The sequence below is a fragment of the Paramisgurnus dabryanus genome, chromosome 3, assembly GCF_030506205.2.
Source record: "Paramisgurnus dabryanus chromosome 3, PD_genome_1.1, whole genome shotgun sequence".
Lineage (NCBI taxonomy): Eukaryota > Metazoa > Chordata > Actinopteri > Cypriniformes > Cobitidae > Paramisgurnus > Paramisgurnus dabryanus.
Window position 1 is genome coordinate 44,268,101 of NC_133339.1, and position 72,089 is coordinate 44,340,189.

Below are 72,089 nucleotides of genomic sequence, written 5' to 3' on the forward strand. Positions count from 1 at the left end.
GTTGATGCTAAATGAGAATGCAGTAACGTTACTACTGATAGTAATAATATTAACAGTAATAATATAATGGTTACATTTTATAATAAGGGTTCATGAATCACAATGAACTTATTTTTACTTCAGTCTGAACTAATGCTGAGTAAATGCATGTACTAATCATAAACGAAGTGAAGAGTCATCATTAAGTACAACATGACATGTTTTTTAGTTAATGTACTAATAAACAATGATTTCATGTGAGTCATTTTGTAGTTAATGATGACTCTTCATTAGTTTATGATTAGCACTAGGGCTGGAACAATAAAGAGCAGGACATGTTTTTATATTAATAAGGAGTTATTATTCAGTTTGATTTATTTTTATTTTACTTCTTTAATATTAATATATTTTATTTGTTTAAGGTGAATAATGCCCCTTTTGCACTGTTTATGTTAGGCTGAATTAATGTTGGACTTGTTTTTATGTGATTTGTTATATTTTCCTTGGCACTGGCACTGTTTGTGTATTTGTTTAATTGAGAAAATGCTTCAATAAAATGTTGGCATTAATAGCAGATGTTACATTTATTATTTGTAAAAAAAATCTTTATTTAGACTATTCGATTAATCGAAAAAATAATCGATAGACTAATCGGTTGAAAAAATAGTCGAAATTTGCAGCTCTAGTTCTGACTTTGTCTTGGTTTTGATGAGTGTGTACAAACACCAATACTTGAAGTTTGGATCCTTGTATGTTTACATGACACTGTGACACCGTCACACAAGAAACATGTTGTACCGCTCATTTTATACATGGTATTGTGGTTTTATGTATATTTGAGTTTTAAATAAGTTTTACATGTTTTCTTAGCCATTTTATTCCATTTTATTCCTTTTGCTATTTTATGTGTTTATGTCTTTTATTTTGTTTGGGCTGCCTGTCATGTGAGTAATCACATGACAGGAAACAATGCCAGTAGTCTAGTAGCCAGCCCATAGAGCCCCATTGTGAACCCGGAAATGTTGAGTACACCAAAGTTTTATTGCATGAATGGGAAGTATAGGTCCCCAACATACAGAAACTGCCGGATGCTAATTTGCATATGTTGAGCAATTTGCATAATTAGCATAATTAGCAATATTAGCTTAATTGTCCATTTTGGTCACATATTTTGCACTGTATGGCCAATTTCTACAATATGTAAGTGGTTTTAGAGGTTTTAGAGGATTCTGATTTCATTTCTGCCACTTTCAGACTTCAAAATGGTTATTCTATAACAGATTTGGATTAATTTAGACACTTTTTTATTAATTCCGAACAAAATTTTAGGTTATTTTTATGGTAAACACTATATTCTCACATTTCAGAATCACAAGAACTCATGCTCTTTGATGTGAATGTTGATAACCTCAATATGTTTACATTTCTTAAGGTCTGGTCATGTTTTTATGCAAATAAGCTGTTGCAGTGAGCTGTTGTATATACAGTAAGTATGTTGTGAAGCAAAGGAGCATAGTCTATTTTTAAAGTCGAAATTATCCTTGCAGATTTTGTTATATTCTTATATCATATTTATGTTTTCACATTAAGATAAAAGGTTATAATGAGTTATAATGACAGTTTTGTTCAGTACATTGTGAATTTCTATTCAGATCCATTTTGTGAGTGAATCTGGTGTTCAAAAATAAGTTACCATTATTAAAAAAATTTGTATTCTTCTTTTTTTAAATTCAGACTTCTTGTGATTTGATCAGGAATGGATTAAAAACATTTGATATTCAGTGTTCTTGCTGCTTTCTCAAGTTGTCGTGTAGTATTAATTTAACCATTCGGATCTAGGTTTAAAGGACAAGTTCGGTATTTTACACTTAAAGCCCTGTTTTCAGATTGTTTATGATGAAATAGAACGGTTTTGGCTGAAATTTCGACATATGCGGCTGCCCTGAGAATTTTTGGGTGTTTGTGTTTCACCTCACACCTCTACAATGGGTTTAATGGTGCACTGGAACAATCCTTTCTAAAATGCATTAAACTTTCGTTTACAAAGACGTGAAACTCAGTGAGTGGTCAGGGGTGTTCACTGACATGCTCACACAAAAATCGCTGCAAAAGATGCTATTTCACTATTTCATCATAAACAATCTGTAAACAGGGCTTTAAGTGTAAAATACCGAACTTGTCCTTTAAGTACTTTCAAAACAAAGAGAAACGTTTTGATCAAGTCGAAATGTCAGGAAAGAAGTGTCTGTTTGCACCATGCAGTGGCAAAAATAGCGACTTTAAAATATCTTTACAATCAGAGGAACTCTGTAACCTTGGATGGAGCCCGTATGAAATTTACCGAAAGCGCAAAAGGCCCCCAGCAGTGAAAGCACTACCTCCTACAGAACGTAATATGCGCCTTCATGGAAGACGTGCCCACCTACAGGTGCTACTATGAAAAACAGCTGACCAGCCTGATCCACCGGTTGTGGATATCACCTTGTTTGGATGGGACAAGAAGATGGGTCTAAAGGAAGGAGAGGAACTGCTTATGCCCACACAGGATTCAAGTCCAGTTGCTCCTCCTGCTTTGTTAGATGTTGTCAGCTGTGGTTTCAAAGCTGTGTTGAAACCTTGTACATCAGCAAAGTCCAGCTGTGTAGCTGCAGGTCTGGGCTGTACCAGTTATTGTTCCTGCAAAGGCAATGATGGTATATACTTCATACTTACACAACACCAAGAACACAAAGAAAGAGATGAAGGGTCTGGAGAAGATGATGACAGAACAGAAGAGAATAGTGAAGATGATGAGGCTGCCTTTTTATTAATTGTGAGGCATAGCAGTTTGCCTGAAGGTGTTAGCCAGTGTGTGCTTTGTGTGGTGCGGAGGTAAGGCCCTCTTGGTTAGCCTTCCGTCTGGCGGGCTGACCCGGGTTGCCCAGACTCAGTTTTAACTCTTACGTTTGGCGGAGTTTTAACTGGGTCCTCATTTGATTTTGCGACTTGCGGACCAACCTGGAAAGCACATCTGCCATTCTGGAATGGCCCTAGTGACTTGCGGGGCCTGTCTTGTATGGCATATTTACATGTTTGCCTTGGTGCAGAGGTGAAGCCCTCTTGGTTAGCCTTGCGTTTGGCGAGCTGACCCGGGTTGCCCAGACTCAGTTTTAACTCTTGCGTCTGGCGAAGTTTCAGTTTACCCGATTACTATGTATCATACAGTTCCAGGATCCAAGTTATGTCAAATACCCGCATTGCTTTTTCATCCAGAAATGCATAACATTCAGCCTAACAAAGATTCATTGTTTATCCAAAAAGCTATTTTGAATCTTCAAAAGTGTCAGGAGGGGATTCAGCCTCACTATACCCTGTAAACAATGAATCAACATTTATAAGTGCACTCATGATTCTGAAATGTTAGATTATTGTATTTACCTAGCCTAGAAATCTAGACGCACCCTAGCGGCTGCAAAATATATTTGCTGCCAGGGTTTAGTCTAGGCACTCACAATACACTTAACAGCTCCAAAAACCAAAATTTGGTCAGGCCAATCACATCGTGTGTAGCGTCTGTGGGGCGGGCTTAACATGATGACGACAGAGCTGCAACGGTTCCTACTTGAAAACAAAGAATGGCTGCTGCTGCTGGCGAACAGCTTTCTTTTGAAGCGGCTTTGGCCGCGACTCTGGAGGACTTAGACTTATGTTTTTCTTTGAGAGAAGAGCAAATAACCCTACTGAAGTCCTTTTTAAGCAAGAAAGATGTGTTTGGAGTTTTGCCGACTGGTTACGGTAACTACGTCACCTTCTTCGTTGCTCTGATTGGTCATAGCGCTATCCTATTGCGTGCAGAGGCATTTTGAGGGACAACCTTATATCCCGCCCCTTGCATTGAGCCGTTTGTGTGAAGAGTTGCCAGACCTTACATCTTGATGTAGGTCTGGCTAACCAGGCTAGTATTTACCATAAAATAACCTAAAATTATGACTGAAAGTAATAAAAATTTGAATAAATAAATCAAAATTTGTAATAAAATTAGCTCTTTAAAATCTGAAAATGCCAGAAATGAAATCAGCATCATCTAAAACCTCTAAAACCACTCTCATATTGTAGAAATTGGCCATTTAGTGCAAAATATGTGGTCAAAATGGACGATTAAGCTAATATTGCTAATTATGCAAATTATGCAAATTGCTCAACATATGCAAATTAGCATCCGGCAGTTTCTGTATGCTGGGGACCCATACTTCACATTTCTGCAATAAAACTTTGGTGTACTCAACATTTCCGGGTTCACCTAGTTGGCTACTAGACTACAGTATAAAAGGAAGCAGCAGAAGCAGTGCCACTGCTAACCATTTTGGTGCCCTAAGCATAATTCCTTTAAAATGCCCCCACCCCGACCCTGAGAATTTTTGTTTTGTTTTTGCCATTTTAACTTTTTATTACCAAACATATAACTTAATAGCAGAAAGTAAAATCCTCACAGCTTTAGTCAACACACACTACATATTTGAAAGTGCAAACTTTTATAGAATAGCAAAATAGAAAAAAATTACCAAACTTAAATAGAATAGCAAAATAAAAAAATTATCAAAATAATCCAGACATGTTTTTCCCAAGTACAATGTCACTTTAAATAAATTACATTAAATAAACATCAATAAGTAAACAAGAATACTCAATATTCTTAAATAAAACAAAGATTTAGAGAACTAAGTGTCACAGTAATGTTTGCTTCATATCATGTGCACTGACTGCTAACGTTAACTTATACTGAGAAAGTATTAACCACCGTCACTTCAAAATAAACCACAAAATAAACTGATCAATATCTAAAGAAACATATAAAGAAAGTAACAGCTGGCGTAAGTTATTTGTAAAATGCATATGCATAGGTAATGTTTTACAGTAAAATCTCAATTTAGCTTGCACTGAAGTTATAAATTATAACAACATAGTTTGCTAACATTAATATCAGCACAGCAAGTTCGAGGCGCATTATGATTAGCTGCAGCCCATGCGCATTTCCCTTATTTAGGAACATGATGGACTTGCCTGCAAGTGATGCACGGGCATCATTCCGCAGTTTCATCTTTTTTCTTTTTTCCGATCCTGATTCCTGCTGTCTTTTCGGGGACATTTCCAAAAGTTGCCTACTGACTGGCCGTTTCTTAATCCAAAAGCTGCAGCCTGCGCGAGGTCGCATATGCAGGCTGCATACGTCATCAAGTCTGGTTTATTTCAGTTAACTGAACATTACATTAGCAAGTCATAAGCATATTACAACAATTTACGATTAACTAAGAATAATAGTCAACTCTATAATCGTTAATATTACGAAATAAGAACGTTTTGATGACGTATGCATCCTGGAAATGCGACCTCTGGAGGCTGCAGCCTTCAGATTGAGAAACGGCCTCTGTCAAACTTCGTCAGGCGCCCGCGCGATCAATCTGCACGGACCATCAAAGGCTGGGGGGCATACTTTCTAGACTAGAGGAATTAAATTATCTCGTTCCCCCTTTTTTTGTAGCATATACATCGATAAAAATTGCCTAATAATATTTCTATAGGCTAATGAAATTCTATCAGCATTAAAAAAAATGTAATTAGGCTATTATTTTGGTGCCCTCTCAGCACCTGGTGCCCTACGCACAGCGCGTGATGCGCATTATGGGAGCAGCGGGGCTGAGCAGAAGCACATTGATAGCATATGCTTAAGCTAAAGAACTGTTGGTTTGTGGTGTTTTTATTGTGGACATACCCTTCCAAAGATGTTTTGTGGATTACACTTTACTTGTATATACACTGGAGGACACTTTAAACACTTGGACTTTTAGCACACTTGGACTTTTAGATTGTTTTAGGTTTGGTCTTTATATTCCTTTCTTTGAACAGTCTTTAGTTTTAGTGTGTTGTTTTAAGTTCTTTGTGTTTGTAAATACACTTATTTAAGTTGATATAACTTGTTTGTCTCATCATTTTAATTAACTCTTTTAATCTCACACAGTTAAATCTGACCCCTTTTATATATTTTGTGACACAACTGATTGGGCTGATTGTTACAACACTATGACAAAAGTATGACCTCAAATTGACATCTGTACACAGAGAAAGCAAAAGCCAGATGTTTTTTGTATTCATACCATAGTTGGCACATTGTGTGCTTAGTAGATGATGGCTTGTGTTTACTGTTTGATACGAAAACACCATTTTTACGAAGGTGTGAAGATTTAATCTAGCTGTGTTCGCTTTTGCAAGAGAACTGCAATCTTTTGATAATTGGGTGAAAGGTTTTCTTATTTGTGTGTAGAGTTTTGCAAAAATAGCCAACAGTTACAAAAAAATGTGCTTAAGCAATCAGAAAAAACTGTAATACGGATAAATATAAAAGTGTGTGGGTCCTGGTATTTTTTAGAAACCAAAACACCATCAAATTATGACTTTCTGTTGACATTTTTAGGGCTCTATGAAGGAAGAAGCATATAAATCATACAGAACATAAACTCACTTACAGAAAATATTTTATAGAAGTATCGGTATTGGTATCAGCAATAGGTGCTTGTCTTGAAAGTACTTTGTAAAATAAGTGCCTACAGCAGAGGCGTCTAAAGGGTTTATGATAAAAGAGATGCTTGCGTTTGCCAGATACTCGCATAATCTCATGTGTAATCAAAGTTTACTGTTAAGGTAGTGTCTTGCGAGTATTTTAGAACATGAGTGTCTCCTTTATCATTAATGGTTTCGACACCTGTGCAGCAGGCACTTATTTTGACAAGACATGTGATGCACATGGTTCACATGACACAAAGAACACATATTTTGAAAACACGCCCCTCAGAATAGAGGTCACCGCCACTGGTGCATCACATTTCAGGGTCTGGGCCCGGTTGCATAAAGCATCTCAGAATTTCAAAAAATAAATATTGAGTCTTATTATTATTTTTTTAATAAAATATGACACATTGATGCAGATTAAACTAGCCGCAATATGCACAATAATACAGCAATTATATTATTTACATCACTAAAACATAATTTATAATAGTAAAACAGTGACAAGAAACTTTAATTTGCAAAATATACACTTTTATTTAACTACAGATTTGAATGTTTATTTTAAAATACCCTGACATCACATCCGCGCACTGAATCTTGGGATAGCCAAGGCTGTGAAGGATACATCTATGGATCCTGGTTTCAGTGGAAATGGAATAAAATGCATGTTTGAGCTGCCTTACTTTTAAAACACCTTGCCCTGACATATCTTAACACAGATGTCTCCAACGTGGTGCCCGCGGTCAGCAGGTAGCCTTCACAGAGTCTGTGATATGCCCGCCAAAAGCACATTCTACTAATAGTTTCAATTGTAATTTTATCACATATTTTTATATTAGCTTGGCTTGGTTTATTTATGTTAACATTTTAAACAATACTACAACATATTAACAAGTAAAATAAAATAAAATCAACAAGTAAAACAAAAAAGTTTTGAGTAGACTATTTTAAAAAGCTACCACACTACTTGATCAAAAATAGGAGCTTAGCTACTGAAAAGCTATTTGATATAGAAAGCAGCTAAGGGAAAAAATTGAAACTCAATTGTGTTGTCAATATATTTAAAATAATTCCAATTAAAGTGCTTTATTTTTTATCTCTCTCAACATCACAACAGCGTCATGAATAGGCTAATGAAACAGGCTAAAGTGAGCTTTGTTTTGCGCCATTTAAGTAGCCTACCATTGGCACAAATGGAACCTGATAACTAAACACAAATAGACCTATTAATAAAAAAAAAACAAGAAAAAAAACAACCTACCTACACAACCCCTGCTATGCTCCTAGTCTCGTCTCGAAATGCGTTCTAAAAGATGACGTTCAGCTTCCGGCTATCAACAGCAAAACTTTATGCAACTCCTGCAACGCTCGCTCCACAACTAGGCTACGAGAAGAATCAACAAAGGTTGCCCACTGTCCCAGTGGTGACGTGATGGGTCAAATGTCATATGTTGCGCGTGTAATGGTAATTAAGGCCTGCACATCAAAGCTCTTACGCCCGCGACCGGCACATGTTTTGAATTGATTCCAATGGAAACTCTGCGTTTTTCAAATAACCAGGCGTTTGGCGTTTTTTCTGCGCTCGCCTCTGAGCGTCGAGCGTTGAAAGAGATTCAAGTTTGGGTGAAATGCTTCGCTCGTCAATGTCAGTTCTCACATGGCCATCTAATCACAGTGGAGAAGGGGCGGGACAAGTTTCACAACAACCAACCGGATAACAGCTAAAAAGCGCTCGGCTGAAAAAACAGCCGTGTTTATAAGTTTTGGTGTGCACATCCCTTAGACATACAAATTTTGCACATATTTTCATTTGCGCTACTACCCGCCCGCACAGAGTTAATTATCCGCCTGCTCCCCTGCCCGTGAATTTTAGGAATGGCACAATCCACCCGTTTGAGACACTTTTGCAGGACTCTGATTGGACTTGCTACATCACAAAACAGAAATCTGACATATCTATTTTTTCACATGCTTGCAAAGATTGGTTTACCAAAACAAAGTCACTGGGTTAATCTTTTTCACATTTTCGAGTTTGATAGAAACACTGGACCCCATTATAACACTTAAACATGGAAAAAGTCAGATTTTCAAGCTATGACCCCTTTAACAAAATAAAAATTACTCATCTTGGGCTGTAACACAACTGAAAACAATCCAGCTAATGCATTAACTTATATTAACAAATATAACCTTATTGTAAATTGTTGCAAATTATGTTTACTGAATTTAGCTGAATAACTTTAAGTTTTAAACTTTAAAAATGTATGTAAATTTTTACCCATATTGGGAAATACTTTTTCAGAAAACAAAAATAAAAACAAAAAAATATTCAGAAATTAATTTTTGCAGTGTAGTTTGTTTGTGGATATAAAGGAGCCATGTCATAAGAATTTGAAAAAAATCTGGTGTAATGGTACGACCCAAGGCAAGAAACCGGTGTCCAGTTACAACAAACCACTTTTTTAATTAAAATCCTCATTTGTAATTAAAAGGGTATTATCATTAGAGGTGTTCCTATCCCAAGGGATTAACTGCAGCTGCAGGCTGTGTGTTAACGTGATCACAGTTTACCCCCAGAAAGTTATACAAAATTAAACCACTCCTGGTCATGTACTGAAAAACAAATATTTAAAATAAATAAAGATGTTCCAGTAAGTACGACCTGCAAAAGGTTTGTTCTTTACACCAAGAGCAGCAGGCAAAGACAAACAACTATTGTGAGAAATTACAATGCAGCCTGTAACTACAATAGTTTAAATTCATTTTGTTTCTTATTATTCTACACTCAGTACCCCATAATGATGAAGTAAAAACTTTAAAATGTCTGTAAATGTATTACAAAAAAACGGAAATATTGCATTTCCATAAGTATTCAGACCCTTGGCAACAGTTGAAATTTAGCTCAGGTGCCTCCCATTTCTCCTAATCATTGCTAAATGTTTTTACGCTGAGATGAGTCCACTTATGGTAAATAAAATTAATCCGAGATGATAAGGAAAGACACAAATCTCTATTAAAGGCTGACTCTATGTTCTGCAGTAGAGGGAAATACAATGTCCCTGATAAGGCCAGCTCTCATACACACAGTCTCCTGCCCAGAGATCAGTATGCAGCAGACAGAATACCATGAACATAACCAGATTTACAACAGTTATGCTTTACATTGATCTACTTTTATTTATTAGGGTGAAGAAAATTAAGACACACTTTCTGTGTGTTCTGACACAGTTGCTGAGGTGAATGTAGTGGGCTTTTTAGGATTGCACACATTTGAATGTCTACTGACACATGAACACACTTATTTTACTGTAGGATTTTACACAACTTGCCCCAGAAACTGAAGCCCTTGTATCTTCCGGTAATCCACAAAGGGTCTCAGGGTGATCTTTAACACAATAGTCACTCGGTTTTCGGTAATCCACGATGGGTCTCGGGGTGATCTTTAGCACAATAGTCACTCGGTTTTCGGTAATCCACAATGGGTCCCAGGGTGATCTTCAACACAACAGTCACTCGGTTTTCGGTAATCCACAAATCACACCGGGATCCTGACAGCCCTTACCTCCTCAATGGGTAATAAAAGGAATGTGAACAAGGTAGTGCTTCAAACACTTGACATAAATTAGTCAGTCCTATGTTTGTACAAAGTCATGCCAATTTTTGTGATTAACCTCAAATAAGAGTTTACTGACTGTTTTTGGTGGAATTGTTTAAGGTGGAAACAGACTCAGTCAGGGCCCTTTACAAAAGGAGTCTTGAACTCGACTGGAAATTTAATGAGCTAGACTGTGAGCTGGAGACACTCCAAATTAAAAAAATTAAATTGTTTGCAAAATTTTTGTTGTCTGCCCCCTCTTGGGTTTTTGTTTTCCAGTTTTTGTTTGTTAAAAGTGTTTTTGTGTTCATCTGTTGTCTGCGCCTGGGTTCTGTCCTACCAAACCTGACAACAGCTGGAACAAACAGACCTCAGTATGTGAACTTATTTAACCAAGTAACACTTCAGTATGAACTCTACGAATATTTATTAATGTAATTTTCTATTGCTCTTTCTCCCGCCCCAGCCACATGACATGACATGACCAGGGCTGGACTGGGACAAGAATTCGGCCCTGGCATTTTGGCCCAAACCGGCCCACACTACATACAATGCAAAAAAATATTTTCTAGAAAAAAAATTCTTAGTATTTCTGTTTTGTTTTCAGTAAAAATATCTAAAAATTCTTAAATTAAGATGCTTTTTCTTGATGAACAAAATGACCCAAGAAAATAAGTCAAGTTTTTAGACCAAAAATATCAAATTTAAGTCATTTTGTGCATAAAACAAGAAAAATTTGCTTACCCCATTGGCAGATTTTTTTGCTTGTTTTATAATAATAATAATAATAATAATAATAATAAATTGAATTTATAATGCACTTTATATTTAGAAAAATCTCAAAGTGCTACACGATAAAAATAGACAATAAAACAAGAAAGACATAGCGAGTCAGTTAAAAGCTCTATTAAAGAGGTGAGTTTTGAGACCACGTTTAAAAACATCCACAGACTGTGGTGTCCTCAGGTGGTCGGGGAGAGCATTCCATAGCCTAGGAGCTACTGAACAAAAGGCCCGATCTCCCATAGTACAAAGCTTTGTCTTGGGCTGTTTCAGTCGAAACGCTGTACCAGATAGGAGGGCACGAGTTGAGGTCTGCAAGGTAAGTAGTTCTTTGAGGTAGGGGGGGGAGGCTTCACCATAAATGCATTGGTGGGTAAGGAGGGAGATTTTGTAGTCAATCCTCTGAGACACAGGAAGCCAGTGGAGTGATTTGAGAATGGGGGTGATATGTTCGTGCTTCCGCACCCTCATCAGGATCCTGGCGGCACTGTTCTGGATGTACTGTAACTTTTGAACGTTTTTTCCAGAGATCCCAATGAGCAGTGCATTGCAGTAATCCAGCCTGGAGGAGATAAAGGCATGGACAAGTTTTTCAGCATCAGAGAGATTGAGAATAGGGCGTAGTTTGGCAATATTCCTAAAATGGAAAAAGGAAGTCTTGTATAGATGCTTGATGTGTGAATCAAATGACAAATGGGGGTCCATTTTAACACCAAGGTTAGTAACAGATGTTTGAAGTCGGATGTTTTGTCCAGAGAAAGTGATGCTGTTTATGCCTGATAGTCGCACTTGGTGTGGAGTGCCCACTAAGATGGCTTCAGTTTTCGAGCTGTTAAGCTGAAGAAAATTTTGCCTCATCCAAGCCTCTATCTCCTCCAGGCAGGTTGTCAGAGTGGATGTTGTTGATGTTGTGGCGGCAGTGGGGGATGTTTTATTTATCCTGATGTATAATTGGGTATCATCGGCATAACAGTGGAAGGAAATGCCATGTCGGTTTATGATATGACCAAGGGGGAGTATGTAAAGAATAAACAGGGTGGGGCTGAGCACAGAGCCTTGGGGGACGCCACAGGTGACATTGTGGGGCAGAGATTTCGCCTTTCCCAGGGCGACATACTCTGTTCTCCCTGTGAGGTATGAAGAAAACCACTCAAGGGTAGAGTCAGAGACACCGATCACAGAGTTTAGGCGGTAAAGGAGCATGTTGTGGTCTACAGTGTCAAATGCTGCAGTCAAGTCCAGCAGTACGAGAATAGATGGAAAGCCGTCGTCCGCAGCCATCAGCAGGTCGTTTGTGACTCTGACTAGTGCTGTCTCTGTACTGTGGCCGGCACGAAAGCCAGACTGAAATTTTTCAAAAAGGTGGTTTTGTTTTAGATGATTTAGAAGCTGAGCAGCAACTACTTTTTCCATCACCTTGGAGAGAAATGGAATGTTGGAAATTGGCCTGTAGTTGCTAAACACTTCTGGGTCTAGGTTTGGTTTTTTGAGACAGGGCCTGACGACAGCAATTTTCAGTGGTGAAGGAACATGGCCAGTCAGAATGGAATGGTTTATGACTCTTGTGATAAGTGGACTTATAGCAAGAGGGTTTAACTTTAAAAGTGTTGTGGGGAGAGGGTCCAGGGAACAAGTGGATGGCTTCATCTCTTTAATAATGACCTCAACCTCTTGCGGGGAGATGTCCAGAAAACAGCTTAGTTTTTGAGAAATCCCAGGCTGTGGTTCGACAGGCAGTGTGGGGAAACTTGATAGCTGGAAGCGGATTGAATCTACTTTGTTCGTGAAAAAGTCAATGAATTTGTTGCATCTCTCTTCTGTTTCTACTGAGTGAATTTGTGTTTGCGGTTTAACCCTCTGGGGTCTAAGGGGTTTTTAGGGCCCTGGGGAAGTTTTGACCTGCACTGACATTTGTGCTTTTTTCAGTTGCTTGAAAACATATTAATGGCAAAAGTCTCATAACACTGTGTTCATCACAAACTGGGCTACAATATCATATAATCAACATGTATGTACATGTTTGTATTTTTGAGAGAAAAATGTTTATGCGTGGTTTTTGAAAAAGCAAAATTTTTAAGTCACTGATATAACTCCACAAAACTCATTCTAAACATGTTTTCCCAAGACTTTCCAAACAGGATCTAGTAGTCTAGAGTTTATTCTTCAAAATGATGTGAAAATCATATGGCCTACTCAATCACATAAAGCAATGCATTGATTTACAATTTCTAAGACACTTTTGCTTGGTAAAGGCTGTATGCGTGGAGGCGGGAAAGCTCCTGAATAATCAGTGATTGACAGCTGAGAGACAAAAGAGTTGAATAATGAGCCACTAATGAGCCTTGTGGGGATGTAAAACCATGATAAGGTTTACTTTTCAATACAATGTAACACACACACACACACACACACACACACACACACACACACACACACACACACACACACACACACACACACACACTATATATATATATATATATATATATATATATATATATATATATATATATATATATATATATATATATATATTTCTATTGAAATATTTTCTATTAATATCACAATTATAAGTTACCTTTTAAAAACCATAGTAGCCTAATCATGGTAAAGGTACTGTTTGGCCATCATAAAGTGAACACAGGGTTTGTGTTTGGTTGGCCAGCGAGAGGTTTACTTTTGTGCAGTAAAAAGCTCAAAAGAACAACTGCCTATCGTTGTCTGGACTCCTATTTGTGTTTTTGTAATCATTATAGTAGAAACACAACCAGGGACACGCGTGATAAACTTATCAATGTTTGTTTACAGCCGCCGCCATTACCTCACGTGTTGATCATGAAAGCAGTGAATGTGTGCACATGCGAGTGATCCTGTGTTTAATAAACTTTCTGTCCGGAGATATGCGCTTAGACGCAACTAAATAAGGATTGTACTGTTTGCAATCGCGTATTTTATAAGAATACCAAAAAGCGCGTCGAGTTTCCTGACTCGCGTGTTTGTGTATGTGCGTTCCCGTCGCCTCAGCTGTTTGACGGAAGACAAAGAAAACACTCGCGTCTGGAGATACTGACACACATCCGCAAGTAAATAAGGATTTATATGTCGGACATCGATCCCGTCACACTGACGAAGCACACACACTCGCGTCTGTCTGGAGATTTAGGCGCGAGTAAACAAGTATGTGATGTGTGTAATCGCATCTTTTATAATGATACCACAAAGCGCTTCAAATATGAGGCATTGTGTGTTTGTGTGTGCGTTTGGACGTCGATCGAGTCACACTCGCGTCTGGAGATAACTTTAGTTACAGTCACGAGTAAACAAGTATATGTCATGTTTCCAGCACTCGGATTAAAACTCATTCACAGCAGTGAATGGCTGCAGAGACGGAATGGAATGTCCATTGACTGTGGGGTTGCCTAATGAATATGGATGATCTCTGCTCTTTTCTTCAATGGAGCGGGGCGTGGCTCATTATAGATAATGAAGCAACAGAAGAAAGACGGTACATCTCTCTCTTCTAATACAGTTAACAACGAATTACAATATTTGTTTTCGATTTCACTTACATCTTCCAAAAGCAGACATTCCAAGCATTATGTAGACATTTATCTTTTGTTTATATGACAAATATTCGTTAAGTTAGAGTTAATTTTTCTGACGTGTTTCTGAAAGGACTTCACTGAGGGAGAGAGAACAAAACGCGCATCATGATTATTTTCTTAATTTTGCGAAAAGCACAACATGCTGTTTTTATTGGGAGTGGACAGAAAAAAACTAGACAATTTAACGTTTTAAATGATGTATAAATCATATCTGTATGTCAAAAATCAGCAGAGTTATCTAAGTCTCTTTGGGGAGTGATCGAAAAATAAAGAGTTTGCGGCGCCCGCGCCGCAGCCGACCCCAGAGTGTTAAGAATGTCATGTATGGTGGAGAAAAGTTTCTTGGAGTTGCCAGGATTGCTATTTATAATGTTGGAGAAAAACTGGGAACGTGCATGTCTCAAGGAGCTTGCATAGGACCTTTGATGTTCTCTGTACGCCTGTAAATGTACAGTGAGTCCTGAGGCTCTATGGCGACGCTCCAAGACACGTCCAGCTGTTTTCATTAGTCGGAGTTCATCCGTATACCAGGGGGCTGAGCGTACAAAGCTGACACTTTTAGTTTTGGCTGGAGCATGGAAGTCTAAGAGATTTCTTAGAGATTGGTTGTAGAAGTCAACCAGTTCAGTAGCTGAGGAGAGACCAGTATAAGACAGATGTTTGAGGTCAGTGGTCAGAATATCCAGGTTAATCTTTTTTAGGTTTCTATAGCAGATTGTTCGCTTAGCCTTGGTGAGTGGAAGAGGGATTGACAGTTCCATGGTGATGGCCTTATGATCTGACACACCCAGATCATAAACCTGGAGGATACTAATGGGGGCAGAGTTCGACATGACCAGATCCAGTGTGTGCCCCCTAGAGTGTGTGGGAACATCGACGTGTTGTTGGAGGTTAAGGTAATCCAATAGTTGCAAAAACTCAGCTGCAAGGTAGGACGAGGGGTTGTCAACATGAATATTAAAATCACCAAGTATAATAATATTGGTAGAGGTGATGCACAGTGTTGTGAACAGATCATATATCTCTGAAATGAAAGCTGGGTTTGGTTTGGAAGGCCGGGATATCAGGAGTATCATCATGGGAAAGGGGGTTTACACTTAAATGCAAGACATTCGCATGAGGTTAATGTAGGCGGAAGGAGGAGGGGAGACAACTCCAAGTTTTGTCGGTGTATGATAGCAAAGCCACCACCACGGCCAGAGTTGCGGGCTCTCTCTAGGTAGCTGTAACCAGGGGGACAGGCTTCATTGAGCGCTGAGTAAACCCCTGGTTGGTGCCATGTTTCTGTCAGGCACATAAGGGCTAATTCTTTTTCCATGATGTGGTCTTGTATAAAGGAAGCTTTATTTGTGAGAGATTGTGTATTTAAAAGTTCTATTTTAAGTGTTGATGCTGTAGTCGATCTTTGTAGAGACCGTAATACACTTGTATCCACTCCACGTTTTACAATCTGCTTAGAGTTGAGAGATCTCGCGATGTTTCCCGTGCCGCTCATGTGAGCGAGCGGAGATCTCGCGGTGCTTTCCGTGTTGTTAGCGCAGAGAGCAGCACTGCTCTGATGACGCGGCAGACGTGCGACAGAGGTCCAGAAAGATGGAATACATGAGGCACGAAGATCCGGCTGATGGTAAACATACATTCGTCGGAAGCTTCTGTGGATGTAGCGTGGACGCCGTTTAAGTCCAAGTTCTTTGATGGTAGCGATGGCCATTGGAATAGAGTGATTGTTGAAAGTTAGCAGCTGTGGGATGGAATACTTGAGCCTCATGCCGGCCGCTACGATTGTTTGTCTGGGGCTAGCCATTAGCCAGACACATAGATGGAAAAATATCAGGCAAAACAAGAGATGGTCCAAAGCATCACACGACTAATGGCACGACCGGGAGAAGGAGCGTTAGATGGCTGTCCCAGGGGAAAAGTTAAACCTTGAAGTTAAATCCGGGGAAACGGCAGGAGTTTGACCATCTATCTGCTGATGAAGAGGAGATGACAGTGGACAGTAGGTGGGTAGAGGTTTCAGTTTCGTATAGATCCATGTAAAAACTCTCAATTCTCAGTTCAGTTCAGTAAAAACTGATTTAACACGAACAAAAAGACAAGAGAAAGACAAAGACAGTGGAGAAGCGGCGACATCAACGCCAGCGTCCTCTCACACCCAATAATTATTAATTTTTATGCACAAAAGCACTTAAATTTAATATTTTTGGTCAAAAAACTAGACTTATTTTCTTGGGTTGTTTTGCTCATCAAGATAAAACATCTTATTTTTAGAATTTTTAAATATTTTTACTGAAAACAAGACAAAAATACTAAAAAATTTTTTCTTGAAAATCATTTTTTGCAGTGTATAATTACAAATACCACCCATATTTGCACGCCTTTAAATATGTATGGCAATAGCAACTCCAATTCCATAAAAGCACTAAACCCAATTAATAGTAGGTAGAAAAGAGTGAGAGTTGACACAACAAACACTTCTAGAACGTGATATTTATTAATGCAATAAAACTGTATAATCCACACTTATGAATCCTAAAACAAGCTTCATGCAATTGGCAAAATTTACCATTGGATTGCTGACTTATTACAAAATACAAGTGCTGCTTACAGTAATATTGACAACTGATTATTACTTGCAGTACTTAAAGGAAAGTATTCACTACATTCACTGAACTAAACTAGTGCAGTAATATAGATTTTTAACATTATCTGTCAAGTGTGTTGTTATATACAATAAACATATTTTTCTATAAGCAGATCTCGTGGATTGTTTGATTTTGCTTGAAGAGAAATTATACGTTTTGAAACAGACAATCAATGAAAAATCTACGAATCAGATACACTATTGTAGTCACAGAGCAAAGAGTGCAATTATTTTATTTCAGCTTTATCGCCATATTTTAGTTTTTTTTACTCAGCTTTATCAAGGGGTATCTATCTAAACTTTGTTTTGAAAGCAGTTCTGCTTACCGCAGGCACTACACTCACTTCTCCCTCGTCTCTCCTCACTGACACTTTGCGTTCTGGTGCTGCCAGTTCCACCGCCGCCACCATCATCATCATCACCAGCGACGCGAGATGAAGGTCTTGCTGCTGCAGAAAACATTTGTGTGTTTTTAACACATTTTGCAGTGTCTGCCTGAAGAGCCTGTTTCTTTTTGTCGCGCAGTTTTTCTGCGCCTCCATTGCGTTTTTTCTCCATCTCTCTCTCTCTATTTTGACACGTGAACTGACCGACGATGCACGCTCGTTTGCACAGAGACCAAAGCGGTGATTGGGCCAGCTTAATGTCATTCAAAATAAAATAACCAATGGGCTGCTGCTTAAATGTGAGTGGGCCGGTCTATCTAGAAAAAGAAAGGATGATGACTGGGCTGGTCAGTCATTGGGCCAGCTGAATGTCGTTTAAAAAAATAACCAATGGGCTGCTGCTTAAATGTCAGTGGGCCGGTCTGTCTAGAAAAAAGACGCTAACTGGGCTGCTCAGACAAATATAGTATGAGATGTATCGGCCCAAAAAGTACGTCGGCCCACCGGGAAACTGCCCGGTTTGCCAGATGGCCAGTCCGCCCCTGGACATGACCAATAAAACAGTTTGAGACCTACAGTATTTGCAGTATCAGTTTGATTTTATTAAGTGAAATATTGGGTTGTGGTCGCTTCTCTGACAGCTGCGCCTGCTTGGTGTGACAATTAATTAAATTATGATGGGGTCAATTTCATCAGGGAGAAGCTGATTTTGTGATGGTACTCGCTCCTTTCTGATAGTGGCTATATTGTGCAGATTAGCACATGCAGCCCTTATCTGTGATACCCGCTCTGGTGACACTCTTAACCTCTTGAAAAGCACCCCCACACTGGCCCAAACCATGAAAAGACCTACTTTCACTAAAAGGGTTGTTTTTACTAAACCATTTAGACTATAAGCATAAGCTATAAGCTATTGTATCATTAGAAAGAAGACACTTTGAGCTTCATTTTCCATGTTTCAAAATTATTTTCAGTTAAAAATTACAAAAGTAAAAGAGGCTGAAGTACATTGTAATAATTTTTTTTGCATAACATCTTTTTTAATACAAAAAATCTTAATGATAAACATGTGTGTAAAACCTTAAAATGCAATGATGTCAAGGCCATAAGTCTAAAGAAGTTATGTTTCACGTTTGAGGTCAATAGGCCCAAAAATTAGGTTTTTGCAAGGGTTTTTTGTAAGACTAGTGCCTTTTTTAAGTGCCAGTAAGCCCCAAAATAAAAGTCTTTTGTTTACATGCTTTCACGTTCGTTCTTATTATTTATCCTTATGCTAGCATATAAAAAGCAATTTCCACAAAAATAAAACGAAAATAAAACGTCACACAAAGAACGTTGGATTCGTTATCTAATTGGCTACACGTTCTGTCTATCATTATTTCCATGAAATCATTGGAGGAACGAGCGAGTCAGATGACGTCACCATATTTGACAGCGTTGTTTGGATATTATGTATTATACTCCAGCCTACTTTGTAAAACAAAGTTTGAACGTGGTTTTGAACGTGATTGTAATCTTATACACAATGTTACGACGTAAATAGTCATCAGATTGTATATTATATTCTATTACAAGACGTTCATGCGAAATCTGATGTAAACAACAGACAATATATCTATATTTCACGGATTATACGCATTTGTGGACAAAAATGGTCATTGAATGTATTGTATTAGACGGTTTTCATGGATTATTCACACATCTGAAACAGACTGGATTCGACTATCGACACAAAGGTAAGAAGTCACGTTCATATTTTGCATGTTGTCATCTGGACTTCTGTCACAAAATACTACATTTATGATGCTAGAGCATCTGTATCTCAAAACAGAGATCATGCACTGATGTTAAACCCGTAGACCTTTTAAACGATATATAGTAATGTTAATATTAGTAATGTTTGTAGACAGTAGGCTATATAGATATTATTAGCAGCGTTAAAAAAACTGACGTCATCCCGCGTCGAGAGGTTAAGTGCTTAAGGCAGCCAATTCATGCCTTTAGGATGCCAAAGGTCATCTCAATCTTTACCCTGGTTTTACTGAGCCCACATTGAAGTGGTTTTGTGGTCTTGTCTTGAGGGTCAGGAAAGGGGATTAGCAAAAACCTCTGACATACATACCCCTGATCTCCTACCAACAGGCCATCAAAAATCCCTTTCATGGAACAGAAAAGGGGAAAATTGGGTAAGTTTTGCTGTCACAATTAAATTGAACATGTTAAAGTGTTTTTGTACCGTACCAGATTTAACTTGCCTTCCTCAAATCGGTGACACAACATAACCTCACGGAAATTTGTGAGTCATGCATTGAGCCAGGCCATTTGGCATCCAAGTTTGTGATCATGCATTTTGTCTACAGATTAAATTTACAGTAAATCATTGTCCTATCTGTTAAAGCCACTATTAGTTTATAAATTACTGTCAATGCAAAAAACAGTCATCTCATATGTATAGTAGGCCTACCTGAACATTAAGGTTGTGAAAGGACTTTCTGTTCACATAATCTCCCTCATGTTCTCCTAGAGCTGTGGAGATTGCAACATGTAAGCAGTCTTTGCTCCTATGACTCTAGAGAATCCTATCATATGATTAAAAATAAAGAAAAAATAAATATATATTGTATTCTAATCGGGACCTTGACGCTGGAAGTCCAAGATGTTACAGACCCGGTAGGAGGTACATCTTCTATTAGAGTTGTACATAGGCTGAGTCCCAGACCCCTTCACTCTGGTGGAACCAGTAATCGACAGCCAGAACCGCGATGGGCTCGCCCAACCAAGGAAACAAAGGAGGTTGGTAGCCCAGGGTGCACTGAAAGGGGGTGAGTCCGGTGGGAAATTGAGAAGAATTGATGGCAATAGGTACGTAGGTATCTTCCTATTTCTTGGATCTTGCGCTCAGCCTGGCCATTGGTTTGTGGGTGGTATCCTCAGGACGGACTCACAGTTACACCTAGAAGTTTGAAGAAGGCTCTACATACCTTCGATATGAACTGGGGTCCTCAATCCGACACTATGTCCTCAGGAATACCAAAATTACTAAATACATGGTTGAATTTGATACTTCTGAGAATCGATCCATCACAACTAAAATGTAGGTTTGATTTTGGGATTTGGGTAGGTCTGTCATAAAATCTATGCCTAAGTGGGACCAGGGACGTTGAGGTATGGGAAGTGGTACTAATTTACCACTGAGCATCCTCTGACGTATTGTGAAACATCATGGGTAAGTGTTGGCCACCAGTACTTATTACTGAGGAGCGAGAGGGTCCGCCTGCTACCTGGATGTCCAGAACCAGATCTGTTCGTCAAGATCCCAGATAATGGGGCTAACGAACATGGCTGGAGGGAGGATGGCTTCTGAAAGAGGATCTTTAGAGGGTGAATTATGAATACGAGAAAGATTATTGGCTTATTTTTAATGCCTGGTTGGTAGCTCCTACTCCAGTGGAAGAGGCATCAACTTCTACTATGAAGGGAAGATCTGGATTAGGATGCACAAAGACAGGTGCTGTCTGAAAGGCTTCTTCAAGAAGGTTGAATGCAGAAATGGCCTCTGGAGACAAAGACAGTGATTAAGGTTTACCCTTTAACAAAGAGGTGAGGGGTGCACTGATCAGACTGTAGTTTTGGATAAATCTTCTATAAAAGATGGTAAAACCTAGTCAGGGGAAGTAGAAGGTCAAATAAACTGTTGTTGTAGTGCCTGGTCCACATACTCCTCCACGGCCCTTTGCTCTGGGATGGACAGTGGATAGAAACGACCCTTAGGTAAAGTGGCTCCAGGTAGCAGGTCGATGGCAGAGTCCCATGGTTGGTGAGGAGGTAGTTTAGTAGCCAGTTGCTTACTGAAGACATCCTGGAACATATCTCAACTTGGTGTTGAACCGAGGGGCTTTGACAGATGTGGAATTTACTAAGCAGAAGACCTCAGGGGAGACGAAGGAAGGTGACTTTGGAACTTTCAGAACAGGAGTGATACAGGACTGGGAACAGTCATTTCCCCATCTAAGGACCTCACCCTTACGGCAGTTAAAGGTGGGTTGGTGTTGAATCATCCACGGGCATCCCAGGATGAGTTAAGCGGTAGACTCCTCCAGCACCATAAACAAAATCTCCTGTTTATGTAAACATCCAATTTGAAGAGTGATTAAAGGGCAGGGTCCGAAACTAACACCCGCCAAGCGCCAAATGCGGGTAGATTTTTCGTTTGGCGACTAAATTTAAAAGGCTGTCCGCCACACCGGCGGGTGATTTTCATACCAAAATAGTAATGCCAGTAACTAATCTGGGGACAAGGTGAGCTAGCCTCAGAACGTCTCTACGCTCCAATTCTCGGGAGCCGGAAGGTAAACAGTGCTTTGAGACTTGAAGCACTAGAGACGGTCTGTTGCTAGCTAGTACTGCAGCTAATTTGCGGTCTGCAGCTCTCTGCTGCTGCTGCATATTAGCTGATATGTGGCGACATTTACCGGGAGTTAGCCAACCTTTGAAACGAAAACTCACAGACGAACAGGGGGATGAGTTAAATAAAAAAGAAAGTTTTGTGAGAAATGGAAGTATGGAGATAATATACTGTTAAGAGGCTGGCTACAATATGATTCTGACGCTGTCGTGATGAGTTGTTCTGTGTGTCCCCAGTATGCTAAAGATAAAAACAGAAACAACAAATTTGTCATCGGAAATAAAACAATGAAACTTGAGAACATTCGTGACCATGAATACAGCAAATGAAATTAATGTTACTCTGTAACGGTGGTCGCCAAAACTCAATTTACTTTATAAAAAACTTGGCCTAGGCGGGTTTCGAACCCAGGTCTACCACGCGGCAGCCTAATGCACTACCGCTGCGCCACCATTTAGTCACATGATAGGTGTCTTTCACACACCTATGTAGACTGGCCAAGGTAAATTTATAATAAAAAAAACAAAATATTCGGGCGCCAGACGGGTTTAACCCTGTTAAAGTGAAAGAGTTAGGTAAATATCCCAGATGCCAAAAACCATCCTTTACCACACAAAAAACAAAGTCTCAATAGCAGTCCACACCAATTCAGTTTATTAGATCATTCATAAAAAACACAAAAAACACAAAAAACACGTCTTCACAATCCGTTAGTGACCGCGTCTCTGGTTCGTTTCCGAACTGGCAGATTAGTGTCGCACATCATTCATACATTGTACATAAAAAAGAAAAGAAACATTACGTAAATATTAAGTGCATTTCACATATAAACATCACATTTATTTGCAAATCATGACCGTAGAAAATATCGACTAACACAAATAAGAAAATCAATCACGCTTGAATGTGCAGATGTGAATAGTGTGTTCATGTTATGATGTGCGTGTGTAGTAGTGGATGAATGAGCGTGGATAAGGATGAAGTACAGACACTAACCCAAGTTTTGCTGTGATGAATCTCACTGTAGTGGAGTGTAAGGAACCTCTGGGACACATAAAGGCGACGAGTCTCGTTCAGTCGATAGTTTTTCCCATTAGCTGTTGATCCGGGAGTCTGAGCACGTTGGAAGACTAAGCTCCGTGTCGCTCGTTTCTGTAGTAACAACAAGCAATACTCCTGACCAAACGCCGTCCGTCCTCCCACAACAGGCCAACACTCACACCAGGTAAACACAAACACTTCTTAGACGCGGTACTTCCGGGCTCGTCACACTCCCTTTTATCTCCTTTCCTTCACCACGTGACTATACCACGTCATCCATTCTCAAAGAAGCGGAAGTAAACAAATACTGTGCATCCATTCAAAACATAAGGTGCTAATATTTCCCTTCGAATTTTTTCATCTACCAGTCCCCGTGGCAGGTGAGCCAAAAAGTTAATTTCTGACCCTGTTGAAGGGGTGCAGTGGCGGATATGACCCCGGTCCTGCTGCTTTCCCTGGATGGTTTGCCCCCTTAAGTCCTGATGACAGCGAAGCTTGCAGAGGTTTAACTTTTGAAGGATTTGCATTGAAATGAACTTACCCGCAGATCCGGAGTTGATGAGGGCTTGTGCTGGGACACAAACACAGGCAGTTAAAAGATGAATAGTGGTACAATTGAGAACTTTAACTTTTGGAAGTATTTAAACAGAACTTACCTCTGGGCGCGGAGGTCAAACAGGGCAGTCACTGATGAGATGTTTGTCTCCACTGCAATAGAGGCAGAGTTTGAGTTGGATACGGCAGGTAAATTCTGTGGTGTACAGATGAGTGAAATCTATCTTGCATAGTTTCGGGTGCTGGAGGAGAATGAAGGGGAGCCGAGGGCGAAGGATGTGCAGCGTAGGTAAAATCATCACAGGCTGATAGATGTTGAGAAACTCTTATGGTTTTTTGAATGAGGTTTTCCAATCCCATGTTGTCATTATAGACTACTACCAGCTAACAGATTTGTGGACGAAGACCATGACGATAGGCGGTACTGAGGGCAGTTTCATTCCATCCATTCGAGGCGGCCAATGTGCGAAACTGAAGGCTGTATACACTGTTAGAGAGCTTTCATTGACGAAAATTTAAGAGTTGATACTGAATAGACAAATCTACTGCTGTTTTTCTGAATACCTCCTTAAAGTGTTAAATATAACTGGAGAGAGACTTTAGAATAGGTGAATTGGAATTCCAGAGAGATTAAGCCCATTGAAGTGCTCCAGACAGCAGAGAAATAACAAATGCCACACGAGATGAATAATTGGAAAATAGATGAGCTTGCATCTGAAGATACAATGATACCTGTAAGAGGAAACCGCTGCAATCCTCCGCCTCACAGGTATATGTCGCTGGTCGGGCCATGGGACTGGCAGAGGCAGCTGACAAAGTAGTCGGGTCTTGCAGAAGTGTGTGTTGGCGTGCTGTGCGTAGGATATCTTCAGGTACTAGGGGTGGATTACCATTTGCGATGAAGTTAGGGCATGGCTTCGACGAGTCACATTTGTAATATGCGGCTCAAGATGTGGCAGTTTGCCTGTTGATGGGTACACGAAAGCGGGAAAACATGACCCCCGTTCCTGCATCTCTTCACTGGTTACCTGTCCATTATCCTGGTCCTCAAGTACCCCCTCCTAGAAAGTCTTAAATGACTCCTTATTTTAAACACCTGAACCAACTCATCAGCCTCCTTCCAGAATGTCTAATGAGCTAAGCTAATGAGTTAAATCAGGTATGTTAATTAAGAAACATCTAAAACATTCTGGGAGGGGGTTCTCGAGGACCAGGGTTGAGAAACACTGTATTACGGGATGCAATAAAAAATGTTGGTACTTGTTTTTAAATCTCTTTTAAATACCTGGCTTAAAACCAAGGTATCACTCTGATCTGATCATTCTTTGTTCCGCCAAGAGCACTTAGGTCTGGTGACCATTTGCTTCTAGTTGTTATTTAGGTAAAGTTGAAAAGCAGGGGTCACCGAGCCTTTTATAGTAAGGCATTTTACGTTATGTGTTGGAGCCATTCCTCTTTTCTTCCCATTTCTATTTTCATTGCATGTTTTGATTAAAAGGATTTATTTAATATTTTGTATATAATTAAATCTATGTTTGATTATTATTATTTGTCTATTATTTGGGATTGTCAGGTACTAATTTTGAATGTTTAGAATTGAGACCTTTATTATCTCATCACGATTATGTATTTAGATAGGGCAGGAAAGGAATGGGGGAGGAGTTCAGTAAGGGGAAGTGGATACAATTTTCTGACCGTGTTTCCCGGCAGGGAAGTGGCTGTTTTCTATTTTTTGTTTTCTGTTCAAATAAATGTTTAACCTGAAGAATTCAGACTACGCGTCAATTGTGCTTTCCCCTCCGAACAGCGGCTCACTATAAGTGTACCGCTACATTATGTGAGAGCTGCTTACATTTACTGTTTTATTGAGTATTGATGTCTTTCTTCTGTGGTGTTGACTGTTTGCATATATTTATTCCTTTGTGTGTATAGCACTTTAATAAACATTTGCTGTTTTTAAAAAGGGCCTTTTGATTTTGAAATCTCATAGATGGCACTGTTTACACTGTTTTTATGAATAAATATTGCCCTTAATTAGTAGTTACAGCATATTTACAGTATAACTGAATAAAATTAATATTCATATTTGAAGATTAAACTTTAAATGAAATTGGATATTTCAGGAATGTCAACATCAGATTTCTTTAAAAATCAATAAGAAATCAGTTTATATATTATGCAGTTAATTTTTAGTTTATGAAGCACAATAATGTGTAAGGACATTCGATAATGCTTTAGATTATGGCCCGCAATGTTCCGCATAATTAAACAGAATTTACAGCATACCTATTACCTAACAACCAAGTACCTATGCAGTACATACTCGTATGTGTAAGGAAACAAGATGCTAAGTAATAGAGACGTAAGTATATGGAAAATACAAAGTATCTATCATGTATTTTGTAAGTACTACAGGATACCTATTGTAATATTATGACTTACTCTACTAGGCAGTCTATATATGATAGTCTATGGGTAATATGAAGAAATTTATTGATTTTATTTTTAATTTTTTATATTCGCTACTTACCTGATGAAAGAGTTTTGTACAGTTGATGTCTAAAAACTCACATCAGCACATTAAATATAAATATAATTAAATTAAACACAACACGTCACTTTAAGTTTTTTATATACCTGCTGTCAGGACTCTGCCTTGAAGTCTTATGTTATATTTGTATTTTGTCATGGTGGCAGAGTTCTGGCAATCCCAGGCCTTATGTGGAGGTTCATGCCTTGTTTTTGTGTGTGGCATGTGCCTCCGGTGTCTTGTCTTGTGACCCCGCCCCCTCGTTCTCCTGCTTATTAGTAATCATTGGTTTTCTCCCATCACCTGTTCCTGCTCGTTATCTTGTTTGGTTTCTTCTATTTAATGTCAGTGTATCTTTAGTTCTGGGCAGGTTCATTGTGTTCTGTTCCTCGTGTTCGTGTCGAGTTATCCAAGTCAGAGTCAGAGTCAAAGTTTAGTGTTATCTGTCAGCAGGGACGGATTGGCAATCTGTGCGTTCTGGAAAAGTCCAGAACGGCCGTTCAACGGAGGGCCGTCGCCCGGCCGATGGCAAAAAAAGTCTAATAACGCAATATGAACAGCCAACAGCAGAGGCACTAATACGATCACTTATATGCTGCTACGTGTAAAAAAACAATGAAGAAGAGTCGGCCTACTAGCCGTGATTGGTCCACGGTTTCCTGGAATTCGCAAGTGTCTATGTTTGCGAGCCTGAGCATCCACAGCCTGGTCATGATGAGTGACACACCGAGTTAAGTTCACATCAGCAAGAGCTAAGTGCCAGTAGTAGCAGGACACGTGACATTATAATATAATATACACGATATAAAAATAAATACAACTCGCGTGAAAATTAACGTAATGCGCAACTAGTGTTAGAGAAAGACGTGATGTGAGTGTGTGCGCACGCGCGCGCGTGTGTGTGTGTGAGAGAGAGAGGCGCGGGCGCGATTGAACAGTGGAAACATAAAAACAATACATACTCTGTTATTTTGTTCATATGGGACATAATTCAAACAGCAAAGTGTTTGCTTATATTTGTATACAGTCGCAATAAAACAAAACATTTTGCTTTTGTTAAACTGTAAACTCTTGTCAAACTGTAACCTACAACTGTCATCTAACCAAAATCACACACATCAAAGCAAAAAATATTTATCCAACCCCGTTTTAAAACAGTCTGTGGGTGGACATTCATCGTATTGCATTGGTTTTCATTTCTTTCATTGACTTTATTGTATATGAGAGGTTGTAGTGAGCTCACATTTTCTGCTACAATGAAGACTATTGAATTAAACGGGTAAATATCAGGCATGCATTGCAACCACTCTAAACGTGCTAATAAGAAAGGGGGCTAAATAATTGACCAAATATAAGTTTAACCAAAAAAATCCTAGCTTGCACTTTCTGTCTGTCTTGCATCAGAGTGCAGTTTTTTCTTGTCTTTCATATTTGTGTTTAGTATTGTGGAATTGGCAAAGACCTGGTGGTTGTTTGTGAAAGCTGTACAGACAAAATTAATAGGCCTACAGTAGCTATTTTCATTATTTCACAGCCTTATTATACATCAAAGTTTAATATGACATGTACAAAATATTAAATATTCTTGTCTAATAGTCTGACAGTATTGTGGCATAGTATCAGGACATCCTTGTGTCTGTTGCGCACGGCTAGGGGCGAATGGCCGGATGATGGGCCTATTTGGGAAAAAGTCCAGGGCTGTTTTTTAGCCATAGTCCGTCCCTGTCTGTCAGTGTTTCATGTTTCGTACCCCCTCGTGGGTTTTTGTGTTTGTAAATAAAGTGTTTTCTGTTTTCCCCCGACATCGTGTGCATTTGGGTTCATCTGTTCTACAATTCCTCACACCTGCTGTATAACTGATATGTTTTTATTAGCAATAGAGCAGCTAATTTAACTTGGTTATGTGTGTTTCAATGCAAGTAAAATAAAAAATAGCAACTTAAACTAGAGTTCTCAACGGGTCGGGTTAAAAATATAAGCAACTGAGTCGGGTCGGGTCGGACCTCGGGCTTAATTTTTTACGCTCTGTGAAAAAAACTATTAATCATCACTGCTGTTCACCGTAAAGAAAGTCTGGTCTGGCTGCTGCAACATGCATCACAGAGAGGGGCGGGGATAGCAATAAGCTCTGGGGCGGATCAGCAACGGATCCAGACCGGAGCTGCCCCCTTCAGAGCAGATCCATTGCGGATCCGCCCCGGAGCTTATTGCTATCACTGTGTGCACGCCTGTTGCCTGGAGAAGAAGAGATGGAGAAAAGTAAACTTGCCGCAGGTGAATTCACCGTTGCTTGCTACTACAGGAGGAGAAGCCGCTAGCTGGGTACATGTTTGAGTTCTTTTTATTTATTATTGTGTGATTTTTAGGCATATTTATATAGCCTATATTTAAAGTTTATTGTTTCAGTTGTTTGTATTGTTAAAAGGCGTGAACATTAACTCTTTCCCCGCCATTGATGAGATATCTCGTCAATTAAGAGAAAACGCTTCCCCGCCAATGACGAGATTTTCCGTCTTTCCGCAATACCGCTATTATCCACCAGGTGGCGCCCTTCTGCAACTTTTTAAAACCGGAAGTATTGCCCTAAAGCAAGCTGCTGCATGTCCGTGTCTGTTTTAAAGATCGCTCTGAATGGGATCTCTATGAAAAGTCCGTCACAAATATGGAATTATTTTTGCTTTTTGCTCAAAATATGGTGTTTTTGCAAAAACCTACCCATATTCAAAAGCTGATTGCAAAAGAAGCACTAAAGGTAGGATGAAACGTTTTTTTTGTTTGAAAGCAGAGGGTCTGTTCTTTCATTTGGTATATTGTATGTTTATTTATTTAAAGAAGAACATTTTCTGGAAGGCATTAAACTTTGGTGAAAATCATGAAAAACGCTGGCGCTGGCTGGCAACTTTTTTTAAAAACGCTGGCGGTGAAAGAGTTAAAGCTTGATTTGAATTCCCGTCTGCTGGTCATGATAATAGCCGTGTATGAGAAAAAAAGGCAGGGGGGGGGGTCGGCGGCGTCGGGACGCGGGTCGGGTTCGGACAGATAATTCACGTTGATGTGTCGGGTTACATCGAGTCCGGGCTTTAAAAGCCACGGGCCGGGTCGGGTCGGGTTGTAATTTTCAGGCCCGTTGAGAACTCTAACTTAAACCTCTATAATTATTGTGAAAATATACCCTCTTGTTACAGTTGTGGGGTAGTAACATTTAAGGTAAAGCCTTGTTCCCCTTTCAAATTGTGTAGTTATGGGGTAACTGTAAATTAAAGTGGTGCCTTGTTACCCCCTTGTTACTGTATATATGTAGTTATATGGTAAATACAATATACACAATTTTGACTCTGCAAGCTTTATTATTTTACTTATTTCAAAACATATTTAAAACACTTAATTTAATATAAACGTTTCATTTCAAATAAAAAGTCATGACAATTAAGTAGTTGTTTTTGCAGCTGGGTTTCTATTTGTTGGTCTTCTTTTCCACAGATGACCGGGATGTTAAGTTTATGTTAAGTAGATGTTCTGCATTATATATTAAAAACATAAATAAAAGCATTTAATAAAAAGTTTTTTTCTATACCCAGACAGCACACGTACGTCTGCCCGACGTCGGCTCAAGAGCGTACGTCGGCCTCCTTATCTGAAACATCTAATAAGTATCGGCCAGGCATCGGCCAAATCTTCAGTCAAGTCAACGGTATTTCCCACTCATCAAGCTTGTCTGTAACGTCGGCTTTAGGTCGGATAACTATACCGGAGGCCGATGCCGCGCTTCTCTCTGTTGGAACGTGCCAAGTTACTCCTCCCTTTGCAACCCACCAGAGCAAAGGCGACATCATGGGTGTATCAAGTATGTACAAGAACTAAGTAAATGATAATAAGTGAAGAAAAATGGAATCCGTTAAGTAAATGTAAATATTTTAATATAATATACAAGTAAAAATAAATAAAATAGCAGCGCTTTCTTTGCTTTTAATGATACACAGCTGCTAAGTTCCATTATTCCGAAGCAGGAGGGGGCAGTAATGTACATACACTGGTTGCCAGCCGCCATTAATACTCAAGTAAGTTAGAGAAAAGGCAACTCGGGAAAGTGAGGAAAAATAAGGGATTATTGGCTTGTTTTACACGTATCATTGTTTTGTGTTCCCCTCCTTCGTAAAAAAACAGACAATTCCAAGTCAACTCGAACAGAGAAGCCACTCCAGTCTCGTCTTGCCATGAACACGGAAAACAGTGCGGGAGCTGACTTCGCAGACGTACGTGGTTTAGGTAAGTTTTCAACAAAAATCTTATATTAAAAGTCTTAAAAGTTAGTATAAGGCACTCCGTCTACTACAGCACAGCAAATAAAGTCATAGTAACGTTTGTAGTACTAGCAGCGCTATTCAGATTTGAGGCATTTTTGCTAAAATGTTTGTGTATTATTTAATAGAGATTATAATTTCCATTATTTTTTGTTGTTCTAAATTGTTTCTGTAAAACAATACGCGTCAGCTTGTTGTTATGTATAGTCTGACCGACTAGAGGTAATGTTAACGTTGAGGACAGAAAGGTCATTTCTCGTCTAGTTTTTATGCTATGACAAAAACATGGTACTTGAAATCAATCTAAATACCTTTCACTTGTTCAGTATTGTGTTTTTGTTGCTATATAAACAACTTAATATAGGCAGATTGCCATTGCTTTTCTGAACAGCAGTTGGAAGTATTCTGAGGTAATTTAAATTTTAGGAAAAATATGAGGATGTTTATCGATGATTATATAATTGAGTTCAATAACATAGTAATTTTGGTTGTTTCATTTTATTATGAGTGTTTGTTTGATGTTTAAATGATCAACATAATATTATGGTTAATTGTTCTGTCCCGTTTGTTAGAAAAGCTTTTGCAAATATCTTGTCTGAGGTAAATTGTCATTTTAAACACATTTAGTGAGCGTGAATAATATGATTTTTGTCTCTCTATATATAATATCTATATATAAGTGTATTATTATGATCTGTATAATGTTTGAGTGCTTACAATGGCAGCAAATTTAAGAACAAAACAAACAAGAGATGTTTACATTGGCATTATGTAAGTTAGTTCAGATTCTTTGACAACCATTTTGTTATGCACAGTGCAATCTGATTTACGTTATTGTATGTCAGATGTATGAAATGTACAGTGATTTAATGAACAGATGTTTCATATCATAGTCATTTGCCATACTGTGGATTTTAAACACATCAAGGGCTGGAAATGACTGAATACATTTCTTGCATTTTTCCTTTGCTAATATTTCCCTCATATATGTTTCCTCTCTTCTTGTGTGTTAACAGGTCATTGGCACTGCTGTGTAAGTGTTTCACTGACAGACACCTCAAGACATTTTAGTGGGTGTAACTGGACATCATTTATGTTAATCTGTAATATTCAATTATTATGTTTTATGTCTTTGCAAAACAGATCACAACATCATTTGCTGTAAGTTGTTTTTAACCAGCTGTTACAAACATTATTATTATTTGACTTTAACCCTAAGTGTTTTTGATCTTAACCATACTGTCATATTAGTTTTATCGGAGATAGGACATAGAGGTACTAAGCCATCTGTTTCTCTGTGCAGGGCATGTACATCTAGGATGCGATCTATCCAGATGAGATTCTCTCCAATGCCAGCAAACCGACAGTGGAAGACACAAGCCAGCACTTCTCCCCCCACATTGCCTCTGGCTTCTGAGATCCCCACTTATAACTGCTTCTCCCCCCTTCATGAGACCAGATGCTATGTTGGGATCACTGGGGCCTCCATCGCCCGGCATGTACATGCTACATCAGGTGTAGGTAAGACGCACACTCACTGCTTCCCTGGTGCTTGTGTTCTCAATGTTTCTGTGCAGGTGCCTGGGATAATGAAGACAATTTGGGTTGTTGTGTTACACGCCAGGTGAACAACATCAGAGTGCAGCAGTCAGAGATCCTAAAGAAGGACTCCATATGTTTACTCGAGACAGTACGCCGTACATCTCTTACGACAAGGATATTTGTTTCAGGACCGCTTTCCCAATACTGACAAGGACATTTAACTCTATCCCCAACAGCATTTAAAAAAAAGTTGCCAGCCAGCGCCAGAATTTTTCATGATTTTTACAAAAGTTTAATGCCTTCTAGAAAACCTTCTTCTTTAAAAATATAAACAAACAATATATCGGATGAAAGAACAGACCCTCTGCTTTCAAACAAAAAAACGTTTCATCCTACCTTCATTAGTTCTCTTGTAATCACCTCTCAAACATGGGTAGGTTTCTTCAAAAACACCCAATTTTGAACAAAAAGCTGAGATAATTCCATTTTTGCGAAGGACTTTTCATAGAGATCAGATGCAGAGCGATCTTTAAAACGTACACAGACCGTGTGTCTCAATCAGCTCCCTTGTTCAGTAGTCAGGGCACTGATCAGGGAGTCGGCCATTTTAAGGGCTGTCTCAATCGCAAAATCCGTTCAGTGCACTGGAACGTTCGTTCCCTAAAAATTCCCACAATGCAACGCAAAAACCAGTGAGCATCGATGTTCCCTATGTTCCCTAACCGGAAATCACGTGACCTTTTCTGACGCTCGCCACCCGAACATCACGTGATCCAACTCAATAAACTTTATGAAATGTAACAGAACTTTTATAAAGACAAACGTTTGTTTTAGTTGTAAATATAAACACACATTGCTACACAGTAAGGGACCACAATCTACTCAATATTTAAAATAATAATATTTATTTAAAATTGTAAATATATTTATTACATTTAAAATGTAATTATATGCCTCCAATTTTATGCACAGATATGTAAGAGAATAATGACAGCATTTTTCACAATGTACTGTTTTTAAAATTAAGTCAGAGAGATGTTGGTTTTGCCGGTTGTTGATGAGTAACAGCTGTGAATAATCACAACGCGCTTAAGCAGCCACGTGACAGAAAAATAAGTGAACATTGTCCCAATGTGAAGTGAGCTAGGGTCCTTACCAGTGCCCGAACCTGTGTACACGATATACTGATTCACGACCTCGGGAGCTAGGGAACGAATTGAGACACACGGAGAGTTCTTTCTCTTTCACGTGAGGCGCTACTTCCGGGTTGTATAAGTTGTGGAAGTGCACCACCTGGTGGATAATAGCGGTATTGCAGAAAGACAGAAAATCTCATCATTGGCGGGGATGCGTTTTCTCTTAATTGACGAGATACCTCGTCAATGGCGGTGAAAGAGTTAAGGTTCAATGGACAACTTGCTTTCAATGAATGGTTAATGTCTGTAGCCCTTTTCACACACATATTATGGAAAAAATACAGAGAACACATCCGGGAGTTGTTCGGGATTATTTGATTTTGGTTAATTCATGCTGCCAATAGTTTTTTGGATTTGTTTGTGCTTTCACACACATGCCATAAAGACATGACATATTTAAAGTCTTGCACTTGGTAGGTTTTTTGTAGCATCTTTAGTTTGCTTATCCGTGATTTCTCTCTCGAGAAACCACACGTGTATGTTTTTGTTTATGATTAGATCATAAAGGAGTGCGTTACACCAGTGCTTCCCAATCCTGGTCCTTGAGCACCCTCTCCCAAAAAGTTTTAGATGTCTCCTTATTTAACTCATCAGCTTGTTAGGGAGACATGTTTACCATTTTGGAAGGAGGCTGATAACTTGAATCAGGTGTTTTAAAAAAGTTTTTTGGAGGGGGTGCTCGAGGACCAGGATTGGGAAGCACTGCGTTACACGCTGTTTTGTTATGCTGGTGAATGTTCATAGCTGATAGTGATGAGCCCCCTGATTTCTTCTTCAGTCCAGTTTGCAGATATTTCTCATTGTGAATGTTAATCTGCATTTAAATCTGCCATGTCAAAGGGGAAAAGGCTATATTTTTGTCATGATGACACAATATTTATGTTGACTAATTATCGACGTTGAAATTGACACCGCCGATTCTATCGACCAAACGCAACAGCTCTAAGTCTAGCATACACATAATTGCGTTCACTAACCTTTGCCTCAGGTTATAAATAACTTAATAATCACAACTATCCACTACCTAAAAAGCTATGAACAGCAGTCATGCAAATTTTCTCAATTTGCTTTTCTATTTCTACTAGCAATTATGTGAGCTGCAGTCTGGATCCTGCCTCTGTCAGATGACCTAACACAAATGGAAAGATGACATCGGCCCTTGCAAGGACTTCAGACGATGCCAGCACTGGACTACATACAGTTGTAATCATGTGCATTTCATGTTTAACTTTATGCCTTTTGGAGATCATTTCATCTTCCTCTCTCGCTTAAATGTTTACATTAACATAATTTTTTTACAAGGGGTGCCCAAACTTGTGCATGTCACTGTACTGATATATACTATACAAATAATGTAAGTTGAATTTACTTATTTGAAACACATTATACTTAGCACTATACTGCGGTGTTCTTCCTTACATTTGTGCGTAATATATATATTTTTGTCTTTTTCATTTATTAGATTTTCAGTAGTCCGTGTCAAATTTTATTTCAAGGTAAGATAGCTTTACATGTCTTTCATTGTGCTTTAGTGATCACACAGGCCCTGTTTATGTTCTTAACCGGCATGAGTTTATTTATTGTGATATACACAAAACAAGATATTTTGATAAATGATGTTAAGTACACAGCTGCTCATTTACTTCAATAAAATGTCTTTTTCCTATTATGGAAGTCAATGGGTACCATCAACTGTATGATTGACATCATTTATCAGATTAAAGAATTTTTGGCAAGTTTATAACAACATGAATGTGAGTAAATGATACAATTATAATTTTTACGTTAACTTTTAGCTTTGAAGGATTATTTACTTGTTTGTCTTTCTTTCTTTAGCCAAACACAATCAGAGTTCTATTAAATACTGTCCTGGCCAGTGGCGGCTCGTGACTGCTCTTCTGAGGGGTGCGAATTCAAAATAAGTTCCAAAAGTGCATCCATTCATCATTAAAGTGATCCACATATAACCCAGTGGGTCTTCTGATGCAAAATGATAGGCTTGTGAGAAAAACTTTATATTTTAAGCTTTAAGCGAGTTGCGATGCATATGTAATGTAAACAGACTACAACAACTCAATCGCATTGTTTCTCATGTGTCTCTACTGTGTTTCATCACAATTCAAATTCGACTAGTCATGAGATGCATAACATCCAATGCGATAACACGTGCTGCCATATTTAAATTGTCTTTTTAACTTTGTAAATGTCTTGTCTCTATCACAAAAAGCTATAAATATGAATAGTTGTTCTCACAAATGTATTGTTTCGCTTCGGAAGACACTGGGCTATATATGGATTACTTTAATGATGGATGGATATACTTTTGAGCTTTGAAAAACATTGATCCCAGTCAATGCCATTATAAAGCAAAAATATAAATACAATATATAAATGTAAAGAACCAGGAAATTATTTAATATAACTCTGATTGTGTTCTGTTAAAAAAGTAATAGATAACTTCTTGGATGACATGATGGTAAATAATCAGTCAATTTTTATTTTGGGTGGAGGAGTAATCCTTTAACTCATTCGAGTCATCAGACAGTCATCTTGTTGCTTTGACTGAATTCAGTTACAGATCAAAATCCCTGGTGGTAAATCAACACTGCTCAGTCTTATCTATTTAAGTACACTGATTATACTGAAGGTGTGTTTAACATTAATAAAATAATAAAGTAATGCATAAAGTGATAATTGAACATTACTGATGATGTGTTCTGTTAACAAGCAGAAGGGTAAAGATAAACTAAAACAAAGACGTCAAAGTAACAAGATGACTTGGTTCAGACAACTCAACCCTTTTAAAATGTCTTTTATTTACGGTTTTATCCTTCATCTTAGACAAAGCAGGCCATGTTAACTTCATTTAATACATTCTGGAACAAATCTTGGTCCACTTATCATTTCTACTTACAAATTAACATTTCTGTTCTGCTCCGTTTACAGTGTTTGGGTGAGATCTAGACCGAGGACTAAGGCGTATACTAGGACAGAACTAAGTGTTGTGGCTCACAGGTGAGAAAAACTTTGCAACTTGGTATCTGTTAGACACTAGACATCAGGGATGTGCAACTGGTGGCCCGAGGGCCGCACACGGCCCGGGGTAAATTTTAATACGGCCCGCTGGACCATATTATACTTAATAAAATACTTTTAAAAATGATGATTTTTGTATTAGGACGTAAAACCTCCCAACCAGGAGGGGGCGCTAGATCCCGCGGGTCGTCACAGTAAGCATAGTCCCGTGTTTGGGCTTATGTGAAGAAGAGGTCGGGTCTGAAAACCCGAGGTCCGACCTGAGATCCGATCAGGTTCGGGTCTAAAAGTTTCATGCGTGCCTCGGACACGGGTCGGGTACAATAATCGGGTCTCGGGTTATTTAAAATGAATGTGTTTTTGAAGAACGGACTAGAGAAGCCCTCAACTATGTGTTTTTTTAATGTCAAAAACCTCTCCTCTTTTTGCCAAGAGCGCTTGGACATTGTGTGGCTGGCGATAGGTAAATTTTCATTAAGACAGACATGTCAGATAATTTTAAATGTACGTTTTAGCGGTTACCTTGGTGTCACCGTCATATAAACAAATGGAGCAGAGCAGCTCGCCAAATTGCTTGCGAGGCCACCAGGCTGCAGACTGCACACACGTAACGCCCCAGAGCGACCCGATCTCATTCATTTCAATGGAAACCTGGCGACTTCCGGCGACACGAGCGAAAGTGACCGTTGGCGACCGTATGGGCGTGTCCAGCGGCGCGAGAAAGTTAAGAAAAGTTTAACTTTATGCAAATGTCGAGCGACTTTTGGGAGCGACTACCAATGAGAACAAAGCAGTGGAGTTCACGTCATCCTTCTCTCGTCAGTTACTGGAGTGGATGGTACTCATTTGTTTATGACAGGCAGATTTAGAAACGCCTCATTGAAAGAGACGGGCGACACACAGCGATAACGTCGCTGGCTGTCTGAACGAGGGGTAAGTTTACATTTGGGTCCAGTTGGGTTAAAAACAATGCCACTGGTTTGGGTGACGAGTCGGACTCGGGCCAGAATTGCTCTCAGATTTGAAAGGTAAAATACATTATTATAATTTTTTTTATATATTTTGTTTTGAATTTATGTATTATTTATTTTAAATAATTTTGTTCTTTGACGGCCGGATGAGAAACTCCTCTATACTAATATGAAAGTGCCTTGCTTGTTACAGATGTTAAAGCAGTGCAGTTAAGAAGTTTTATCTAAAATGGTTTGTCCACTGAAAATAAAGTTATGATTTAAAATTAGCATAATTGCTAAGTTTTATAGTTAAAATCTTTAAACACCAGTTCATTGTATAGTGTAGTTTCTTAATAAAGAAAATTAAGAATGATGTAAATTGTGCATGTGGTTCTGGCCCCCTTGGTATAAAGTATAAAAATGCTGGCACTCGTCATCAAAGTTGCCCATCCCTGCTATACATTGAAGAAGGGCCCATTCATATTATACTTAAACTTGGTCCAGGACCATTTGATTTTTGGTTCATTCACACTGCCAATGATTTTCCGGAATCTGTGTTTATGCCATAAAGATACTGTCATGATAAAATATGAGAGATGAGGAAGCAGTTGCGAGTGAACAATGAAAGTTTATTAAAGCACACTTTAAACAGGAAACACAGAAACGAAGGACAACGGTGGAGCCTGAGTGCGGGTGAAGGTGACCGCGTTGGTGGAGTGATGATCAGTGGTATAAATCCAAACTGATGACCGGAAACATCCACGCGGAGACGACACGACACGACACAATAACAGGTACATCCACAAATGGATAAGTCCAAGCTTGAGTATCCAACTGTTGAGTGTAAGGATCTGGCAGAGAAACAGAGAAACTGATGAGTATATATGGAGTTGATGTAATGATGAACAGCTGTGCCGGTGATTAGGGTCTAATGAGAGCGCAGACAGGTGAAGACACTTATCCCCGGCAGGAACCGTCTGCTGACTGTGACAGATACAGTGTTTAAAGTCCTGCACTTTTTAGGTTTTATCCATAGTGTCTGAAGGTTTGTTATTATTGGTTATTTCTCTCTGCAGAAGACTGCATTTTTGTTTATGATAAGACTATAATGGAATGTGTGATGCGCTGTTCTAGTATGCACATGAATTAACCCAATTTCAAAGTGGATATTTGAAACTCCCTGAACGCTGTCCTAGTCCAGTTTGCAGACATTTCTCATCGTGAATGTAAATGTTCATTTAAACCCCCGTTTTAAAGAGCTGAACGGTATATCTTGTTGCGATGACGCACATGTATTTTGTTTAATATAAGCTCATGTGAGCACTTGATGCGCTAGAACTGTTATGCTGCTAAATGATCTCTGCTTCAGCATGGATAGTGACAAGCTCCCTGATCTCTGCTGCAGTCCAGTTTGCCGACCTTTGTAAAACCCTTGTTTTAAAGAGCTGAACCATAACTTCAAAACTACGCCATTGTTTCTGCGTCTCATTCACAAAGAGGGCTTTCCAGGTATCTTACGGTAATGTTACTAGGTCCTCTTTCCTGGAACAATCCCAGAACATCTACGGCACATGTTTGCGTTCACACAAATGCCTCTCTGCCAATTTTACGGATATTTTCTGGGACCAAAGTGCTGTGTGAATAAGGTTATACTTTATTCGATTACACGAACACTGATGCAAGCACTTGTTCAACACAGTTTGGTGGTAAGCAAGTGGGTGACTGTTATCTTTAGATATCTCTGACAATAAAATGTATAATTTTCAAGACATTTGCATTAATTCCTCCTATAGCACTCATTTTAAGTATAGCTGAGGATGCAAAGAAGATTTAACACTGTTTATAATGCACACCCAGACACTCAGGAATGCAACAACACAGTAGACCAGATGTTTTATATGCTTACATAAAGTACTGTATGCTTTGTGGGTCCACTTTTTGATTATCTATCCAATATACACGATTGTTCATCTTTGCCATAGGCACCTACATTTAAATATAAAAATGTGATCACATGATTAATCATTTTTTGTTGGATGTTTCCATTTAGGTGATCCTAAAGCAACAAAGAGAAACCATGGAGAGGAAGAAGTGGTGTCCAGATGTTTAAAAGGCGGTGTTCGGGACAACAAAGGCAACAAAGAGGAACCTCTAAGGTTTAAAGGCACTGCTTGCAGAGACGAGTGTAGGAAACAAAGACAGAAGACCTGACGAGAATGTTTTATGATTAAATGTTTTTGTTATGTACATGCACATTATTATTTACAATATATTTCTAAGATACATAAATATGTGACCTTGTATATGAAATCCAGGCTACTGTCTTAAAATCTAATGACATCTAAAGTTTGAATTTACTGATTTAACATTGAGTTCAGTCTTTGGCATGACCTCACTCAGTCAGTATTTAAGATGTCAAGATTATATTTTCAGAGAATGTATTCTGAATTGTGTAGGATGATTTTATGTAGAAAACAGTAAGTCACAAAGAAATACTTTGCTGGGTTTTCACAGGCCATGTCCCATTTGTACAACATATGTGAATTATCTTGAGACTAAAACTTCTGAAATCCAAACTGTTATATTTTAGCATTTCAAATGCAGCCGCCAGCGCCACCCCAGCCGTGTGCGCAGTCAGCGCAACCCCAGCCAGGTTTTGCCTCTTTCGGCCATGAACCTTCCAGATCTCTCCCCAAGTTTACCCAGACTCTTTTCCGACCTTCCCACCCTGGACCAACCCCTTTGAACTTTTGTGTTCCCCCACCCCCCCTCCCTTGTTTGTTATTTTTTTTATTGTCCCATCCCAACCCTGTTATTGTCATTTCCTGTTTGCCCCTGTTAGTATTTGTAATGTTCTCGTGGGTCATGTCTTGTATGCAGTCTGTTTTGTCCCGTGTTTAGTGTTCCCCTTGAGGAGCGTCTTGTAGCCGGTTTTTGTATTGGTTTATTCTGACCCCACATTTCCCGGGTCTCGACACTTTTTCCCCGATCCCTTATTTGTAATGATTCCCAGGTGTATGTAATTTACTTTCTCCCTATTGTCTAGTGCACGTTCGTCTTGTTACCCTTCCTGTATTTAGTCTAGTTTGTTATTTGTAGTAATGTTGGTTCATGTTTAGTTTAATGTTAGTTTAGTGTAGTGTGATTCCGTCTTGTTTTACCCCCTCGTGGGTTTTTGTTTTCCCCCTGTTTGTCAATAAATTATTCATTTTAGTTACGTCTGCATTTGGGTTCATTCTTTGTCTGAAATCCTCACACATAAACAGTATTATGAGTATTTAATTGTACTTTCTCAGTTGCATGGTCCTATATGCACTTCTGGTACCAATAAATGCTAAATGACATTTTGTTGCTGTGTACTTGTTCTATGCAATGACAATACATTTATTTCCATCTCTCTATAGCAGGGATGGGCAACTTAGGTCCTGGAGGGCCGGTGTCCTGCAGAGTTTAGCTCCAACCATAATTAAACAAACCTGGAGCAGCCAATTAAGGTCTTACTAGGCATACTAGAAACTTTTTGGCATTTGTGCTGAGGCAAGTTGGAGCTAAACTCTGCAGGACACCGGCCCTCCAGGACCGAAGTTGCCAATCCCTGATCTATAGTATAAGGGAAATCCTGTCACATTGAGTTAAGACATTAAAAACTAGCGTGGTATGTGCTGATACTTTGAGTTCAATGGACAGTAACTATGTACTCTGACAGTAAATATATTTGTGTATGTTGTTTCAGTGGGCCTTGAGAACATCATGTTTTTGATCAAATTCATGAGCCAACAACGACATCAGTTGGTTATTTGTTGTCATTACAAGCTTTAAAGTAGACAAACAGAAACCCATACCATCATTTACCATAAATTTGGATAAAAGGTCCACTATTCAAGCAACTTTAGAGTAATCATGGCCCCTGCCACCATGAAACCTCATATCCTTAAAACTAATTTTTCACCTAAAATGAAAGTTTTCAACAGATTTTGGTTTGTTGGAATTTCTGGATCAGTCAGTCTGCTCTCTACTGTATCTTTATTAACTTCTGCTGCTCCATTTTAGTTTTTTATTTCGTTTTCTCTCTCTTCACTTCATTTATTTTTAATTGTCAACCGTCCCAGACCATTTGTGATTCAAACCGAAAACAAGAATCTGTTTTAAGTCATTATTTACATAATCTAAAATAATCAGCAGCAGGTGTTTCCTGTGTGAAGTAAATCTCCACACATCACTGCATCTGCTAGAAGAGGAACTTATTGAGATGAACTTAATCTTTACGTTGACTGCATTTCTTACAACTAATAATACATCAACCAAAAAAATTAAAATAAAAAATGCATGTCTAAATCTAAATATCTGTAATTACAAGATTATTTTAATATTTTATAATAATTCCTGCATAAAGGAATTACTACAAATAAAAATTCCACACATTATTTTTTATTTTTTTTGCTTATTCAGTGTTGGACATTTGTACTGAAGACATGAGAGTAGTTCACTTTACCCACTTTTAGCTTAGTTTAATTTTAGTTTAGTACTGAATATTAAACCGTTTATAGAGTCTTTTACAGTAGTTATTTAGCACAAAAAATTCTGTTATAAAATTAAACTTAAAATGAAATTGGATATATCAGGTATGTCAACATTAGTTTTCTTTAAAAATCAATAAGAAAGAAGTGTTTGTATTATGCTGTTTATTTCAGATCAAAAAGCACAATGTACAAGGATAATTTATAAAGAAATTCCCAAATTTTTTTCAGAGACAGAACATATTGTCAAGAAATTAAGATACTTAATATTGCCTATAATTTGTTTTCTAAAACATACTATTGCTAAAAAATACTAGCACAAGAACCAGGACAAGGCAGTATACTTGGCATTTATTAATTGCATTCAGATTTCTTGATGTTTGTGGTTGTGATCTTTGATCCAGCAGCAGTCACTTTACATGTGAGATCTTTGTCTTTCTCCCACTCTGATCTCTCAATGGTTAAATAACTGCTCAACTTGAATTTCTCATTCGGCTGCTGTTCAGCAGATCCGGTGAAGACGCCATCAGTAACTGAGTTTCCATTCACAAACCAACTCACATCAGCAAATCCCACAGACATGTCATTGATCAAACACACCAGAGTCACTTTACTGGAGCTCACATCTTCACTGGATGGAGGGAAAATCTTCACAACAGGAGGAGAAACACCTGAATCTACACAACACAATTCATGAAGAAAGATGAAGAAATAAATGCACTTTATCACAAAATAATACGTGTTTAAAGTTTTCAACATTTCATTGGTTAATTTACTGATATGTTCTGTAAACAATATTTTCTATAACAATACAAACTGTGCTTGAGTTTATTTATGTAAATCCATCCCATTACAAAATACCATCCAAATGTATATTTATTATTATTCTAGGACTTATTTTAACAGGTTAGTTGGTTTTGTAAAGGTTTATTTCTAAAGAACTAAAATAACCGAATAAATGTAGTCATCTATACAATGTGTCCATCATTTTTGTTATAAACATTAACATTATCAGTAACACAAAACATTAACTATCATCCCTGCTAAAATGTAAAGCAGATCAATTTTTGTGCTTTTAAAAACATCATTTGAGTTACAAAAATACAGAAATTCTGGATAATTAATAAAAAATAAAATAAATACTGATAAATGTGCATAAAACATAAATCCAGGTAAAAAAATGCACATGAAGCCTTCAAAGTGTTAATAAGCAGTAAAATGTTTCTTCAAAAATCAATTGCACCAAATATCATTTTTTATTTTATAAAATATCTTTACATACATTTAAAATATAAAAACAGCTTAGTATGTGAGTAGAAAGATGACTTACCGGTCACAATGAGTTTTGTTCCTTGTCCGAATACCACAGTGATAGATTTCAGATCTTCAGTCGTACAAAAACCTCCTCAGTCTCTGATGTGAGACAAACAGAAGTGAAACACTCAACTTCAACTCATCTCTGTATCCTTCACTTATTTCACATACTTGTGATTCAAACACTTGTTTAATATTAAAAACTGATGTGCCGAATTGCTATAATAGACTACAAAACAAGTCTGTTTACACTATTTATAATCCAGAGTCACATCAGTAAACTCCTTCAGTGAGTTTATTATAAATCAACTGTAACTCATATAAACTCTGTATAGAGACAGGGATTTTAATTTCAGGTCAATATTTTACTGTTTAAATTATAATAATTATATTTGTGTTTCATAAATACAGATTAATTTCTTCAGTCAGTTACCTTCAAATAATTTTAATATTCGTGTTTTAAATACTACTGATACTTTTTAACTATTTGAATAATGTTTTTGAACAGTAATAATAATATATGTGATTGTGAACAGTGAGGAGGTTTTTGTCATGATGTGAATCACTGTGATACGCCCTCATTAGAGCTGTCCCATGTCCCACAGTAATACACAGCTGAATCTCTCACATCTACATTATTGATGATCAGCTGATAGTCAATCTTTGACTGAGCTTTAGATGTGAAATGGCTGGATGAAAAACTGTCACCATATGTAGGAGAGCTATGAGAATGATGGTATCTCAACACAAACTGAGGAGCTGCATTTGGAAGCTGTTTATACCAAGAAACATCAGTATAATCCACTGCTATATTACAGTCCATAGTCACAGATTTTCCTTTTTCTTCTGTCAGTACTGAGGGTTTTTGTGTGACAACTTTAGCTGAACTGACACCTGAAATAACAAATGAGAAAATCCTTCATTTCATGTCCATGACATCAATATGTTAAGAGTGAAATGTGTAACTTACACGAGAGAAGAGTGAAGAGATTGATGAATATTATCAGCATCTTGTCTGTGTTTGTGAAGCTGTTTGAGTTTAGTGAAGACATGAAGACAATTTGATTCTCATATAGAGATTTTGAAGAAGAGAAACTCTGAAAGAAGGAAGTTCATTAAAATTCAGCCAATCAGCTTCACTTCCTGCTAGGGAGCAACTAAAAATCTTTGCTATTACACAGCTCTGCTAATACATCATTTTGATTTGTTAACTGTTGAATTTTTAACTGTTGAATACCATCTGTATGCATTTATTTATTTTCATAATAACTATAATTGGGTAATATACAATACAGTCATTAATTAATAAACTATTCATAAAAATAAACTGGACATGAAAATATCATTATTTGATCATTTTCATGTAAAAATTTATTAAAGGCTCAATGCCAGTTGTAAAAAAATTAATATTCATATAAAATACAATGCTATAAAGTAAAAAAAAAACCCTGTTATAATTCAGCACATCTACCATTGGTCTATTGAGATTAGCAGGTGTTTCCTGAATGAAAATGGTGACAGAGTGACAGAAATCTAAATCTACAGAGACCAAGAATCAGAAGTGCACTTCTTAAGAAAATAAAGAATAAGGTATAAAAAAAGTCTTTATAATGTATTTTATTGTGGATCTGAATTTCTAAAGCTACTTGCTGTTTTCTATTAAAATTAATGTCTGTTTTTTAAAGTTATTGTTATATAAACTGGAGATGGAAATCCAGTGTGATGTGATAGTTTGATTTCTTTAAAACACATTATGCACACAAAAGTAAACAACACCATAAGTCAGATGAAAAAGATTTCAAGAATCAGTGTATGAATCAAATACCATAAATCATACCCCAATGTAAATCTCTTTTCTTGGACTACAATAAACACATGGATTGTATGCAACAGTTTAATTTCTGGGATTGGTGATGTAGACGAGACCGACATTATCATAATTCTGCCATGCCCTCTGTCTGGTCACCTGGGTTTTGTTGTCTGTGTGCTTTGTTGATGTTTTGTCGAGCACATGGCGATGTTTTGACAGCTCGCCATGCGCTCGGTTGTCCCGTGCCTTTCGCCCTTTTCCTTGTTTCCCAATTCATTATCTCTTTCTGGGTCACACCTGTTCCTTATTATCTCTCCTATTTATTCCCTGTGTTCTCCCTCATTCACTGTCAGTTCGTTGTACGCTATTACCCGTCTGATCAAACTCTTTGCTTTTCTGTCACCTATTCCTCCTATCAGTTGTCTCCAGCCGGATTCATTGTCCGCTTCGCCTCGGCGGTATTGGCTGCTTTCCAGCTGATGGATCATCACTGCCCTGCCGATGCCTGCAGGGTTTGTTGAACTCTCGCTATCTCCCCACGGCCATGGATGGCCTTGTTCTGCCGCCGAGTGAATACTTGAACCTGTACCTGTTACTGAGTGTTATCCTTTTCAATAAACATTTTGCATTCCCCGCATCCGAGTCCTGTTCTGGCTTCATGACAAATTCCTCCCGCTTTGGACTCGCAGCCTGTAAGTTAACTCCTGTTAGCATTGCATTGTGAGCGAATCTTTAAAACATGGTAAGGAGCATCACATTTCCAGCTGACGTCAGATGTATTCAGGCCAATCACAACGTACAGATTAGCTGGCAAATCAGGGACACAGAGCTTTTCACATCCGTGCGTTTCAGGAAGAGAGTGAAATCTGGAGCTACAAAAATTTACGGTATGTGGAAAATAGATCTGTCAATCGATTAAAAAATTTAATCGAATTAATTTCATACTCTGTGATTAATTAATCAAAATTTATTGCATACATAATTTTTGCTGTGAAAGTATTAAATATTTCAATTCAAATGAATCAATAAATAATCAGCAGGGCATTCCTCCATGCTTTGTAACGGTTCAGAGCCCTGCATGTTTCCACCGTGTCATCATCATCTGAGTCTGTTTCTGAACCAAAAAGTAGGAAGGTTAATTTTTTTAGTAGCTCTTCTACAGGCTCTAGGGTAGCCGTACTGGATTTATTTTGCAGCAGTACCTCAAAGCTGGTCCACACCTCTTCTCTTACAAGAGATCATGGCGAGTGACGACTTGCATCTTGTGGGAAAGTCCTGAATCAGACCGTCAGCGCAGCCCGCACATCTTCAACCAGCTGCAGCCTGAAACACACACTTGAGCAGTCTCAACTGAAAATAACTTGCATGTACAGATCTGAAAATATTCCAGTGCAATTGCTTTGTCTCAATATATACACCAGTAATGTCTTTCTTTAAGTTTTTTTTTATAAAAGATGCTTAAACATCTGAATTTGTTCATCTTCCAAGTAAACCTAGCATTATGGGAACAATGCACACAGTTGCTGAGTGGTCCAAAGTTATGTTCTCGGAGGAAAGTAAATTTAGCATTTCCTTTTAAAATCAGGGTCTTAGAGTCTGGAGGAAGAGAGGAGAGGCACACAATCCACATTGCTTGAGGTCCAGTGTAAAGTTTCCACAGTCAGTGATGGTTTGGGGTGCCGGGTCATCTGCTAGTGTTGGTCCACTGTGTTTTCTGAGGTCCAAGGTCAATGCATCCGTATAACAGGAAGTTTTAGAGCACTTAATGCTTCTTGCTGCTGACCAACTTTATGGAAATGCAGATTTCATTTTACAACAGGACTTGGCACCGGCACACAGTGCTACCAGTACCTGGTTTAAGGACCATGGTATCCCTGTTCTTAATTGGCCAGCAAACTCGCCTGACCTTAACCCCTTGGAAAATCTATGGGGTATTGTGAAGAGGATGATGCGATATGCCAGACCCAACAATGCAGAAGAGATGAAGGCCACTATCAGAACAACCTGGGCTCTCGTAACACCTAAGCAGTGACACAGGCTGATCGACTCCATGTCACGCCACATTGCTGCAGTAATTCAGGCAAAACGAGCCCCAACTAAGTATTGAGTGCTGCACATGCTCATACTTTACAAGTTCATACTTTTCAGTTGGCCAAGATTTCTAAAAATCCTTTTTTTGTATTGGTCTTAGGGGTGTACGATATGATGAAATTTGGTCGTGACCGATTAAAATGTCTCCACGATCCACTTTTTCAGAAATATCGTTATAAAGTGTCCGCGTTTGGTGCACACGCGTCTGCAGAGTATATTTGCGCAGCTACACGCAGATGGCCGTGTTCCACACATATGCAATACAAATGATTTTTTTTATTCAAATTATAACTCTACCAGTTTGTCCGAGCAGGACTGATTTTCGACATTTACAATAGTGTTTTGTAAAGAATTATTTCACATAACATTTAAAAATCAAGTATTTCATAATATTTTTAAAATGACAATGATTCCTCTATCATCTAACCAAGAAAAATATAAATATGTTAAAATAAACTGGATGCTTATATTGGGATGATGATTTGAGGATCCTGTAAGCGCACAGTTTGGGCACATAGTGAGTGTGCTGTGAGGTTACACTTTTAGCTTGCTGTTACCTCATACTGTAACCACATTATGAGTATTCCAAGAGCTCATTGTGAGATCACTGTGACTGGTTTAACAGAAACTCAGAAACCATCCACAACTTGCTGAAGGATATACACAAAGCACACTGGGCAACAAAAGACAATCCTTAATTTACCAAGGTCAGACAGGTTGGCAGGCAGTGGGGAGGAAAGTCCAAAGGGTAACACGGGCTATACAAAATGTCTGGTAGATTGAAAAGGCATTTGACAAAAATAATGACATCACAGGGGTGCGCATAACTGGAATGCAGCGCGCATGTGTGACTAATTTACTGCAACATAAGGGATTTCTCTGTGCATCATTGGTAAGATAATTATTACAAATGTGTTGAAATTAATGGGTGTTGTTAGCAGCGATGCAACAGTCACTGCAGGTTCTCAGTGGTTCTCTTCTTTAGACCTGCGGAGGGTTAATGGCCCTCAGCGCTGACTCAAGGCCGAAGACAGCTTTCACCACAGGAACTGGCCTCTGGTAGTTTAAAACCTTGCCCTACGGGCTGTCCAATGCTCCAGCGACTTTTGAGTGGTTGATGAAGGGAGTGCTCCAGGGTATTTTGAAGGACATCCAGAAAAGTGCCAGCTTTTGCAAAAAGGCATCTTTTAACATCCTTAATTCTTTTTGGTGTAGGGTTATTCCAGACTGCCTCCACTTTACCTACTTAACTGAAAATCTTGGGGGTAGGTTAGTAATGGGAGTGGAACTGACAGAAGTTGTACAACAAATACGTTTGAGTTGATGGTCCCTCTTTTTATACCGTTCATCACTGTTAAAACCAGGTCTTGTATTTGTTTCTCCAGAATCTGTCTTAAAATACTGCATTCCCTCTTAAACATCTGTCAATCTTTCCTCCAGTTCTGTTCCCCCTTGACTGTACTCTTGCCTTTAAAGGTGACATAGAATGATTGAACGGGTTATTTATCCTTTTTCTGTGATGTGACGTGTAGACAATTTTTTTTTTTTGGGTCTGTAATGAAGCTTCTTAAAAACATCTCTCAGATAGCTCTATTAGGGTGGGGGATTTTAAACAAGTGGTTTTACACCTATTTGGCTCCCCCTACTGGCTTAACTTGCAATCTCATTACTGATTTTGCCAATTATTTTAAAGTGGAGGGGCAGTGAGATGTCTGTGATGTCATAAGCATCAGTTTTTCAGATTGGGCCGTTTTCTGGCTGACATTTCTAAAAGAGGAATTTCTATGAGACTGAGATGTTTAGCATGTCTAGCACTTTTTGTATGTTCCTGAATGCGGGTAGACTACGATTATTCAACAAAGACAAGGTAAAAATGGTTTTTCATTCTCTGTCCCCTTTAACTGCCATTGCACATTTAAGTCTTGATCTGGTCTTTTAAGGCACTCAAAACAAAACAACTAGAATTGTTTCTTTGATTATCCTCTTTTCTACCCAAAAATACCTTGACATATTTTTTGCAAATTAACTCAATAAAAACAAACTGTATCAGCACAAAAATTTTGTACAAGCATACATCACAATAAGAAATCATTAACTTGCTTGTCCCACTTTCGGCGCCTAATATCTGTAACACTATCCAACCAGAGGCGGACAATCCATGTGCCATGAGCAAAAGTCCTCTCCAGTATTTTGTTCCAATCACCTTGATTTGCTAATTAGCACAGTTTTTCAGCAGGAGGTGACATCCTGGCTCGTTGGTGTTTTAAGCCCTCAACGAAGCCTTCAAGACAGCGCTGCCTGGAAGGCACTCCACGTGCCCCGAGCGTTTCAGCCAATCACAGCACTGGTGCTAGATATCGAGCCTTCCGCCAGCTTCTGGCAGTTTGAGCTCACCATTGGTCAGGTGAGTAGCGCAGATATGGTAAAATAGGAATGTGACTGTTTTTGAATTCAGCTCAAAATTTTTCGAGTGTTTAAGTGACGTGTTTTCGTGTCTTCATGTGTCCGTGGCATGACTTTCTTTTTGTGCCAGTTTCACGTATTGGTTATGCAATCGTTTTTCATTTTTTCAAACCACTGTCGCTCAGGATTGGGGTTAGATTTGTGGTTTTCTTCTCATTTTTTTCTGGCTGTTTTCACGCGAGGATAAAGTTGGGTTTGGCATAAATGTGGATGTCATTTTATGCATCGGTTTATGTTTATTTGTCAGAATTTTAAACTGTTTTCGGTTGTGGTTGGGTTTAGAGTTGGGTTAGGGTGAGGATGTAATATTCTGTAACAGAAAATTGTTCTAACCCCAATCCCAAGCAACAATGGTAAGAAAATAGGAAAAAAAGTTGAGTAACCAATACGTGCCTCAGACACGTAGAAACGCGTCACTTAAACGCTCGAAACATTTTGAGCTAAATTCAAATTCAGTCACATTCCTACCTTACCATATCTGCGCTACTCACCTGACCAACGGTGAGCTCAAACTGCCAGAAGCTGGCGGAAGGCTCGATATCTAGCACCAGTGCTGTGATTGGCTGAAACGCTCGGGGCACGGGGAGTGCCTTCCAGGCAGTGCTGCCTTGAAGGCTTTGTTGAGGGCTTAAAACACCAACGAGCCAAGAGCTCACCTCCTGCTGAAAAACTGTGCTAATTAGCAAATCCAGGTGATTGGAACAAAATACTGGAGAGGACTTTTACTCATGGCACATGGATTGTCCGCCTCTGTATCCAACTAGTTTAGTGACAACACAGATTACATTAGCGGTGTAAGCAAGCAAGTTATATTGTAAGAGTGAACAAAATACAACATCAAATCAAGTATTTAAATGAGAATTTCAATCAAACAACAATCAAAAGCACATGTACAATGGTAGGCAAAAATGTTCTCAACAAGGCCCAAAACAGTCACCCAGCTACTTATCCTTTTGTGAATCAAGGTCCTCTCTCTGTAGTCCAGTTAAGTGTGTATTAATACCACCACCCAATCTTCTGAAATAATCCTTTAAAGTCTATAGAGACTATAAATCCCAGCAGTAAGGAAAATCTAAACAAAGCTTGGCAATGCAATACATTCCAGTACAACGTATGAGGTACCTTCTCTCATGTAGAGAGCCATCTGTTACAAACACAAAAAAAAGATATTTCTAAAATAAAACTTAAATTGAAACTAACCAGCACAACAACATTAAACACAACAGTAAAAATACACTTTTAGTTTAAAACAGGCAGTTCTGGTTCTTCATTCTGATTGGTTGAAACGCGTTCTAAGCCGTGATAAAATAGCCTGGTAACCCCACGGTTCAGACCACATTACATAAGTATCACTGCGCAACTGTTGCTGCGTACTGATTTATGAAAATAAAGACCACAGTCTTTAATCATATTTAAAAAATTTCTACAATTGCACAATTAATGGCGATATCCAGATAAATGTCGATAAATATTGTTGAGTCATCTCGCCGATAAAGAAAAAACGTTGTCTGAGGAGTTTCTAACGCAAGTTCATACGTCCGCTATTATCCACTAGATGGCGATCTTACCCAACTTAAACTCTGACGCATTCACTCAACACTGAAAACACAGTGTGCAAGTTTTGATGGCTTTGAATCTGATCTCTTACAAAAGTACTTCACAAAAATGGAATTATCTCCGCTTTTAGCAAAAAAAAATTAGAGGTGATAAGAGAACAAATGAAGGTAGGATGAAAAGGTTTTTTTTTAAAAGCGGATTGTCTGTTCTTTCATTTGATATTTTATGTTTATTTAAAGAAGATAATTTTTCTGTAAGGCATTAAACTAAATCTGGGTAGTAACTTAAAAAAAAAAATGCTGATGGGAAAGAGTTCAGCATGCTTGACCATCACTTTAACAGTTGCACGATATAAATGTTAATGTATAAATTAGATAACTGTTGATTTATAAAAATAAACACCACAGTCTTAAATCATATTTTCATTGTGTCTTTGCTGCGTCTGTGTTGGTTGGGAACTGCGCTCTGTTTCAGTCACACTTGATTCTGAGGAACTACTTTGTTTGGCGGAAGAGTAATATTTGTACTAATATAATTACAACTTATTTGTGTTGTATTTTATGAAATCCTGCTATGCATATGAAGTAACTATTTTATAAACACAATACGCCCCGCGAAGCAGTTGGGTTACAGTGCATTTTATAACAGCTAAGGCGTCGTGTCTAACAACGCCCCTTAGCTGTTATAGAATGCACTGGTAACCCACTGCTTCTTGGGGCTTATTGCTTTAGTAAACCGTCTTGTTCCTCAAAATAGGGCATTTGCTGACATGGCAAGAATAGCAAAAGCTAGCTTTCTGCTAACAGATACCATACTTATTTTTTTATTTAATGGCAGACTGGTGATCTGAGCACATACTGCTACCAACTGTTTAATATATTACCATATTTTACATACCTTACTAGTTGTTCTCTTTATTGTAAAAGTCCCTGGTGTCCTCTAGTGGACAGGATGAAAATGTATCAGTTGGTTAACTGTTTCAATTTTGAATTGGTTAAACCAAATAAACAACAACAATGCTTATCACTGGATACTATGGGCCAAAGATAAGGACAAATCCTCTTAAAAATTAAACTACACATTTTTTTTTATTAACAAGAGAAAAGTATATGACAACGCAAATCAACTTTGTAATAAACAACATTTTAAACTCTTCACAAACAGCATAAAAACTTATTAATTTAACCATACACAAAAATTGTAGTATTGTATGCCATCTCATGTAAGATAATATTACAACAGAAACCAACGTTTGCCAAGAACAGACAGAAGCACAATAACAGTGATTATGTAAAGAACAATAAAGGTCACATCTATAATTTTTGCTGCTCTGGTCCAGCACAGTGCTGCCCTCTTTCCAGTGTCCCGTGTACATGTTGACTCCTCATTTCCACTGGTAACTGTGTCTATAGAGTTATGTAAGTCTCTTAGACCATCTGTGGGAGAAAATGCAAACCAATTTAATTGTATTTCTATAACACTTTCACATTATGCAAGGTAAAACTGTATGTGCTGTGTCATTTGTTGCTACAGTTGGTATTAAAATAAAGTTGTAGCTTTTCGAGTTTTTAATGTAAATTCTTTACTTGTAAAAGTAAAGATACAGGAAAATATTGGTCGCACTTTACTTTAGAGATTGGTAATAACTGGGTAATGTTATGTGTAATATATACGTAATTTCATGGTAATATTATTTTTATACCACATATTACAAGTAATTCCTGTGTAGTTTCCAGTCAGTTACACAATGTAAATTGCATTGATTTAAAGGTATAATAAAATGGTTATAATTGTAGTGAATATTACTGAAATTATAAATGTTCAGGATTTACTTATTTTGAAGTAACATTTCTGTTATTACACCTAGGGGCGTAGCAGCTATTTTAAAAGTGAGGGGGGGGGCAGCTGTATGGTGATGTGACCCAAAGCTGATGTTCATAATAATAAATTCTAAATAGAATAGCAATTAGCATTTTACAGAACCCTAGTGGCAATTTTGGGAACATGACATGGTAGCTTACAGGAACTTATTTTTGTGAAATCATACAATTAAACAATACTGCGGGACTTTAAGACCAATGTGAGACCATCTATACTTTATTTTTATGAAATAAAGATATTTTATGATATTTACAATATTTCAGTTACACTACATTTGATTTTTTCTTACTTCTTAACAGTTGAACAAAATCAAGTGTTAAATAAGTACACAGATTACATCTACAGTAAGTTTATACAACATACATTTTATGAAAAAATAAAACCTAAATTTATGTAGGCTATTTACAAGTTTTTAATATTTTCAAGATCAAAGTGAGATCTTTAATCAAAACGTCCAAACTTTTTACATTAAAACTAGATTATCTTTCATCCTGTTACTACAGTATTATCTTTAATCCTCATGCTATTTAACCTGCAAGTTCGGTGTGCAATACCTGCGAGTTGTCCTACACGCGATGCCGGGAAGCGCTTCTCGCCCAGTGTGCGACCCCCTTGAAGCACACGGCTAGGCTTTCAAGGTATGTGCAAGCAAATACAAAGATTTAAAGACAGGCAATGTTAATGTAAACTCTGGTTGGATAAGGATTTGAAGTTGGATATGAAGATGAAATCTGACGCATATAGTTTCAGTGTTCAAACTGATAAAAAAATGCTGTCTGGGGTTCTATATGGGTTATAATGGCAAATAATTTTAAAAAAATATTTAAAAAAAAGAACTACAAATTAGTTCATTTTTGGAACTGTGAACTAGTTCAACATTTTGAAGTATGAACTATGAACTGAACTTTTAAAATTTGTGAACTGAACTTTGAACTAGTTCATGTAGAAAGTGAACTTTCCCAACACTGGGTGGCGGTATGAACTTTTTGGTAAGTACATGGTTACTTTTAAATGTAATGACAAAATAACAAAGTGATCAAAGGACTAAACAAGTCTTTGCAAATAGTTAGATAGTAAAATGTAAAAGTTTATCTGTTACTATCTCTAAAGAAATAAAGTAATTTTACATGGTATCAGGGTTGTAAAATACAGTGTTGCCTCTACTTAATGTTTTCTGCTGTGTTGATATACCCATAAAGTCTCCTTCTAATGATGCTCGTCGTTGTTGTTGTTGTTTTTTTAAGAAAAATTAAGTAGATAGATAGTATCAGGGCTGTAAAATGCAAACTCACCTGTCTGTTTCTGTTTATCTACCCAGATAAAATTTTATATTTTACAATTTAATTTTGATAGACTTGGTAAGTCTCTCTGATCACTGTGTTATTATGCCATAACATTTAAAAGTAACCATGTACTTACCAACATTTTACTCCTTCATAACAGCATCAGACTGGTGTAATAACAGACATATTACTTATGGAAACTGCACAGTAATTGTTTGCATATTACACAGTAATTATTTATGTGGTTTAAAAAATAATACTAAGATTAAACTACATATATAACCATAGCATTACACAGTTATTACTAACCTGTAAAGTGATACCAAAATGTTACACAGAACTGGGTTGACACTTACCATCTTGACTATTTACAACACCTCTTGTTTCCATTGGGATTGCCGATTCGATCTCTTCTCCTTTACCGATCAGAATATTGACCAATATGGTCTCCAGAATGCTTAAGCCAATAAGTATAAAAATTGCACAGCAGTAAATCCCTGTAAAAACGACAAATTGTAAGGAAAATACACTAACAAACAAATTAATTAAATTTCTCTCACACTTCATAAAAGTAGCTCTGGTCTTGGGGTCTCTAAAAAAAAAGTAATTAGTTACATGTTATATTTTCAATTGTGTAATTGGATTACTGTACAAATTATACTAATAGAAAGTATTCAATTACTTATTACAAATTACTTTCTAAATCCTATTTGATAAATGATAGAAGGATAGGCATGAAACAACTCGTTCTATTCTTTTAAAGATTCTGATCAAACTTTATGGTCTATTTCACACTGTACCTACTATTACCTAAATACACTCTGAATTACTGCTTACCAATACTTAGTAAAGTAGTTGTTAAGTTTAAGTACTGTAGGAACTAAGTAGGCTAAGGGATGTGCAGAATAAGGTCTTGCAGAATAAGGTGTTGATATGCGTTTTTAAGTACTAATAAACAGCCAATATTTTCATGCTAATAATCTGCAGAGTATATCAGTTATTAAAGGTATAGTTCACCCAAAAATGAAAATTCTGTCATCATTTACTCACTCTTATGTTGTTACAAACCCCTATACATTTATTTGTTCTGATGAACACAAAGGAAGATATTTTGAGAAGTGTTTTAACCAAACCGTTCATAAACCCCATTTATTTCCATACTATGGAAGTGAATGGGACTAATAAACAGTTTGGTTACAAACATTCCTCAAAATATATTCCTTTGTGTTCATCAGAACAAAGAAATTTATGCGGGTTTGTAACGACATGAAAGGCAGAAGATTGTGACAGAATTTTCATTTTTTGGGAACTATCCCTTTTAGAATTAGCAACTAAACTAGACTGTTAACATTATTTTTATTAACTTACAAAACTATTTAAAATGAGAAAGATACATTACTTTTTAAAGGGAAAATAATTTTATTACAGTAACCAATTACTTAGTAACTAGTTACACCTACAGTAACACAGAATTTTAGTTACAATAGCTGCCAGAAGTGTCAAGTAATGAAGAACAAATACTTCGTTACCTTACTTAAGTAGAAATTTTGGGTATCTATATACTTTACTGGCATAGTTATTTCCAGCCAAATTTTTTTACTTCTACTTCTTACATTTTAAAAATAGCCTCGCTACACTCCTATTTCATTTCGGCTTGTTTTCATTCCGACTAAAAAAAAACTATACAGATAAATTGTGCCATGCGGATAAAGTGAATTTAGATTGTGGTTGAATGAGAAGTATAAACTTGTACCATTCCAACACCCTATTGGTTTGTACACAATCAAACCTTCACATGACACAAATCACATCAAACTCCAGCAAAGAGGACATAGTCAGTGTTGGGGTTGCTACTCAAAAAAGACTATTTCTTAAAAGTTATTATTTCTCCACTACTGGGTCATTTATCAAAACGGTGCTTAATTTCATAATTTTAGGGGAACGGCACACTCATTCTGTTATAGCAGAATGGCACACATGTCTGGAAAATGTTGGCCCAAGAGTAGAATGTCAGCCTTCTTACCTATAATATCTAAGAAATATAGGAATGATCATAGGATAAAATTTAGGACACTTTCTCCACAGCATTTTATGCAGCCATATACATGGTGTGTAATGTATATACCATATAAAATGTCAACAACAACGTTATGGCATCAAGAAGCCTAAATAAAGGTTTTAGAGGGCTCACACAGATTGGAGGCAAAAGTGACCAGGATTCACAGATTTGTTTTGTCCAAGCATTGTGGCCTAGTGGTTAGAGAGTCAGACTTGTGTGTGTAACTCCAGCATACAGTACTGCCCCATCATTAAGAAGCAGAAAACTGTAATAAAAACTGTAAAAACTTGGTCAGAGGAAGCATCCTTACAGCTGCAGGACTGTTTTCAAAGCACAGACTGAAGTCTTTTCTCAACTCAGGACCTAGATGAATACAAATCTACTGTGCTCTTTTATATCAGATGCTGCGTGGAAAGTGTAACCATCAACAAACGCATCCGTGTCTACCCAAACCGGAAGCCATGGATGACCAAGGAGGTCCAACTTCTTCTGAGAGATCATTATGCGGCTTTTAAATCTGGTAATAAAGAATTGTACAGTGCTTCCAGGCATAACCTCAAGAAAGGGATAAAATCTGCCAAAGCTGCATACAAGGAGAAGATTGAGGAGCACTTTACTTCTAGAGATATGACACACATGTGGCAGGGTATGCATCATATACCTAACTTCAAGTGAAGCAAAGAACCACCAACAGCATGCAGCACCGTCTTTGCCCGATTTGAGAGAGAATCAGACAATGCAGCTTCACCGCATCTAGACAATGCTGACAGCACACTTACCCTCCAAAGACATGAGGTTATACGAGTTTTAAAAACTGTGAATGCCAAGAAGGCCGTTGGACCGGACAGAATCCCAGGCTGGGTCCTCCAGGACTGTCCCTATGAGCTTGCAGAGGTGATCACAGATATTTTTAATCTTTTACTTGCATACGTTGTCGTACCAAACTGCCTGGAAACTGCTACTATTATCCCAGTGCCAAAGCAGTCAAACATCTTTTCCCTGAATGATTATAGACCAATAGCACTGACACCTATCATATCTAAGTGTTTTGAAAGACTAATTTTGGGACACATTAAATCTGCATTCCTCCCTCTTTAGACCCTCATCAATATCACGGGGTGACTATTTACGGGCGGAACTGAAGTGTTGGCAACGTTTCCGCCCGGGCCGATTTTAGTGTAACAGCCGGTTCCGATCGACCGTGATTACACAGGAAATACGCATCAGATGTGAGAGGAGAGTGTGGCGATCGGCGATTGGGTCATAGAGAATGAGGAGGACCTATAAAAAGGGCTGTTTGAGAAGCAAGAAGCAGGAAGTTTGTTCCATTAGTCTGCTGGGATCGATACGGAAGTGGCTGGTGTGGTGGTGAGAACGGTTGTTTGGACTCACAGGCTGTGGTGGAAAGGAGAAGATCTACACATGAAATACGGAAGAGTTAAGTGATAAACCCATTTATTTGCATTGTGCTTTCATGACTGTGTGGTTTGTCTTGCACTGTAAGCCCGGATAAGTTGAATATACTATAAAATATGAAGCAAACTTGTTGCCCTAAAAACTTTAAGTAATGATTACTTAAACATATAAACTGTTCTTACAACAATTTTAAGTTGAATAGACTTCTTCCAATATTCCTGCACTCTTAACCCAGATTAGTTGACATTACTAGATATTTGTGAGGAAACCCCTTGCATATAACTTTAGTTTTTACCACTTTATATTACTTTTGATGTTATAAATGGTATTATAACCACTTAATTGATGACTGATTTTAAGTCAGTCATTGAATAAACGTGATTCTCCACAGAAACACACACAAAACTGTGTTTTTGACATGAATTGTCAGTGCTGTGGAGAGAAATACAATAAAGTGTTCTGAACAGGGTTCATGTACGGAAACACTGATCACCTGAACGGTGACTTTACAAAATTATAATTATAATAAAACATCAATAATATAAGAGCTTAAACCTATATGACATTTTATTAACAAATATTTAAGTAGTGAAAGTTCTTATCAGTTTTTATTATGTGAAAAAGCAGAAAATAATCAAAGTATTCAGGCGCAAAGGATTATGGGTATTCCTCACAACATGAACTAATAATTTTAAGTTCATTCTACTTGAATGTTTTAGTTTAATGGATTTTGTAAGCTTTAAAGTTAAATCAACTAAACTTTTTTAAGATTTGGCTTCAAAACAGAAAATATTAAGTGATGTTTATTTGATTGTTTAAGTAAAGACAATATCAGGGTTAACAGTGTGAAGTGATTACTGAATATTTGGAGGACACAAAGAACGATGTTTACTGGATATGCACTGGAAGAGGAAGAGCTAAGCGGATCTGGTTGGTTATGCTCTTTAACCTTTGCCTTGTGTTATCAGAAGTGAAGTATGGATGTTTAAAGGGACAGTCCGACATCTTGGGAAATTCTCAATTTGTATTCTACCACTAACACTAGTGCTGTCTTATTGCTTAAAGCGAAGTCTTTCTAAACAGTGGATGTATTGCCTTGTGTTATTCCAAACTGAGGTGAGAATGACTGCTGCTTGATGTGCTGATGTCTCTCTATTGATGCCAGTGTAACTACCAGTGTCTACTAACCTACCTAGCTTGTCTATATTCATGTTCCCCTGTTGGAGGTAAAAGGATTCCCCAGTTCTTGAACCCAGTGTTTTCTGTGTCTGCCCCACGCCTAATTGCACTGTCTGCCAGGACTCAGAACCCGGGGCTGGATATGTATCACTGGCCTTATATCACTGTGAGTGTGTGAAGTGCGGTGGGTGATTTTTAAGTATGTACACAAGGAAAATTGCAGTGCAGTGACTTTATCAATGTTTTTCAGTGATCGTGCTCTAGACCGAGGGAGGAGCTCTGCCTGAGAAGAGCAGTGGGCTGGTGTCTAGCAGTATTCCAGCACATGTCTAAGACTGGAGGACTGGTCGACTTTCCTCATCATCCTGTGGAGGTGTTGTGGCTGTGGAAGTAAGAGTTGGCCCGTAAGTCGAAGAGTTAAAGCCCTGTGTTCGTACCTGTATGCCCCCTCCACCAGCCTGTATGCTAAAGAACTAAAGCTCTGTACGCTTACCTGTATACCCGCCCGTAAGTCGAAGAGTTAAAGCCCTGTAGGGATGTAACGATTCAACCGTGTGTCCCATTAAAAATGTCTGTCTGAAATCGATTCTGAATCGCAAGGCTGCGATTCTTTGTTTAATGCACAGCTTGTGCGTATACTACGGCAGGAAGTCCTTATCAATCTAAAATCATAAAATCATAAGTTGGAGTTGTTTATAACGTGCATTTAAAAAAGCAACACTCGTTAAACCAAATCATTTAAAATATTCTTTATTATCATGAAAATACCTGAAACAATTTGAAGAACAGTGATATAAATATTCCTGTAGACATTTCCTGGAATTAGGCTTGGGCGGTAATACGGTAATATGGTATACCGCGGGATCTAAAAATAGCAAAGGTATCAATTTCTATACCGCCATACCGGCTTTTAAAAAAACAATGAACTTATATAGCAGACAAGGATTAAATATTAAATTAGGGATGGCGAAAACTAAACATTTTCTTCACCGACCACCGAGCCATTAACTGATTAGTTTAAAAAAAGTTACGATGTTTGAAATAACAGCCATTTCGAGCCGCGCCTGCAATTTCACAACTCTGTCGCATCTCTCTGCTGCTCTGCCTCAAGCTCATGCGAAACATGATTCCCGCAAATGCGTCGCCGAGGAGCTTGTATGCTGCTTGTATGTAATCAGAGGACAAATGACTCCTTAGTTTCAAAATGGTTTTGGTAAGGTGATCGCGTGGAAAATAAAGGCGTTTGTCTTATTAGAAGCTCATTTGAAACACTGCCGCGGCTTATTTAAGAAAATGACAGCTCCGAAGAGACGGCGCTTAAGTTTGAGGTAGTGCTAAAAATAAAAGAAAGATGATGATCATCATCACCTTATCAGTTAGCACTAAAATGTAGATGTAATGTAATTCCAAATCTAAACCCATCTTATGCGGAATGTTGCCTAATAGACTGCAACACGATAAAACAGGCACCTTCAGAATGCATTAAAGACGCACCACCAAGGCAGGTCTAACTGCCTTCTAGCAACTCTTTTGTGTAATTATTATTACGTTTTTATTTTTCAAAAAGACAAGTGTTAACTTCTGTTAAGTGCAACATGGACGATGCAATGCTTTGCTGATGCAAGCCGCGAGAAAGCCCTTGTCTGTTTTAGAAAAATGCAGCAAAGATATTAAATGCTAATGTATGAGTTTCATTCATTTATGATGAGGTCCGTGTGTTCTAGTTAACAATGCAATGCATGGGAACGCGCCGTGCCAGCGCCTCCATGTCACGGTTATTATATTGTCTACTATATTTGCTTTTCATTTATTAAATACGTGCAATTGGTTGATAAAACATTTACTAAAATTAAGACAATTTATACAAAACAAAATTCACTTTAAAGAAAGGCTTTCTACAAAGCAAAACCTAATTAAGTGGTAAAAATGTCTAATGATTTACAAAAACAAAACTTAATCTGCACTTTACTGTTAAAAGACGTGAATGTTAATCATTTTGAATACAACCAGGAAAGACTTTCGTTTTAATTATTTTATTGCTGGATTTTACAAAAAATATTTTTATTTTATATGCTGCAATATGCAGAAATATAAGTTAACAGAAAGAGGACTTTATTTCATTCAAATATGGTGGAATGTGCAGAAAATAGGTTTAAATGTTCAGCAATTTTCTTCAAGTCTGAGACTGTTGCTTTGATAAAATTTTAGCTTGATGCAACGCGAGTGCACGAAACCCCGTGACCTTGTGCCAGAACCCAAATGCCGTGACCTTGCGCCAAATGTTTTTATTGGTTTATAAGTACAAACAGGCGAGTTGTGAAAAATTGGGTGTGAGGGATTTGTTCACTTCACACAAAAATATACTGGAAATTGGAATGAGATGGCTAACTGTAGTCGCGTTTAGTCCACTGTCTATAATAGCCTAATTTAGAGATCACTTTTTTTAACCGACAACTGGTTAATTCTGTTTGACCTTTGTATTTAACTTTTTTATAAACTGCTAGTTGTTGCTAATAAAAGTTGTTAATATTGTTGTGCATGTTATTTTGTTTTTGTTTCAGTATTAGTGTTTGGTATTCAGTTTCTGAAGGGTTTAGGCACAAGCCAACATTATAGTGACGCCGTCTGATTACGTCATAATTTTATAATTATTCACGGTAATACCGTATACCGGGGTAAAATAGGGAGGCGGTTTGATGGTATCAAAATTTGGATACCGCCCAAGCCTACCTGGAATAGCATTCTTAATGCTACTTCTTCTGTGGCACAAAGGGAGTTTCTGCACAAGAGCGCCCCCTGGCATTCGGATGTGCCTGGATTTCACCGTAATTCATTCAAATTCATTCATTGAGAAAACGCGCATTTGCATGGTTAATCGTTACACCCCTAAAGCCCTGTGTTCGTACCTGTACGTCCCCTCCAGCCGCTTGGAAGCAAAAGAGCCAAAGTTTATACCCTTACATGTAAGCCCACCTGTACGTTGAAGAGTTAAAGCCCGGTGTTCCTACCTGTACAACCTCTCCACCAGTCTGTAAACGGAAGAGCTAAAGCTTGTATCCTTACCTGTGCACCGCCCCCACCAGCTGCCTGGAAGTAGAAGAGCTAAAGTCTGTATCCTTACCTGCATATCCACCTGTAAGCAGAAGAGCTAAAGCCTGTATCCTTACCTGTACGTCACCCCCACCAACGGCCTGAAAGCAGAAGAGCTAAAGTCTGTATCCTTACCTGCATATCCACCTGTAAGCTGAAGAGTTAACGCCCTGTGTCCGCACCTATACGTTGTCTCCACCGGTTGGTAAGCAGAGAAGCTAAAGCCTGTATTCTTACCTGTACGTTGCCTCCATCCATCGTAAGCAGAAGAGCTAAAGTTTGCATCCTTGCCCGTAAGCAGAGGAGTTGCAGCCCAGTGTTCTGATTTGCACATTGCTTCCACCAGCCTGCACGCAGAAGAGTTTATATTAAAGTTAAAACCCCCTTTTTAAATTAATAAAGCCTTGTTGTAATTTTTAATCACTTGTCTGTCTGTTCATTGGGGTGTTCCGGGAACTCCTCAGGGTGGAAATAGAGGGAGGGGCGTGACTCACGATATCTGTAGTCCGCTCCGACCTGTGACAAATATGCATATAGGTCAAATAGATCAGTAAGGGATGCTATAAATTTTACTCTCATACTGCACTGAAACATCTGGAACAGAAGGATACATATGTAAGGATGTTATTTGTAGACTACAGTTCTGCTTTTAATAACATTGTTCCTAGCAGATTACTCACAAAGATGCTGGATTTGGGCCTTTGCAACCAATTGTGTCTGTGGATCATGGATTTTCTTAGAGGACGCTCACAGACTGTGCGATTGGGAACACACATTTCCTCAACCCTGACTCTTAACACTGGTGCACCGCAAGGATGTGTGCTGAGCCCCATCCTTTACTCACTCTACACACATGACTGTACACCAGTTCATCCCAGTAACACCATTGTACAACAGAGATGAGGTATGTAGATTGGTTGAGTGGTGTGCTAATAATAACTTGTCTCTTAACATCAAGAAGACAAAGGAGCTAATAATAGACTTCAGGTGACACCGGGAAGATCTTCAACCACTGAAAATAAGGGGTGAGGAGGTAGAGCGAGTGTCCAGTTTAAAACTTTTGGGCCTCCATGTCAGTGAGGAACTAAAGTGGTCTATAAACACTGTTGCTCTGGTCAAAAAAACACAACAGAGACTTTAAATCCTCAGAACTCTGAAGAAGGCCCATCTCTCTGCCAGACTGTTGAAGTCCTTCTACCATTGTACAGTAGAAAGCATAATAACTTACTGTATTACAGCCTGGTTTGGATATTGTTCAACGGCTGAAAGAGCCGCATTACAGAGGGTCATAAAAACATCACAAAAGATTATTGGATTCCACTGCCCCCCCCCCTTGAGGATATCTACAGGCTTCACTGCTGCAAAAGAGCATCTACTATCATCAAGGACAGCACTCATCCCTCTTGTAATCTGTTTGCACTGCTACCGTCTAGACGCTACAGAGCTCTAAAGACTCCCACTTCCAGATTTAGAAATAGTTTTATCCAACTGTCATTTTTTAACTTAATCTATAATTTACTCTAAAATGACTACATTTTTCAAATTCTCTTTAATTACTTTAACAAGGTTTGTTTACTTTAATATGTTGTTTTAAGTTGGCACCCCAACATTCAAGATACTTTAGTTTTCACGTTACTTCACAATAACAAACACTAAATGGCATTAACTCTTTCCCCGCCAATTTTTTCTTTACATATAAAAAATATATCAAATGAAAGAAAAAAACTTTCATCCTATCCTTATTTGTTCTCTTTTTTATTACCTCTTGGTTGCCTTTCAGTCGGTCACTACGACGTCACGTCGTGACCGACGAATTGGGAACCGCTTCGCAGGTGACCTATCTACTTCGAGAACTATAAGAAACGCCAATGAACTTGGCATGCAGGTATTTGCATAATGCCGGCGCCGCCCCGCCAGGTGCGTATATAAGGCGCAGGTGCACAATACCAAATTAGCTTTATTGCTTCGAAGCCGGCAGACATCTGCTCACGAGAAGCTATTCTGAAAAAACTGATCTTCGTAGATCCTGTTCTGTGGGAAGAAAAAAGATCTCAGCTTGCCAAAGTTGGTTGGGCGAAGACACCTCAGCGGAGGCTCGCAGTGTTTTTTCTCCACCCTTTCTCTCTCTCTCTCTGTCTCTTTAATTTAGGACTTGAGTTCGAGTGAGTGCGTTGCCTCTCCCTGTGTGTTTCACCAGCTTGCACAAAAGAGTGATTTCCCTAAAAGAGCAGCACGTTTGAGCTTTGTGTCTTTTAAAAGACAGCCACTCATTCGTGTCACGGTCGGGGTCGTCTTTTTAAAGATGGATTTCCGTCCGTGTTCGGTTTCTGGATGCGGTGTGTTCATCGCCCCCCGGGATGGCCACCAGCGTTGTCTTTCGTGTCTGGGGCTCCAGCACGCAGAGGCAGCGTTGCGTGATAGTTCATGCTCCATCTGTGAGGGCATGACTATGGCGGATTTGCGGAGACGGGTGTCGTTTCTCCGGGAACGGCGCCCGCCTTCCAAGTCTGGTGCTGCTAAGAGCGCAGCTACCAGACTTGCGAAGGATGACCTCCGTATAATGGTGCTGGGTCGGTCTGCTGGTTCGTCCAGCAGCTCATAGCGCCCTGATCCGTTGCCAGCGGAGGTCCCGATGGAGACGAGCGGCCCGTGTTCTACCGTGTCCTCGCGCTCTGTCGAGCCTCCACCCGACGCGATGTCCACCGTAACATCGGAAGGGGGGTTGTCAGCCTCGGACGTCGATCCGGATCCGCTCCCGCCTTCGGGCCAGGTTGCGGCTTTTGTGTTCGACCCCGAGATGGCAGCCATGCTCGCTCGGGCGGCGGAGGCGGTCGGCTTGGAGTGGACTAAACCTCCCCCACCTGAACCGTCCCGCCTCGATGATTGGTTCTTCGGGGGTGCCAGGGCTTCTCAGTCCTCGCCCCGGTGCCTTTCTTCCCCGAGGTGCATGAAGAGCTGACGCGGTCGTGGAAAACCCCGTTTTCCGCCCGGAACCGACCGTTTCAGCCTTCCCCCCTCACCTCTCTCGAGGGTGGAGATGCCAAGGGGTACACTGGTATCCCGTCAGTGGAGCGGCCGGTCGCGATGCAGTTGTGTCCGGCCGGTGTCGCTTCCTCCTGGTGGGACCAGCCTACTCTCCCCTCACGGGCCTGTAAGCAGTCTTCGGCGCTGTCCGGTGCTGCTTACAAGGCTTGTGGGGAGGCAGCCTCTGCCCTGCATGCCATGGCATTGCTGCAGGTCCACCAGGCTAAGGCTCTGAGGGACCTGCACGCGGGAGGTCACGACTCGGCGGAGTTCTCTGAACTACGTGCGGCTACGGATCTGGCGCTTCGTGCGACCAAGGTCACCGCACGCGCCGTCGGGCGTGCGATGTCTACCCTGGTAGTCCAGGAACGCCATCTCTGGCTGTTTCTGGCGGACATGAAGGACGCCGATAAAACCCGGCTCCTGAATGCTCCGGTTTCCCAGACCGGCCTGTTCGGCGAGACGGTCGAGGAGTTTGCGCAGCAATTCTCCGCGGCCAAGAAGCAGACTGAGGCCATCGCTCAGATCATGCCACGTCGGAAGCGTCCTGCGCCTGCCCCATCCACGTCGGCGCCTCAGCCTGCTCCTCGCCGAGGGCGTCCTGCGGCGGCCGCCTCCGTTCCTCCCCGGGGCTCTTCTAAGAAGCGAGGAACCGGTCGTCAGCAGCCCGCCCCGCCCGCTTCAAAGGGTGGTAAAAGAAGATCTAAGCGGCCCTGAGACGGGCGACCTAGAGATGGAGGGGATCGCTCTTCGGGAGATGGTGAAGGCACCACTTCCCCCACCGGAGGAGGGCCGGTTGGGGAATCTTTTGTTTCATTTTTCTGTTCCGCTGACTTTTCAGTCGGCACCCACAAATTCACAAAAAGAGCGAATTCCACTTCCATCTCTAGGTCTTCAGATGAGCGCCGGAGACACGAGCGGGCTCATAACCCCCCCTCGTTCTCCGACTCATCAGAGGAGAACGAGAGCGGCGCACGGGCTCATAACCCCACCGCGCTCTCCAACTTCTCAGGCGGTAGGAGACAGCTACGGGCTCATAACCCATCGTCTCCCTCCTCCTTCGCCAGAGGGTGCATCGAGTGGCGAGAGGTGTCTTCAGCAGAGCCTCCCTTACTCAACCACCCAGCAACGGACTCAGGTGAGTGTTATCACACACAACACTGCTGTCGGTGCGGCCGTTACGCACACACCGGCGATCACCTCCGTTGCGCCCGCCGCGGGTACACCGATCGTGCCTTTAGTCCCCCTCGCACGGTATCTGGGGGCGTGGAAACAGCTTCCCAGCCCGTCGCGTTGGCTTTTACGCACGATTCGTCTCGGCTATGCGATCCAATTTGCCCGGCGTCCCCCCAAATTCTCCGGCGTTCGTTTCACTACGGTGAGAGCTGCCGATGCGCACGTCCTCCGTGCGGAGATCGCTGTCTTATTGGCGAAAGACGCGATCCAGCCGGTCCCTCCAGCCGAGATGAGGTCGGGGTTTTACAGCCCTTACTTTATTGTACCCAAGAAAAGCGGCGGCTTGCGACCGATCCTGGACCTGCGTTCGCTGAACCGTGCACTTCACAGAATGCCGTTCAAAATGCTGACGCCCAAACGCATATTTCCATGCATTCGTCCAAACGATTGGTTCGCATCTATCGACCTGAAGGACGCGTACTTTCATGTATCGATTCTCCCCCGGCACAGGCCGTTTCTCCGCTTTGCGTTCGAGGGGCGAGCATACCAGTACAAAGTCCTCCCATTCGGGCTCTCTCTGTCGCCCCGTGTATTCACCAAAGTAGTGGAGGGGGCTTTAAAACCCCTGAGAGAGAGAGAGGTGTGCGCATTCTCGCGTATCTGGACGATTGGCTAATAATAGCTCAAACACGTCAGACGCTGTGCGATCACAGAGATTTAACTTTAAAACACCTCGCTCGTTTGGGTCTTCGGGTCAACTGGGAAAAGAGCAAGCTTTGCCCCGTGCAGAGAATCTCTTTTCTCGGTATGGAACTGGACTCGATCTATTTGACAGCTCGTCTAACAGAAGCGCGTGTACAGTCGATTCTGACTTGCCTGAATACATTCAAGAGCAAGAGCGCGGTCCCGCTGAAACTATTTCAGAAGCTTTTGGGGCATATGGCAGCAGCCGCAGCTGTAACTCCGCTCGGACTGCTCCATATGCGACCGCTTCAGCATTGGCTTCACGATCGAGTCCCGAGGAGAGCGTGGCTGCGCGGCATTCACCGTGTTATCATTACACCTGCGTGTCGTCGCACTTTCACTCCGTGGTCAGACCGTGCGTTTCTCCGAGCCGGTGTGCCTCTGAGACAGGTCTCCAGGCATGCAATAGTATGCACAGATGCTTCGGACACGGGGTGGGGGGCCACGTACGATGGACAACACTGCGACCGTGGCGTACATCAATCGTCAAGGCGGTTTACGCTCGCGTCACCTGTCGCATCTCGCCCGTCATCTCCTCACTTGGAGTCAGAAGAATTTGAGGTCTCTTCGTGCCATTTACATCCCGGGCACGCTCAATGTAGAGGCGGATGCGCTCTCTCGGGCTGCGCGTCCCGGCGAATGGCGACTCCACCCCATTGCGGTTCAGCAGATTTGGAGACGTTTCGGCAAAGCCCAGATAGATCTGTTTGCTTCCCCAGAGACGACCCATTGTCGCCTGTTCTATTCACTAGCCGACGATTCGCTCGGCGTGGATGCATTGGCACACAGCTGGCCGCGAAACATGCGCAAATACGCGTTCCCTCTGGTGAGCCTCATTGCGCAAACCCTATGCAAAATCCGGGAGGACGAGGAGAGCGTGCTGTTGGTGGCACCGTATTGGACAACCAGGAGTTGGTTTCCAGAACTCTCTCTCCTCGCGACAGCCCCTCCGTGGAAGATTCCCCTGAGGAAGGACCTTCTTTCTCAACAAGAGGGCACATTATGGCACCCGCGCCCCGACCTGTGGAACCTCCATGTGTGGTCTCTGGACGGGGCACGGAAGATTTGAGTGATTTACCGCAAGAGGTATCTAACACTATTGCTGCAGCGCGAGCGCCGTCTACGAGACAGGCTTACGCGTTTAAATGGAACCTGTTTGTCGACTGGTGTTCTTCCCAAAGTGAAAACCCCCGAGAATGCCCGATTAGTGTTGTGCTTTTATATCTCCAGCGTCGTTTGGAGAATAGGCTGTCACCATCCACTATTAAAGTCGATATCGCTGCGATATCAGCTCACCATTCACCCGTAAATGGTAGAACAGTGGGTCAGCACGACCTGGTCATTAGATTTCTCAGAGGCGCTCGAAGACTGAATCCTTCGCGTCCTCCCTCTATTCCTCCTTGGGACCTGTCCTTGGTGCTGAAATCACTCCAGGAAGCCCCATTTGAGCCTCTGCATAGTGTGAGTGTTAAATTTCTTACTATGAAAACATTAACTCTCCTTGCTTTGGCTTCTGTTAAGAGGATAGGGGATATTCATGCATTTTCGGTCGACGAATCGTGCCTTCAGTTCGGGCCGGCTGCATCCAGCGTAACACTGAGACCCCGGCCCGGCTTTGTGCCCAAAGTTCCCACCACTCCTTTCAGAGATCAAGTGGTGAACCTCCAAGCGCTGCCTTTGGAGGAGGCAGACCCAGCCACGGCTTTGTTATGCCCTGTTCGTGCACTACGTGTGTATATAGACAGGATGCAAAGCTTTAGGACCTCAGTTCAGCTCTTTGTTTGTTACGGTGGTCAGCAGAAAGGAAAAGCTGTCACCAAGCAGAGGATGTCCCATTGGATTGTGGATACTATAGCCCTTGCATATCAAAAGCAGAATGTGCCTTGTCCGTTTAATTTACGTGCCCACTCTACACGCAGTGTGGCATCATCTTGGGCACTGGCTCGCGGTTCCTCGCTAACAGATATTTGTAGAGCTGCAGGCTGGGCGACACCTAATACGTTCACAAGATTCTATAGTGTTCGTGTCGAACCGGTTTCCACTCGGGTTCTTTCTACTAACTAGTTAAGAATGCCGAGGGTCGGCTCGTGTGTCGGCTTGGAGCCTCTATTTTGGTGCTGCACATCTGCACCAATATGGAAGGCCATCGAGGCAAAAACGTCTAAAAAACTGTTTTTGCCTCTCCTCCACCGCCCTGATAGCCGATGTTGCGGAGCATCCGCTGTCAACCTATCACTGATGTATTCTCTGTAAACCTGTGTAGGCTAGGCGTCCACATTTGTCCCCTACGTGGGGTTCATTTGTGTGTATACTCCGTGGGGTACTAATCCTCCACGTTTTCCTTAGCAGAGCCTGCTCTGCATCTCTCTGCATACTATGTTTTGTTCAGAGACTTTTTATGAGCAACCTATCGGTTGTTTCATATTTTATGTCATCCATTCAACCTTCTTAGGGGATGGCTTCCGCAGTGTTCTAGCTCCGCTCAGTTTAGACGCTTCCCCAGTTCGCTGCTTCACTATCGTGGGTTGAGGAACAGGTAGTGACCGGCCTTCTGCATTTCGCCTTAGGTTCCGCCCCTTACATGGAGGGCGGAGGGCTTTTACAGACACTGGAAGGGTTCAGCTGCAGTGGCGTTTTGGTAGGGATTCCCAATTCGTCGGTCACGACGTGACGTCGTAGTGACCGACTGAAAGGGAACGTCTCGGTTACGTATGTAACCCTCGTTCCCTGAAGGAAGGGAACGGAGACGTCACGTCCCGTCGCCACAGTTTGCTGTTCCATTGCTGTTTTCAGGCCGGGCACTGCTGCTCTGCTTCTCAGCAATAATATAGCTAATTTGGTATTGTGCACCTGCGCCTTATATACGCACCTGGCGGGGCGGCGCCGGCATTATGCAAATACCTGCATGCCAAGTTCATTGGCGTTTCTTATAGTTCTCGAAGTAGATAGGTCACCTGCGAAGCGGTTCCCAATTCGTCGGTCACGACGTGACGTCTCCGTTCCCTTCCTTCAGGGAACGAGGGTTACATACGTAACCGAGACGTTTCTTCTTTAAAAAAATAATTGAGAATTGCTTTTTTGTAAAGGAATTTTGTTAGATTCAGATTTAGAGCGATTATCAAAACATACAACGAGTTTTTACTTCTTTTGGATCAGTGGATGCTTCAGTGTTTTGTTAAGTTGGGTAAGAGCGCCACCTATTGGAGAATAGAGAAAATATGGATTGTCGTAAAAACCTGTCTTTGGCAGAGAAGAGCTTTCTCTTATTTGACAAGATAACTCATCAATGACAGGGAGAGAGTTAATACTGGACTGCTTTTTACATCTATAATGTAAATCTTACTTTGGACTGTGCTGGCTGTGCCATGACTGCAGTTGTCATGATTTTGTCTTTTATGATCTCGCTTTCTCATTGGGTATCGTATAATTTCACATGACAACCTACAGCATGCTTGCGCGTTTGTATTCAGGTATCATTGAGGGGCAACCTTCCGATCTCTGATGAAGCCAATACGGAAGTGACTTAAACTGCAATTCCCATAGACCCCATGTTAAAATGGCCAACTTTTCAGTAGAAAATAATTTGTTTACAGACTGGTACTTTTTGCCCTTTATAACAACTGTAAGGGGGGTGAATGTCTTGTTATCAATCCTTTTTAAATTATATTAAGCCTTAAAGTGCCCATCTTATGACTGCTTTTCCACAAGTCAAATAGGTGTATGAGTTCCATAAAGCATGTTTCAAAAGTTGTTTGCTCGAAATAGCTTGTAGGAAAAGATTGTTACCCATCTCTAGTAGCCTCTGTTTCAGGGCAGTTCAGATTGTGCCGTTTTGAGCTAGTCTTACATATTTATGAGCTGCTTCTCCTTTGATCACGCCCCACTACTAACGTCATGTGCCCGTGCGCGTGCTCAGTGGTATCGTGAGCAGTACAGACCATACTGTGTTATTATTTTATATATTATTATTATTATTATTAAGGGTTTATGTTGCCAACCAACAAATCATACAGAAAAGTATCACTAATAAGTACACTACAGGAGAAGAAACACATGACACACAATGATTCCAGAGCAAATTGTGATGTTACTTTAGCAGTCACAACAATAAACTCGTTTTCCCTGGACAATGCTAACATATTCCCATTATAAAACATTTTCAAACGCATTATTTTCGCAAATTACATAAATTAAGACCCGACGGGGGATGTATACTGCTTGTGGACCGCGTGCTAATTGCTAGAAGCTAGCGGGAGGTCCGGACCGTAAAGTTAGAAGAGGCTCGGGGGTTAGCCTCGTCAGAAAAGCCGGGGCGGTAAGGCCCGGTCTCGGTGTGTCAAACTCATCATGACACACAAAGATTCCAGTGTAAATTGTGATGTAGCAGTCTGAACAATACACTCGTTTTCCCTGGACAATACTAAAATTTCCCATTATAAAAATTTTCAAGCGCATTATTTTCGCAAATTACAGAAATTAAGACCCGACGGGGGATGTATACTGCTTGTGGACCGCGGGCTAATTGCTAGAAGCTAGCGGGAGGTCCGGACCGTAAAGTTAGAAGAGGCTCGGGGGTTAGCCTCGTCAGAAAAGCCGGGGCGGTAAGGCCCGGTCTCGGTGTGTCAAACTCATCATGACACACAAAGATTCCAGTGTAAATTTTAATGTAGCATGTAGCAATTTTAGATGTATACTGCTTGTGGACCGCGTGCTAATTGCTAGAAGCTAGCGGGAGGTCCGGACCGTGTATATATCTATGCGGACCGTAAAGTTATTAGAGGCTCGCCTCGTCAGAAAAGCCGGGGCGTACGGTCTCGGTTAGTTTGGCAAAAAGCTTTTAGCTATAGCATCATTAATGTAGTATTTTGTGACAGAAGATGACAACATGCAAAATATAACGTGACTTCTTACCTTTTGTGATGAAACAACGCAATCGCGAATCGAATCCAGTCTGTTTCAGATGTGTGAATGATCCATGAAAGTCCAATAAAATACATCCAATTACCATTTTTGTCCACAAATGCTTATAATCAGTGAAATATAGATACATAGTCTGTTGTTTACATCAGATTTCGCATGAAGGTCTTATCGCCTACAATCTGAGGACTGTTTGCGTCGTAACACAGTGTATATAAGATTATTCCGGGTTCCAATAACCACGCGTTAAAACTTTGTTTTTAAAAGTAGGTGGGAGTATAATCCATAATATCCAAATAGCGCTGTTATTTCCGTGAGAGATGATAACAGCACAGAGGGTCTCATTCAAGTGACTGAAAATTCAAACTGAATGTGACGAAACGGTTTGTTACGTCACAACGGAGCTGAGTTTTAACTGGCGCAATCTGAGACTCAAGGCAGAGGACATTCAGAAACCTGTTTCTCACTCAAAAC

At 39.7% G+C, this 72,089-nt stretch overlaps 1 protein-coding gene and 2 long non-coding RNA genes across 4 annotated transcripts; 2 read left to right on the forward strand and 1 right to left on the reverse strand.

Moving 5' to 3' along the window:
* Positions 1–31,308: 31,308 nt before the first annotated feature.
* Positions 31,309–31,998, forward strand: LOC141281993 (uncharacterized). Its single transcript, XR_012336469.1, has 3 exons — positions 31,309–31,400; positions 31,511–31,528; positions 31,671–31,998. It is a non-coding gene; the product is annotated as an uncharacterized lncRNA (long non-coding RNA).
* Positions 31,999–33,897: 1,899 nt separating this feature from the next.
* Positions 33,898–39,227, forward strand: LOC135745002 (uncharacterized). 2 transcript variants are annotated; one of them, XR_012336470.1, is made up of 5 exons: positions 33,898–34,316; positions 34,408–34,459; positions 34,568–34,601; positions 36,052–36,120; positions 39,145–39,227. It is a non-coding gene; the product is annotated as an uncharacterized lncRNA (long non-coding RNA). The 2 variants fall into 2 exon arrangements; XR_010530918.2 differs by lacking the exons at positions 36,052–36,120; positions 39,145–39,227 and having other exon boundaries at positions 34,568–34,850.
* A 2,550-nt stretch (positions 39,228–41,777) lies between these two features.
* LOC135744847 (immunoglobulin lambda-1 light chain-like) lies at positions 41,778–43,961 on the reverse strand. Its single transcript, XM_073814171.1, has 4 exons — positions 43,896–43,961; positions 43,514–43,819; positions 42,942–42,995; positions 41,778–42,288 (listed from the first exon to the last, which is right to left on the reverse strand). The coding sequence occupies exons 1-4, from the start codon at positions 43,933–43,935 to the stop codon at positions 41,966–41,968; spliced, it is 723 nt and encodes a 240-aa protein (XP_073670272.1). The 5' UTR covers positions 43,936–43,961; the 3' UTR covers positions 41,778–41,965.
* Between the last annotated feature and the right edge of the window lie 28,128 nt (positions 43,962–72,089).

What these genes read in the sequence shown, in the direction of transcription:
- LOC135744847 (XM_073814171.1), bottom strand. Translation starts at nt 43,935, where the DNA reads ATGCTGATAATATTCATCAATCTCTTCACTCTTCTCTCGT. An exon ending in TCTCTTCACTCTTCTCTCGT is followed by an intron (nt 43,820 to 43,895) that starts GTAAGTTACACA and finishes TTGTTATTTCAG; the next exon opens with GTGTCAGTTCAGCTAAAGTT. An exon ending in AACAAAACTCATTGTGACCG is followed by an intron (nt 42,289 to 42,941) that starts GTAAGTCATCTT and finishes TGTGTTGTGTAG; the next exon opens with ATTCAGGTGTTTCTCCTCCT.